Source organism: Musa acuminata, chromosome BXJ1-1 (assembly GCF_036884655.1).
Source record: "Musa acuminata AAA Group cultivar baxijiao chromosome BXJ1-1, Cavendish_Baxijiao_AAA, whole genome shotgun sequence".
NCBI lineage: Eukaryota > Viridiplantae > Streptophyta > Magnoliopsida > Zingiberales > Musaceae > Musa > Musa acuminata.
The window spans coordinates 17,389,826-17,461,914 of record NC_088327.1 but is presented as its reverse complement, the minus strand read 5'-3'; the positions used below and the strand labels follow the sequence as shown (position 1 = coordinate 17,461,914).

Below are 72,089 nucleotides of genomic sequence, written 5' to 3'. Positions count from 1 at the left end.
TAACAAAGATAAATTTACATCAAGAGTGATCAATTCGATGATGGGATATAGATATCATAAACACAAAGGGCCATATGTAAACCATGACATGAAAGATATTAATATTAAATCATGAATACCAAAAGACATGATTCATTTTAATAAATCTCCTCTTTAATAAATAATGAAATGAAATCTTAGGAGATCAAATAGTAAAACATCTCATTTCATGCAATAAGAAATCTCAAGTTATCAAGATCATGATTCATATAAAAAATCTCAAGTTATAATTCTAAGAAATCAAAAGAAAAATCATAATTTCGATAAAACTTATTTAAATTCAAATCATTAAAATCAATTTCATAGTTCAAGAGATTCATAAAAAAAATAATATACATAGATTCATTAATCTTTTATTAAAAAACTTGATCAGCTTTTATGGATAGAGACATTTTCAAAAAAATATATATTCCTCTTTTCGTTTCAATTTATGTGTTTGGTTGTTAGGAACGAGTCGGCACTAGGGGGGTGAATTAGTGCAGCGGTAAAAACGTCGGTTTCATAAAATCTTCATACGATTAAAACTGATCTCGGAAGGTGTTTAACTTTAAAACGTTTATAAGAATGTAATGAGCAAAGTAAGTAAATCAGTTTGCAATATGATAATTAAAAGTAGAACAAGAATGCAAACTTATTTATAATGGTTCGGTCGTCGTGACCTACATTCACTCCATCGATTCCTCTTTTGTCAAGGCCACCGGCATCCACTATCGATCTTTCTTCAATAGGTGAAAACCAATCACCTTTTACACCTCTTCTTCTTTTCACAGGTTTAGAAGACAACTTTTACAAGCATTCACTCCTCCTAAACAGAATTCTAAACTTAGACTAGAGGAGGGGATCTCTCAAGTGATTGTAATAGCGTTTTGCCACTTTTAAGCTCTTTGTGCTCATGTGTGTTAACTAAGGATGAGAGGGGTATTGATAGGCTGTTAGAACCCTTGCAGATTCTAAACTTGGGGTTGATCTCTTTAGGGGATCGGCCTCCTTGGAACTCTATAGGGGTTCCTCCCTCCAAGTTGCTGCTCAAAGGCTGCAGAAAAGATTCATCTATTGCTTGTGAAAAGAGGAGGAATACATAACTATTTATAGGGCTTCTAAACCCTAACTCCTAATAGGACTCCTACTCAAGACTTCTACTTCTAACCAACTCCTAATAGGACTCCTACTTAAGACTCCTATTCCTTTACAACTCCTAATCCTTAAGACTTCTATTCCTTTACAACTCCTAATTCTTCTTTAAGAAACAACCTCCTAACCCTAGCCGTCTTTACCTCTTTAATAGGGGTCGGCTTAGGAAGGTTTTACATGAATGTCCCTCTCAATTAGGACTCTCCTAGCTAGAGTCCTAACAGACCCGCCCTCTTCAAATCAGCCTTGTCCTTGAGGCTGACGATTCATGAATTCTGGAAATTTGATCTTCAAGTCGTCGTAGTTCTCCTAAGTGGCATCTTTTGATAATAGGTTCGCCCACTGTATTAGCACTTCAGTAGTGGGTCATCATCGTTGAGTCACATTCCGTCGATCAATAATAGCACTTGGTTGGGTCTGGAGTTCTCCTTGCGTAGTCATATTTGGTGGATGGCTTTGGGCTATCTCCAAGCACCTATTTACAACTTTTGTATGGACATCGGTTTGTGGGTGATATGTCATACTCATTTTCAATTTAATACCCTACATATGGAATAACTTTGTCCAAAATCTTCTTGTGAAGATGCAAGTAGAATTTGTCACAAGCATAATGCATCCCTTATAGTGTAATTCTTTTGAGTCCCAATTGTAATGAGCCACGGAGCTTGGTGCTTCCTCCAATTTTTGTAAAATCTGCTTGGTGCTTATAATCTTACTAGTCTCTGAATCTTCCTGTCATTCTATCTTAATATCCTCAAGGAAGTCGCTGGTCGGAAGTGAAACGGTTGAAACTTCAGCTTGCTCGGTTAGTTGCGAAAGCGCATCTGCAAGAACATTCTCTTTCCCCTTTTTGTAAGTTGTTTCATAATCAAATCTAAAAAGTTTTGTTACCCATTTTTGCTGCTCAGGGGATGATATCTTTCGTTCCAGAACGTACTTAAGGCTTTTTTGGTCGGTTTTAATTTGAAATCGTCGATCAATCAAGTAGGGTCTCCACCGCGTTGCTACGCGCACAATGGCGAGTATCTCCTTATCATATGTTGACTTATTTTGATAGGAGGGAGACAATGCCTTGCTAGTGTATGCGAGTGGTCGACCATCTTGCATGAGAATGGCTCCAATTCTGACTCCAGATGTGTCGGCCTCAATAATGAAGGGTCGGTTGAAATCTGGTAGTGTTAGCACCAGCGTCGTCGTCATGGCTGCCTTAAGTTTGTTGAAGGCAGCGGAGGCTCTGTCCGACCATTGGAAGACATCTTTTTTCAGTAAGGAAGTAACTGGTGCACTAATCTCTCCATAGTTTTTCACGAACTTGCAGTAGTAGCCTGTTAAACCCAGAAAGCCATGTAGCAATTTTATGTTCCTCGGGGTCAGCCAATTTTGCATTGCTCCAATTTTGAATGGGTCTACTGCCACACCTTCCTCTGATATGATATGCCCAAGATATTCCACCTTTTTAAGAAAGCAAAAATTCATAGTGGTTGTTGTGTGTTCAAAAGGTGATTTTTGGTATGTCTTCTTCGCATACTCGTATTTGATGATACCCGGATCGAAGGTCCAGCTTTGTGAAGATTTGTGCTCCCTTAGCAACTCATCTACTACTAGAATAGGGTATTTATCCTTGATGGTTAAGCCATTGAGAGCTCGGTAATCAACACATAATCGCCATATTCCATCCTTCTTTCGTATGATGAGCACCGGTGAAGAGTAGGGGCTGCAACATGGCCGAATAACTCCTGTTTTGAGCATCTCTTTTACAATCCTTTCTATTTCATCCTTCTGGAGATATAGATACTGATATGGCTGAGCATTTGCTGCATATTTGCTTGGAAGAATCGTTATACAATGATCATGCCGACGGGTAAGAGGTAGGTTGCACGGTTCGTCAAATATATCTGAAAATTCAGCAAGCAAAGGAAGTAGATTTGGATCTTCAAATTTTGTTGACTCTCCCTTAGTTTGCTGCTCAAGTTGTACCAAAAAGCCGCTGCATGCTTTATGCAAAACCTTCTCCATTTGTTGTGTGCAAATCATCGTTACGTCGCCCTCACGTTTCCCATGCAGTATCACTTGTTTCTCCTTACTGTAAAATTTTATAAATAGTTGCATAAAATTCCAAGAAATATCACCTAATGTCATCAACTATTTAATTCTGAGTATGGCCTCATGATCATCAAGAGGGAGGAGGAAGAAATCTGCAATTATCTCTTGGTCTTGCAACAATAGTTTCACTTGTGGGCACCTATGATCACACTTTAAAATCCGTCCGTTGGTGACCTTAACGACAAACCTGCTGCAATTCTCAATAGGTAAGTTCATATGGATAGCAACCTTACTGTTTAGGAAGTTATTAGTGCTACCCGTGTCGATGAGAACAGTGATCGGTTGTTATTTGAGAAGGCCTCCAACTTTCATCGTTTGCGGGTTTGAGTAGCCAGCTAGTGTATATACCGTAACTTCGATCGGTTGTGGCTCTTCTTCTGCATCTTCTTCTTCATGTTCAAGGCTCTCTTCTGGATGTTCAATGACTTCTTCTTCTATCGGTTCAATCATAAGAAGTCCCCCTTTACTACAGCGATGCTCACGGCTCCACGGCTCATCACAATGCCAACATAACCCCTTCGCATATCGCTCCCGAAACTCTTCTCTTGTTAACCTCTTTGGTGTAGGGACTTGGTCAACAGTAGGGGGGCTGAGGGCTTCAATATTACTGGTTGAGGAGTGACCCTAGTCCTCCGAGCTTCATGGTTCAATTGCTCCTCTTGATGTCGCGCGAAAGAGATGGCTGCCATAAGCGTATACGGTTGTCGCGCTTTAACTTCTCCTCGGATCTCCGGCTTTAAGCCCTCAATGAAGGTCCTCAATAGTTGTTTTTGAGACCAATCATGAGTTTGATTAGATAACCTTTCAAACCTGGTTTGGTACTCCTGAATGGTGGAAGTTTGTCGGATCTTTGCTAGTTGTCCATCAATATTCTCGTAATCGGTTGGTCTGAAGCGGATCAGCAGTCCTTCTTTGAATTGTTGCCATGAAAGGACTCCATAAGTATGTTCAAACCAGTCAAACCACTGTATAGCATCCCCTTCAAGATATATAGCTGCAATTTTCACCATAGATGCATCCGCGGTTTTGTGGTACTGAAAATATCGCTCCGCGCGCGAGATCCAACCAATCGGGTCTCCTTCTTCCCATCTAGGGAAGTCCACTCTCATGCATGGATAGTTGGGTTCAGTCATAGAGCTTCCTCTCTCTTGGAAGTCATATCTTTGGGCTTGGTGTGATTGGGCAAAGCTCTCTCCTTGATGTGATTTCTTCGGGCTTAGTGGTCGGCCCAATCTGAGTTCGGTAAAGAGCATCCGAATCTTATCCTCCATTCGCGCCTCCAAGGCTTCAAATTTAGCATTGATTACCTCCTTAGATACCATAGTATATGCCTCCAAATCTATGATGTTAAGATCTCTCTTTTGTTGTTAGGTTAAAGGCATGTATAGGTTGAGAGAAGTGATGGTCGAAAGGGTTGGTGGATCGGTGGATGTAGGCTACGATTTAGGCTTGTTTTGTGGCAGTTTTGGGTGCAGTTTGAGGGTGTGTTTTAGTGAAGTTTTAGGGCTGTGGATGAAAGTTTTAGATCTGTGGTAGATGGCAGCAAAGGTTTGATAGAAATCAGTGGAAGTTGCAGCAAGCTATCTTGTAAGAGTAGAATTGTCGTCGAAGAAACAATGGTTTCTCGATGTAATTTCTATCAAAAACTGAAGAGAATTGAGGAGAGAATTGATAGCAAAATCACAGATTATATGACAGCAAGGATGTCTAATTTAATCAAGAGAATTTTGGCAGTATAATAGGAAGAAAATTGGTGCAAGTTGCGATAGTAGAATTGTCGTCGAAAAATTTCAGCAGGTTACAATGAAAATTTGCAGTAACATAAAATTGTTTTTAGAGATGAATTTCTTAATAGATCAATCTTAGATGGAAGTCAAGATGATCTATGAAGTGTATAAGAAATTTCATTCAAAAAAGATTGCAAATAGATGGGTTAAGGCAACGATATGCAGCTGAAATTTTCTGCAGCATAGATTTTCAAGTGCAGCAGATTGGACATAAAAGATCAGTAGTTTATATTGAGAATTTTTCGATGAAACCAAAGGGAAATCCACTGTTAGGAAGTGTCAAAGATGTCATAAAAATTTCGTAGAAATTTGGATAGAAAAAGCACAGTAGCAAGATCAAACAGATGGTGCTATGCGGCTTGAATTCTGCAATTCAAGTGCAGCAGATTGGACATAAAAGATTAGTAGTTTATATTGAGAATTTTTTGATGAAACCAAAGGAAAATCCACTCTTAGGAAGTGTCAAAGATGTCATAAAAATTTCGTAGAAATTTGGATAGAAAAAGCATAGTAGCAAGATCAAACAGATGGTGCTATGCGGCTTGAATTCTGCAATTCAAGTGCAGCAGATTGGACATTAAAGATCAGTAGTTTATATTGAGAATTTTTTGATGAAACCAAAGGGAAATCCACTGTTAGGAAGTGTCAAAGATGTCATAAAAATTTCGTAGAAATTTGGATAGAAAAAGTACAGTAGCAAGATCAAACAGATGGTGCTATGCGGCTGAAATTCTGCAATGTATCTTTCGTCGTAGAGATGAAAACTTTGTGACGAAAAGTTTATGCAGCAATATAGGAACAAATTTTTTTTTTTTTTTGATTTTCGAATAAGGATAACTAAATTGCAGCAGTAGTAAGGTAGGAAACCAGAACCTGTTGCAATTCACGGGGAGATCAAAGGATGATCCGCGGTGGTGGAGATGATGACGGAATTCGGTGACGATCTTTTAAGCAATTGTGGGAATTGCTTTGGGAGGTTGTGGAGGGCTGATGGATGGTAGTGGAAGGGCAGCGAGATGCCAAGAACGCTGCTCTGATACCAGGTGTTAGAACCCTTGCAGATTCTAAACTTGGGGTTGATCTCTTTAGGGGATCGGCCTCCTTGGAACTCTATAGGGGTTCCTCCCTCCAAGTTGCTGCTCAAAGGCTGCAGAAAAGATTCATCTATTGCTTGTGAAAAGAGGAGGAATACATAACTATTTATAGGGCTTCTAAACCCTAACTCCTAATAGGACTCCTACTCAAGACTCCTACTTCTAACCAACTCCTAATAGGACTCCTACTTAAGACTCCTATTCCTTTACAACTCCTAATCCTTAAGACTCCTATTCCTTTACAACTCCTAATTCTTCTTTAAGAAACAACCTCCTAACCCTAGCCGTCTTTACCTCTTTAATAGGGGTCGGCTTAGGTAGGTTTTACATGAATGTCCCTCTCAATTAGGACTCTCCTAGCTAGAGTCCTAACATAGGCCTCAAGTTGATTCAAACTAGGAGCCTAAAAATATCTCATCCTGGATCTTCAGGGTACTGGGCGGTACCACCGCTCGACATCTTGACACTAGGTGGTACCACCGCTCAGTCTAGCGGTACCACCGCTTGATAATCTCTCGGAGACTATGTTTGGGCGGTACCACCGCTTAACACAGTCTCGGAGATTGTGCCACGATGGTTTCACCTATTTCATCACTGTTTGGACCTTCCACTTAGCCCAACACAACCCAAACATGGGTCACTGAATGGGCCTTTCTCTTGGCCCAAAATAGCCCTATTTTGGGCCCAATTGGCCCTTAATTGAGTTGGCTTAATTATATTCTAAACTGACTTAATTAGACTCTAAACTGACTCGATCTAGACATAATTGATTACAAGCAAATCCTTGTTGTCCGGCATGTCATTGGTTCATCTGGTGCTTCATCCGATCCTTCGACGCATCGTCCTCTCCTTTGGTGTATTGCCAATCAGCATATTGTCTTCTCGTAACATTCGATCTTCTTGGCGTAATGTCCGATCTTCTTAGCCCAATCCCCGAATTCACTACTCGAAGCCTTCTGTCAATACGTCGACCGATCCTCCGATCCGACATCCAATCTTCTGACATGTTTGCTCCGGCCCAACGTCTGATTCCTCCTACTTTAATCAATTTGTCTTTTCTGATCGACGTTAGCCCTACGTTACTTAAAACGCTCATTAGATCACAAGTACTATCAATTGGTTTCATTATCAAAATTCGAGATTCAATAATCTCTCCCTTTTTGTTGATGACAACCAATTGATGACGGAGTTAACCTTAACTCCCAGAGTTTAAACAAACTCCCCCAATCAATATGCCATATTGATTGAACTCTTGGATTCAAAAATTCAAGCAACATGTTATCATAAAATTATGCATAACATCATCATACTTCTCCCCCTTTGTCGTCAACAAAAAAGAGAAGTGCAACTATCAAGTGTTTGAGATATAATTTCAACTCATTGCATAATAAACATAATATCAAGTTTTATCATCATTACAATTTGTAAGCTAGCAAATTTAGCAAGTGTTATATCATAATAGAACATGCAAGCTAGCAGATTTTATATCATTTCATAGCAAGATAGCATACACATTTTGATATATGTAAGATAGCATGTTTGTACATCTACTTGAAACATGCAAGCTAGCATTTTTACGTTTCTAGCAATTCTTTCTCCATGCAATTTGCAAGCTAGCAAACTTAGTAAGTTTAAAATAATTTTGGAACATGCAAGCTAGCAAATTTTGAGTTAGCAAATTTTTACATTATTTAAAAAATATATATAAGCTAGCAATATTTGAGATGTTCTAGAAAGCAACTTTTACTTCTTGAAATATACAAGTTAACAATATTTGCTTCTCTTTTGGGATGTGCACACTATCAATTTTTTTTTTCCTTTTGTCATTGTCAAAAACAAGAGAATAATATAATTTTATTATTCTTTTTTTCTTTATAATAATTTTCAATTAGATCATGAAGGATTAAGTCATGAATATTAAATGATATGATTTATCTTGACAATCTCCCTTTTAGTAAATAACAAAAAGAAACATGGGAGTTCAAAAACCAAGATATTGATTCATTGAAAAATATGAAGTTATAAATCGTGAAAAATCAAGATAAACTCATTCAAATTCAAATTATCAAATCAAAATCATTTCCAAGAGATTCACAAAAGCATAATACACATGGATTCATTAATCTTTTATCAAAGAATCAATAGAGACGGAAAATGTATTCCCTTTTTTATGTGTTTTATTTTAAGTGATTGATTTCATATAAGTATGCTTAAGTTTTTCGTATGAAAACCATACATCATAGTTTAAAATCGAAAGAACAAATCTCATCATAGATATCATCAAGATCAATAAACTATAAATTATCCAAAAATTATCATTACTTCAAATCATCATGCATAATTAAATATAAAATTATCAAGTATGATACTTACATTATTTTATATAAGCATGCATTTGTCATTTATGCCAAATCAAAACATGTATCATTTTTAAAATCGAAAAAGTCACTTTTATTATGATAAAAATTGATAATCCATTAATCACAAGAATCATCATGCATAATTTCGAAGAATAAACTCATTAAGTATGATTTCAAATCATCATTACATTATTTCATCAAGCATGATTTCATAAAGTATTTTTAATCAAAAGCAATATGGAAATCATCAAGATACATATTATCATTAAAACATCTAGCATGATTTAAGTCTAATATTTTGTTCCTTTATCATAACACATGCAATTTTCATGATTATTTTCAAAATTACTAGAAAAAGAAAAACATGATCCCATTTTATGTATTTATTTAATTTTTTTATATTTTATAAACTAATCATGAAAAGCACTAAGTAATTTTATGGTAAGGAAAAATAGATTTGATTGAGTCGCCTACCTTGTTGATGAAAGCCGTCAAAGCATAGTTTGCCACCTTGCCTTTGTTGGTTTTCTCCTCGTCTTGGGATGAGCTCGATTCGTCCCAAAGTGCTTCCTTCTTCTTTGGCAACTTCTTTTTAAGTTCATTTTTATTTTTTAATTCTTATTTAATGAACTTTTTTAGTTTTATAGTGAGGAGTTCAAGTTCACCATCACTTGAGCTTATGCTCGAGTAGTCTTTAATGGTTCTAAGTCTCGAATCCTTCATGTTCTTTGGAAGGTTGTTCTCGAGTTATTCATGTGTTTTGCACGTCATTTTATAGGTCATCAAAGACCCTGTAAGTTCTTCAATCGGAAAATGGTTTAAATCTTTTGATTATTATATTACCGTTACTTTCGAATCCCAATTTTTATCAAATAATCGTAAAATTTTATTCACAAGTTCAAGATTCGAAAAACTTTTATCAAAAGCTTTTAGACTATTGACGACATCCGTAAAACGGGTGTACATATCTCCAATAGTCTCACTTGGTTTCATTCGAAATACTCTACTCGTGCCTTCCTGTGTGATTTCAAGTGTATACCAAATATCGAAAGCTGTTTCGCACATAGAAATTCGATTGAATTATTTTTGTCTAATGCACAAAATAGAGCATTCATAGCTCTAGAATTTAAAGAAAAAGTCTTCTTCTCCAAATCATTCCAATGGTTCATTGGAAGAGAAGACATTTGAAAATTATTTTCAATGATATTCCATAACTTTAAATCCATAGAAAGCAAGAAAACTCTCATTCGAATTTTTCAATAAGTGTAGTCCGTCCCATTGAATATGGGAGGATGAACGATGGAAAAACCCTCTTGAAATCCGAAAAGAACCATTTCTCTTGGGTGTTAAACCAAATGAGAAATCACGAGGCTCTGATACCAATTGTTAGGAATGAGTTGGCACTAAGAGGGGGGGTGAATTAGTGTAGTGGTAAAAACATTGGTTTCATAAAATCTTCGTATGATTAAAACCGATCTCGAAAGGTGTTTAACTTTAAAACATTTGCAAGAATGTAATGAGCAAAGTAAGTAAATTAGTTTGCAATATGATAATTAAAAGCAGAACAAGAATGCAAACCGATTTATAGTGGTTCGTTTATCGTGATCTACAGCCACTCCGCCGATTCCTCTTCCGTCGAGGCCACCGGCATCTACTATCGGTCTTCCTTCAATAGGCAAAGACCAACCACCTTTTACACCCCTCTTCTCTTTTTCACAGGTTTAGGAGACAACCTTTATAAGCACTCACTCCTCCTAAACAAAATTCTAAGCTTAGACTAGAGGAGGGGATCTCTCAAGTGATTACTATAGCGTTTTTTCACTTTTAAGCTCTCTGTGCTTGTATGTGTTAACCAAGGATGAGAGGGGTATTTATAGGCCTTAAGTTAATTCAAACTTGGAGCCTAAAAATGTCTCATCCCGGGTCTTCGGGATACTAGCGGTACCACTGCCATTGCTAGTCTGACACTAGGTGATACCATCACTTGACATCTTGACACTAGGCAGCACTACTGCCCAATCTGGCGGTACCACTGCATGACAGTCTCTCGAAGACTGTGTCTAGGCAGTACCATCGCCCAAACCAGTGGTACCATCGCCTAACATAGTTTTGGAGAGTGTACCATGATGGTTTCACCTATTTGGTCCCTGTTTGAGCCTTCCACTTTACCCAACACAAGCCAAACATGGGTCACTGAATGGGGCTTTCTCTTGGCCCAAAATAGCCCTATTTTGGGCCTAATTGGCCCCTAATTGAGTTGACTTAAATATATTCTAAACCGACTCAATTAGACTCTAAACTAACTCAATCTATACATAATTTATTATAAGCAAATCCTTGTTGTCTAACATGTCATTGGTTCATCCGGTGCTTCATCCGATCCTTTGACGCATCGTCCTCTCCTTCGGTGTATTGCTCAATCAGCATGTTATCTTCTCGCAACATCTGATCTTCCTGGCATAATGTCCGATCTTCTTGGCTCGATGCCCGAATTCACGACCAGAAGCCTTCTGCCGATACGTCGACCGATCCTCCCGCCCGACATCCAATCTTTTGACATGTTTGCTCCGGCCTAACGTCCAATTCCTCCTGCTTTAATCGATTTACCTCTTCTGATCGAAGCTAGTCTTGTGTCATTCAAATACACATAAGATAAACACTATCAATTAGTTTCATCATCAAAATCCGAGATTCAACAAGAAAAACTAGGCTACATCGTTTGGAAACAAGGTCACTCAAACGTACAGTAGATAAACACTATAAATCTGGTTTGTTTTTACTTTATACTTTTCATTCATATTGCAAACTGATTTACTTACTCACTACTCTTACAAACTTTTTCAAGTTAAACATCTTTCCGATACGGGCTTTATTGAATGAGTTTTTTAAATCGACGTAATTTTACGAAAGCACTAATTCACCCCCCCTCCCTCTTAGTGCCGATACAATCCTAATAGTTGGTATCAGAGCCAAGTTTTTCTCGATTGGTTTAATACCCAAGAGAGATTAAATAGCTTTTGCTGGCAATCAAGAGTATTACTCTATCACTCATCCTCCTATGTTCAATGAGACAAATTATAAATATTGAAAAACACAAATGAGAGTTTTCTTGCTTTCTATGGATTTCAATTTATTGAATGTCGTTAAACTTAGTTTTCAATCACCATTTAAACCTATGAATGAATGGAATGATTTTGAGAAAAAATCATTTTCGTTAAATGCTAACGCTATGAATACTTTGTTTTGTGCTTTAAACAAAAATGAATTTAATCATATTTCGACTTGTGAAACTACACACGATATTTGGCATACACTTGAAATTACTTAAGAAGGCATAATTAGAGTAAAAGAATCTAAGATAAATATCTCGATGCACAGTTTTGAATTGTTTCGAATGAAACCAAGTGAAGCAATTGGTGACATGTACACCTGTTTTACGGATGTCATTAATGGTTTGAAAGCTCTCAATGTTTTATAAATCTTGAACTTGTTAATAAAATTTTACGGTCTCTTCCTAAAAATTGGGATCCAAAAGTAAATACTATTCAAAAAGCAAAGGACTTGAACTATTTTCCTCTTGAAGAACTCATAGGGTCATTAGTGACCTATGAAATGACTTGTATGACACATGACAAATATGAGAACAACCTTCTAAAGAACATGAAGGATATGACACTTAGGACAAAAAAACTTCTTTGTTGGTTGCCTCCTCATATTCGGATGCACTCGAATCGTCCCAAGTAGCTTTTAGCGCTTTCTTCTTCTCGGTTGCTTCTTCTTCACTTAGGGACATTCACTTTTGAAGTGCCCCGGCTTCTTGTATTCGTAGCAAATTATTTGGTCCTTTTTAAGTTCATTTTTGTTTTTAATGTCATGTTTAGTTTTGTTCTTTTTTATGAATTTTTTAAATTTTCTTATTAGAAGTGCCAAGTCATCATCATCATCATCATCATCATCATCATCACTTGAGTTTTCTCTCAAGTGGTCTTCTTGAGTTCTAAGTGTCAAATCCTTCCTGTTCTTTGGAAGGTTGTTATCAAGTTCTTCATGTGCATTGCACGTCATTTCATAAGTCATCAAAGATCTGATAAGTTCTTCGAGTGGGAAGTTGTTCAAATCCTTAGCTTCTTGAATTACAGTTACTTTAGGATCCTAACTCTTTGGAAGAGATCTTAATATCTTGTTAATAAGTTCAAAATTATAAAAACTTTTACTAAGTGCTTTTAAACCATTGACGACATTCATAAACCGGGTGTACATGTCTCCAATGGTCTCGCTTAGTTTCATGCGAAATAATTCATAACTATGAACCAAAAGATTGATTTTTGACTCCTTAACCCTACTCGTGCCTTCGTGTGTGATTTCAAGTGTATGCCAAATGTCATAAGTCATTTCACAAATAGAAACTCAATTGAATTCATTTTTATCCAATACACAAAACAAAGCATTCATAGCTTCAGCATTCAAAGAGAAAGTCTTCTTCTCCAAATCATTCCAATCATTCATTAGAAGAGAAGACTTTTGAAATCAGTTTTCGACAATATTCTATAACTCGAAATCCATAGAAATCAAAAAAATTCTTATTCTAGTTTTCCAATAAGTGTAGTCCATTTCATTGAACATGGGAGGACGTGTGATAGAATGACCCTCATTATTGCTAGCAAAAGCTATCTCTCGGGTTTTAAACCAAATTGAGAGTAACCTTGCTATGATACTAATTGTTAGGATTAATACGGCACTAAGAGGAGGGGGTGAATTAGTGTAGCGATAAAATTTTTTCTTTCGATATAATCATTTCGACAAAGCTTGTATCAGAAAGTAATGAAAATAATGACTTAGAGTAAAAGCAAAGTATAGAGTGCAGCTAACTAGTGAAAGAAAGCAGTAAGGAAAGAATACACCAGATTTATAGTGGTTCCATCGTTGTGACCTACGTTCACTTCTGATTCCTCCTCCGTTGAGGTCACCAACGTCCACTAATGGTCTTGCTTCAATATGCGAAGACCAACCACCTTCTTACAAAGGTTTCTCCTTTTCACCGGTTTAGGAGACAACCCTCACACCTCTTCTCTAATGATTACAAAGCTGAAGAAAAAGGAGGAGGACTCTTAGCTCTTTTTACAACACTTTTACACCCCAACACTTAGAGATTTTTTCATACTTTATTATAGCCTTTGTTACCCTTTTATGCAGAAAGGAGTGGGGTATTTATAGGCCCCAAAGTTTTCAGAATTTGAGTCAAAAAGTATCTATTTTCGGATTTCCGGGGTACTAGCGGTACCACCACCAAATACTCTAACAATGGGCGGTACCACTGCCTAGTCTAGCGGTACTACTATGTGATAGAGCCTCAGAGATTGGGCTCTGGCGGTACCATCTCCAACCCCAAGCGGTGCCACTACTTGGCAAGGCTCTAAGTGGTCGAGTGGGCCTTCCATCAGGCCCAACTCAGCCCTGTTTTGGGCCCAGTTGGCCCCTAACTGAGTTAGTGAGATTACCTCTCAATCCTAACTCAATTATGGTTCTAACTACAACAATTAAGGCATTAACTAAGCAATCTTTGTCCGGTATGTCAATCATTTCTCCGACAAAGTCTCGACGAACTTCCGGTGAACTTTTCGCCATGCTTTTGGCGAACTCTCGATGAACTCTTGGCGAACTCCCGACGAACTCTCAGCGAGCTCCCGACAAACACTTGGCGAGCTTTTGATGAACTCCCGACGAACTCTCGACGAGCTTCCAGCACATCGTTCGAATCTTCGACAGATCATCCAATCTTTGACTCCGGCCCAATATCTGCTTTATGCCTTATCCATTATCGTAATTAATCCTGTAACACTTATCTCAACATATGGATTAGATCATTTCTCAATTGATTTTATTATCAAAATCCAAGATTCAATTGAGTCCCCCTACGAGGAACCTGAGGCATGCCTCTGGGGGAGCGGGGGGGGTGTGTGTGTGAAAATGATAGAGAATATTTCGGTATCACCTCACAATGACAGCCGACAACCACCTCGGAATTAACGTGGTGTTTTAGAGTTGACATGGCACACATGCGCGATATAACCTCAAAGCGACGTAGTGGACTCTGGAATGACACACAATCGTGCCCGAGATCGTACAAAGCAGCCCCATGCGGCACAGAACTAGAATAGTCAGCCCATGCCGTCCGGGATAGACAAACTAGCCGCCTTGAGTGTTGGCGATCATTAACAACCTGCGTGCAACTAACCCTCGGGGAGAGGTATAAACGCCAACCCCTTGGCCAATGCCAAGAGAGCAGATCTCGAACACTCAACACTATCATAAAAAACTGACTTAAGCTTTAAAAGGGTCGAGTCAAGAATCCCCTTCCTAGTATTGACCTGTTGTACAAGGACCCAATGCTAGAGGCAATCCTAACTTCTCAGGCCAACCCAGGAGACACTCATCTGTCACGGACAAACTTCGAAACAGAATGTTTGATGTAATGCTTATGTATGTCCGTGTCTTTTGGTATGTTCATGCTTTGTACAACATGTAGAGGGACGGCCGAAGGCTTAATAGTCCCATTTAGTAGGGTTAGTGGCCGCTTTAGGCTTGTAAATAAAGGTTGTGCATATGGACACTTGTGAGAGATTTTCGGTCTGTAATGGACCATTTTAACCCTTCGTTGTACAACTGTTCAGAGCTTGTAAAGTCTGTTTGTAATTTGCATTGTCTATGAAGTGTTTCCTGGAATGTTTGCTTGTGGATCCCGAATGAGGCGTTTTCTCTAACCCGTTCTCTCTTTTGTGGGTCCTAAGGGACCATGGGAAGCTTCAGGGAGGCTGACCTTTGCGGACGGACACACAAGGGTACCGCACGACTTAGGCAAAACTAGCTAAGTCTGTGACAGATGGTATTAGAGCAGGACAAGCACTCATAGAAACACTTAGCATGTAAACGTAGGGGACCTAGCGGGGCTGTGTTGAGGACAGTCAACACACGTGCAACCGTTTGGGGGAAAACGAGCATGGAGATGTAGGGAAAAGAGTCGCTCGAAGGAGCGGGCATCTGAGATTAGCATTTAGAGGAATGGCCAACCCTTCGCGCAAGAGGCACCACGAGAACAGGCAAGCTTGGAAGAATGTGGAGCGCACAAAGGGTGGGATGGTTGAGTTTGAGCTATGGCTCAATATTGACCACAATACTTGATGGTGCTCAAGGCAAGCGATGCGCTTGGTAAAGAATGAGACCATGCAAGATGGAATGAGTTGCTCAGCGATCGAAAGAGTTGTGCAAACCTCACAGAGGTGAGGCGAATTGCTAACTCAAAGAATTTGGTACTCATACATAGGCTTGTATGCGGACGATGGAATATTCACGGTCATCCCAAGGCGACCGAAACTCGACGCCATGGAGCATTGAAACTTTCTCTTCGGCATGTGAAGGATACGTCCGTAGGAGGCTGAAGTGTGCAATGAGTTCAGCATGTTGCTAGGCCTTGAATGGTGCAGCGGGGGCTGTATTGACGTGGAGTCATAATCTAGCAAGTGCGTTTGTAGGGATAAGTCCAAGGGGATGGTGGTCTCCGAAATGAAGAGAGATGTTGCTTCAACAGGACAATTATCCAGGAGGGATAAGTCCCGGCTCTCCAGAGGGAGAATCATGTGAGACGGACCTCACATGTTGAGGAGGAGTACCTCAACAAACAATAACTCCACGAAGCTCAATGGACTGAGCAAGCGGCGAGGAGTCATCGCATACTCTCGCTTGAGAGAATGCATTGGTGGATGCATTGCGAGATCAAGTGGGGGAGCGACCCAAAGCAACACAAATGAAGGCACACTTAGAGTCGATATGAAGATCGGACTCAAGGGAGGGCTGACCCGTGGAATGGTGGGCACGAGGGCCACCATCAACTCAATGCAAAAACGAGGAGCGGAGCAACTTGGGTGTAACTTGGTGAAGTACCCAAGCTACATGAAGGGAGCCAGCATAGAAGAGGGAACATGGAGCGGAGGCACAATGCTTTCCTTGGACAGAGGTCAAGGACATGAACTCTTGCAGAGGCAAGAGCAGGATCATGTTGTTCCATGGGTCCTTCATTCTGACACAGCAGACTCATCTTACATAGTGCCCAAAGACGAAGGGAGCTTCTGGGCACATGCACCTTATCTCGGAAAAACATTTGATGGAGGAACTAAGGCAACTCAATTTGCGGAGGCGAAGTTGGGTTCATAAGGCCTTAGCACGGGGCAAGAGGATGCAAAGGCGGGTACTCTTGAAGAATATGCCATAGTGTTGTCATTCAAGTTGTCATGAAGGAAGGGGTGCCAGCGAAGATTGTGCTGGTAGGGGCAGAGGCCTAGGATCCAGATAATGGTGCACTAATTGCGACGAAGTCGGGGGACTTTGGGAGCTATTAGGCGACAGACTGTCCTAGAGTGGTGCTTCATCTAGGTGTGACCCAAGAGTGGGTGGATGAAGGTCAATTGCCAAAGGAGCGAACAAAATCGAAGGTAGAAGAGACCCTGCGATGTATTGGCAGAGGCCACACATGGAGGGATCACAATTCAAGTTCATCCCACAAGGATCAGAATGCAATGGAGATGTCACCAGGAGGCGACATGATGCAGCGGATTGTGGTGGAACAGTTTATGACAATGTGATACACACGACACAGTCCCGTGAGGGACTAGATCATACGGAGGTATGATCGAGAACTACTAGAAGCTCCACTTCGGTGAACAACACGACGGTAAGAAGGGCTATAGATTCAAGGAGTGAAGGCCATGGTACCGTATAGGCGGGTCTTCTATGTGTGCATCGAATTTTACATCAGATGAAAGCCTTCGTCATCAACATATGGGGGCTGTGTTCCACCAATGGAAAAAGTTCGAATGTAAGTACCAGTAAGTCCCATGGGAGGGACTTGATCATGCAGAGGTATGATCAAAGCAGCTGGAGAGTTGGACTACTCCAGAGCTCATATTCGCTTGAGGGAGCCCGGCAAGTCAGAGGACAAGGTCGAGTAAGCGAACGTTGCTACCAAGGAAGCTAAGGAGAACGGAATCGGTGCAAACTCTACAACGTGATGGCAGAGGCCATGCATGGGAGTTGCAGTTTGTCTTTCCATCGACCAAAGAGAGCTGTTTGGAGAACACATAGGTGTTGAAGTAGGGGGTCGAAAGGGGCAAGGAAGCGATGACGAGTCCAGAGGGACTTAGTTACCCAAAATAAAGCATCAGTTAGAATAGAGGTGGACTTGGAGGAGTGCCACAGAGGCATATCTACTGATTGTGAAGAAAAGGGATATAGATGCGAGGCGACGGAGAGTACTGCCATGGGCATGGCAGTGCCATGGTACCGTAGAGGTGGGACTTCCGTGAAAGTCATTGATCCCTTGCTCTCATAGAGGGAGAGCGCTTGGTCGTAAAAGGGACCGAGGAGGTGGAGCATGCAGAGGCAATCTCCAAGTACCGAGACAAGGCTGAAGGGCAGAGGCCAAGGAACTTTGTAAGACCGGTGTCAACGAGCTTTTTATCAAGACAGCTGAAAGTGAAGGACTTCGGGTCAAGCAAGAGTGCATGACTAAGGAACGAAGCAGGCAGTACGCGGTGCTATACCTTTGCTACTCAGTGGAGTAGGCGGCAGGGTTGATGGAGAAGATGGTACAATCCCAGAGGTGACCAAACCTATGAGATAATCACTCCAAGTTGGGGTGAAAACTTCCTGCATTCTAGAAGTTCGATGGCATTGAGAAGGTGAATCAAAGTAACTAACTCAATGCAAGGAGTGCAAACACTTCAAGTGCTTCAGAAGTGTGAGCAAAGAGCAGGCGAAGGCCAGTAACTAGCTCGATGCATGGAGTACAACCTCGAGGAGGCGGGTGAAGTCAAGTAACCTTCGCCTTCTCAACTCTTAAGAGAATGGGCGAAACTAAGTACCCTAATTTTCTTATCTATCCAGCAAAGGAGCTCTGCACATGTTCAAAGACCCTTCGAAGATAATGGAAGACAATAGTTGTCAAATCCTCACCAACGGTGATCAGTGCTACTGAGAGTAGATTGTCCACTTCATTTCCTAACGAAATACCAATCGAAAGTGGAAGTGATGCGAACCTACTTGGAAGTGACAACTAAGTTAAAGAAGAGTCAATGGACGAATTTTGTGGAGAAAGGACCCAAAACTTCAGAAGTTTACGAGTTGATGCTCGTTAAAGCTCCAACATGCATCCACCCAGTTTAAGCAGCATGAGGCATTCGAGAGACTAGCGCAGTAAGGATGGTCTTTTCCTTCATCTGGAGGATCCACAAGAACCAACAGGGATCAATACAACTCAGTCAACCCCACACTAAAGTCAGAGTCATTGGCGAGTTGAAGCAGCATAGCGGATCAAAGGTTTGACTACTCCAAAACAGTAGCGGAGAGTAGCTTGGAGCTAGGAGGCACATTGCAGTTGGGGCAAAAGATTGAAGACTCAACAAAGGCAAGGAGTTGCAGTGTCAGCAAAGGCTTCGACGAAGACGTCGAAGGAATAAGTGAGGGAGAATGTCACGAACAAACTTCGGAACAGGATGTTTGATGTAATGCTTATGTATGTCCGTGTCTTTTGGTATATTCATGCTTTGTACAGTATGTAGAGGGACGGCCAAAGGCTTAATAGTCTCATTTTAGTAGGGTTGGTGGCCGCTTTAGACTTGTAAATAAAAGTTGTGTCATGTGGACACTTGTGAGAGATTTTCGATTTGTAATGGACCATTTTAACCCTTTGTTATGCAACTGTTCAGAGCTTGTAAAATCTGTTTGTAATTTGCATTGTCTATGAAGTGTTTCCTGGAATGTTTGTTTGTGGATCTCGAATGAGACGTTTTCTCTAACTCATTCTCTCTTTTGTGGGTCCTAAGGGACCGTGGGAGGCTTCTCGAAGATTGAACTTTGCGGACGGACACACAAGGGTACCACACGACTTAGGCAAAACCAGCTAAGTCCGTGACACATCGCCGCTCTGACCTTACCCTCATCTCTACCTCGGAATGCCCATGCAGATGCCCTAGCATGATCAAGATTGAACTAAGCCGTGCCGACTCCCAAGCTACAACATAAAGGATTACAACAGTATGAACCTTTACTAACTTAAGCATTAGAAAACCTTTGTTGGATATGTTATGATGTAATTTTTTGAAATAATCTTGAACTGAATCTCCAAACCTTCAGCATCTTAACATGAGATGAAGTCGGAAGCAGATCTCGGTGCTACGAATCTCATCCATATGTCGAACAATTAGAATCTAAATATATATTTCTAGATGATTATGAAGATAAATTTATCATACCATAGAAATGAGTATACTAGCATAATATTATATTATATGGTGAAAGATGGATTCTGATACCTGTGGAAATCCAAGTGACTTGTAAATGGACTGTTGCATGAGGCAGTCTTTAATATGGAGTCTCAGAAGAATCAATATATATAGTCGCATACATAAAAGCAAAAGAAACTTTTCTTTGATTTAAACCCAATCACCAGAGAATACAGTATGCTTATGGTAGAATAGCTTCAATAAAAACTGGGAAATGATGGTGGAATACAGCAGATGTTTCCAATAGCAGTATCTTTAGCCGATTCAGAGAATATGCATGACAAGTCTATATGACTTCAACTCAGCCTCATCTTTAGAATGCTAGATGAGCCTCGCTAACTTCAGATTTTGATTGAACACATGTCAACGCCAACCAATGAAAACCTTAACTCCTTTTATGCAGCCTGAGTTATCTTAATCCACTGCTGTGGTTTAATTTACCTAATTTAGTATGATAAGCAAGGTGTATTCACATCAACCAAGATCTACAAATGTTCCTGGAAGCAGTACATTTAAGAATGAAACTTAAGTCTGCTAGGAAAATAAAAGAGGCATTAGTCTTAGAAGAAGACCCAAAAAATGCATTTTCTCTGCCCATGCTTCTCATGTGTTAATTTTATTTACAGTACAATACAACAAAAGGCAGAGAGAAAAATTAATGTTCTGAAGACCAAATAATATGCATGCCAGAAATTATGATACTCTACATGGTATATGATAGAAAAAAGTCGATTACTTACTGCAAGAAATCCCTGATTGGTTCAAGGGATCCAATTCCACAAAATTAGACTTCAAATATATGTTCTTCCAAGTCAGGTTGCCTTCCCTCCAAGTATTTTGGTTTGTATGGTGCTCTCGAGTAATGAAAGTGAGAGTTCAGCTTTCAGAGCTTGCTGATTGTCTACCTTGTTCACAAAGTACTGTTCAATCCACGGAACTTATATTTGTCATGTACTCTCTCAGCATTTTCAGACCACCATGCTTCTGCTTGCTGCTCTCCAAATCTTCTCCTACTGCAAAGAAATGATCACCATCAGCATACAATTTCAGAGGTAACAACACATGTAACATATGATAAATTCCTGCATTAGGTCAATTTATATGAAGATGGTAAATGCAGATTACATCATCATTACCAATAACTTGCTCGATTACCTGAAACGGACTCTCTTTAGTTCTCTAGTTCCATCACGAAGGGCAATTAGAGTTATGTATACACCAGGTTCAAACTGTTCTATCCACTCAGCCTCTACTTGATTGCTGTCTGAATTGGGGCTGTCAAGATCTTCTGATCTGGTGATAGTTACTGGCATTTCTCCATTACCATTGTGTTCGACATTTGAAAGATCTTCCAAATAGTTGGAGCATGTAACTGCATGATTCCAAAAGTATGTGCTATTCTTAGTAGTTCCAGAAGTTCCTCTTGCTGCATGGTTTTGCTCTGATAATTCATCTTTAGATGATGAATGGAAACCTGGTGCATTGCTATCCAGACAATCACTTGTGCCATTGCTTGAAAGGTTTCCAAAACTTGAATCAGATTGCTGAATTGCATGTGAATCGGTAGAACCATTTGACAGATGCATCAATTTTATTGGATCAGTGTCATAGACTCCTTGAGGAAGCCTCTTTGCCATTTCTTTCAACTATCAACCAAAAAAAAAAAAGATTCTCATTTGGCATAATTTTCTTGCAAAAAGCAACAACCAAGAACCCAATTAATATTTTGGTGCATCAGAATGTGATCATTAGAAAATGAAAAAAATAATGTTACAGGGTCCAGTTTAGTCAAGTTCAATCAGGCATTATTATAAAGGCACAAAAACAGGGCACCAGAAATGGAAGTATGAGTAGCAGCTGCTAGCCTGCCACACCATTTATCTTGAAGAACCAGTGCTTTGAAATCTAGACATGCTAAAGCATGCTCACTAGTTTGTCTCAAGAAAAAATGTTTTAATTCCAAGCATAGAAAAATTCGAGTCTAAGACAAACATAGCACACAGCCACATGCACATTTAAAGAATAGACTGCAAGAAAATGTCTCAATGTTCCCGAGCATACATTTTGAAAGTCATTCAAGTCTTACCAGAAAATGAACATAACATCAAGAAAGACTTACCTGTGCTGTCAGTGATTTTATAACTTCTTTCGCGGCTTTGGACTTCGCAGATTCCTCCATAGCAAGTGTTGTGGCTTCTTGAGCTTTCTTTTCAGATTTCTCCAGCTGAAATTCTAGACGCTCACAGCGTTGCCTTAGATTATCCACCTAGTCAATATGCATCATAATGCATAAGAAATTTTGCTGATAACTGATGTTTAACTAAGTTAAAGAGGGACAGAATACCTCAGAATGAAACCTAAGAAGTTCTTGATTCAGAAGATCATTGGTTTTCTTCAGATTATCTGAGAAGCTTTTGGAGAAAGAAAGACCTGCCATTGTGGGAGTTGGCGTTGTAGAGCGTGGAGGACTAGGCTTTCTTGAAAAAGGTGAAACAGCTCTAGAACGATTTGTAGACTTAACTGCTGGCCTAGGAACTGCTTGATGCACATCTGTGCTAGCATTAAAAGCAATGCTTTTCAGCTGTAAAACTGAAGGAACTTGAGGAGATTGAGTCACGGACGAGGAGTTAGAATTCTTCCATTCTATGGATACTTTACTATCGAAATTGTTGACCAGATCTAAATTACTAGAAGGCAAAGCCTTGGATAAGCTTGTATCCAGTCTATCAAGCCTGTCTTTGCTCTCACCAGATATACGGGGCTTCATAATTTTCTTGCTAATAAATCCACCAGAGTCAAAACTATTAGTCAACTTTACATAGCATGTATCACATACACGATATGGTTTCCCAGGATTAGGAGACAATGCTGCTCTCAGAGCCTTTCTTGAACTGCACTGATGGCAATGTACAAGCCCACAATTGTAACAGTTGTGCTTTTTCCTAGTGAATCCGAATGCCTGTCTACAAGCTGAGCACTGGGACTGCTCTGTACCTGATACCCATTTATGCTGACATATGGCAGCAGTGAAGCTTGAGCCACAGGAGATATGTTTGACATGTCTGTCCTTCAGAGCTTCAACCATTTTAGGTGTTTTACGATCTTCAAGATCTCCATGGCCCAGTCTTCCATTTGCTCCTCTTCCCCATGTGTAAACTTCACCTCTGGCTGTCAAGACTGCAACATGATATGAACCAGAAGCAACCTCTACAACAGATTCACCAAGGAGCTTATCTTCTACCATGCATGGAAGCCTTCCGTCAGAATGGGGATTACCAAGCTGACCATATACTGTACTTCCCATGGTAAAAACATGTCCTGAAGTGGTTAGGCCAACTGTAAGACTATGACCACAAGCCAATTTGTGAAAATTGAAATCAATCAATGATGATACACAGGTAGGCTCAAGCTGGGGTTCTTTATCACCATGGCCAAGGCGATGCTTGTCTCCATCACCCCAAGTGAATAATTTTCCAGATGATGCACTGGATTGTGTCACGATAACTTCTACCACAGCTGCAGTATGCCACACCCCACATGAGACAGCCATTGTCTTCAATCCCGTAAGTGATTCTACTTCCCTGGGGTGTAAAAGGCTTTCTCGATTTCCATGGCCTAAGACACCAAATGTTCCATCGCCGAATGAGAATAACTGCCCTGTTGTAGTAATTAAAGCTGTATGCCATACACCACAAGAAACATAAGAAACTTGAAGACCTTCCAGTATTCCTGACACTCTTTTGGGCATCCAGTGACACACATCCGTACCATGACCAAGAAGACCAGCATTATAGGAGCCATCTCCCCAAGTATAGAGTTCACCAGACATGGTAACAGCGCAGGTATGGAACTCCCCACAAGCGACAAAATCAACATTAGAAGCTGATAATGATTCCACAAGGCGAGGGTTAACAGTATCAGCAGCAACTCCATGACCAAGGCGTCCGCCAGATTCTTCACCCCAAGTGAATACTTCTCCCTGTCTGGTAACAAGGGCAGCATGCCTCACTCCACAGGCCACATGATGAATGTCCAACACTAAATTGGACTCCAGGGATTTTGGTAGGAGGACATCTGTCCTTGTACTAGAAGGATTACTATTTCTATCAGCACTAACTCTGGCAGAAATATCAGAGATGACTTCACCCCAAACATAGACATCGCCGGAAGCATCGAAGTCCTCCGGTGCAGAACCATGACTGGATGTACTAGGAACACTAGAAGTGCTAATTCTAATTCCATCTGAAGAAGCTCCTTTTGTGTGCATATTTGACACATCTGATCTTTCAGAATATACTGGATATTCAAACGATTGGATTTTCTGCAAACCACACGAAGTTAGTCTGCCCTCAGAAGTATCTAAGGTGGGACCAATAGAATGATTGCTTATATTATCTGATGCAAATTCTCTGCCATCCTGAAAAACGAAATTTGCAAGCGACCGAAACCCATAAGAATGATGTTATATCTTTAGTTGAAAATATTCATTTGTTAAAAAACAAATAGTCAGATAGATCACCGAACTAAATTTCAGAATAAAATTAACAGAGGAGATGACATTGTCATCATCATATATTGGGAAAAGTTTTGCTCATGAAAGAACACACAAAATAATCCCAACATGCAGTGACTACAGGCTCTCATTTACAATCACGTAGAACCATGTCATAATGTTCCCATTATCAGCCACCCTACAAACTGGACATACAAATTCAAAAAAACCAAGAAATACTATATTTCAACCATGGCTATCGAAGAGGCGATAACTCGCTTCAGGCTGACAGCTTCCAGATATAAAACATGACAAATTCTTAATTGGATGGTTAATTCTAGGTGCTTTTAAAAAAAATGTTTTCTGAAACGTTGAAGTCATAGATAAACTAGTTGTGTCATATATTACATATGTGAAAACTTAAAATTCCAAATGTATCATCCAGAAGCTTAGGTTCTAGATCTATGCGCCTATCAGGTGAATACATGTGATACAAGTCTGCACATGTACTGCCAAAACAAGCATGAATAAAATATATCTTTTGACAAGGAATATAAAATATTGAAATTTCATGTTTTACCATGGTAAACAAGCAATTTCAGACTTCTGCATGAACATATGTGCAAATATGACCTTCAATATCGAAATTAGAATAACAAGTATTCAGGCATAAAGGAACTACTTACTCTTGTACAGATTCATACTTCATGTGCTTCTAAACAAGCAAATTCCTTGTGTAAATCTGACACAGAAGAGATACTGTACACAATGAATTTATTAGCATTATTCTTTCAAGACTACTCCTTCATATAACATATAGGACAGATTATAGCCAAGCTTTATTAACAGATATTGTTTCATTTCTCTGGTGTTGTGAAACAAGGCATGATCCAGTGAGCATGGAGATGGCCCACAACCACCTCCAAGTCTGACTTTGCTAATGTGTTACATTTTGCTAAAATTTGTCATGAAAACTTCATGAAGAGGGAAATATCATCAAACTAGTAGCAGATAAACCAACAAAGAAAATATACAAGTTGGTCACTTTCATGTTATATGAGTCAAGGAAGTCAATTTCAATTGATTCGGATTGTATCGGCTGGTATTTACAGGTTCAAGCCCGAACCAAGAAGACCACCCCATTTTGGCGGCCCAATCTGATCTAATTAAAAAAAAAATTAAAACTCCTTCAAGTAAGACTCATGAATGTGGAGCCCTTTTCTATCTCTCACAGAGCCCACCACTATGTTTACCTATGTGTTGTCTACCACCGTCTCCCCTTCTTCCTTTCTCTTTCTCCTCCTTTTCCTCCACCGTCTCCTCTTCGTCCTTCCTCTCCCCATCCTTCCTCCTTTTCCTCCACTGCCTTCTATTCTTCCTCCTTCCTCCTCCTATTCTTCCTTCCTCTTCTTCTTTTTTCACTTTAGTACATATCGTTGTACAATATTGGTATATAGGTACCAGTTGGTATGTATCGGTCTAGGCAGGGACCAATATAGTAACTCGGTATGAAATTGCAATCCTTGAAACCAGTATAAGGCAATTACATGAAATGCCAACTTAACTTAATTAAAGAAACACTAAGTTTATGCTTAGATAATTCTAACAAAAAAATAGGTATCATATTAATCTATATAGACAAAATTCTAAATGGTTGTGTGATGTTACAAGATAATAGCATGTTCACTAAAAGACTATTTGCTAACCATAAAAGTACCCATGAGAAAACACCAGAAAAATGATCTAATAGCATAAAAGATTTACATCATTATAGAGGCCATTACTCCATCCATCTATTTTTGGTCGTCCATATTGTCCTGCAGAAATTAATGTCTTTAATCCAGAAAACCAAACTTCCACTTCAACCTTATCCTTGCAAATCTGTACACAAGAATCAGATTCAGCACAAACAGATCATGACAAGATAAGAACACACAAATATTAGAAGAAACTTCGGATGTGCTTACTAGATCAAGAGACCTTTTGCCATCATTATAAATAAGTGAAAAAGACAGATAATCTTTATCTGGGCGTGGATATCGCTGAAAAACAGACTGTAGGTAGAAGATACATAGTCAATTTAGAGTAAAGTGGTTGCATATTGAATTGCAAACAAAACAACAAAGCTTGGAATTTTGTCATAGCAGCATAAATTAAACCCTTCACATTAAAAAGAGAATAAACATGAAGATGATCTCACAGTTCTTTGTCCTGAAATAATCCTTGAAACAGAGGCCAACTTCAATGTTCTCTCACCACTAGTAGAAAACCAAATTAATGTTGATTCATCCTGTGACACCAATTGAAAATTAAGTCTGACACATCATAAACTCATATGTTCACTTGAAAGTTTAATAATGACAATTTGCAAATTAGCTTGCATTTCAATATTCAAATAATGAAATGTTATATGACCAGCATATTATATTCATGAGGATATCTTCCAGCCATCATACAATAAAATTTTAAGCTGATTAATCAGAAAAAAAAATGCTTGTAACAAACTCACATTGGATAGTCTGAATAGATAGAACTTTGGCTTTCCTTTACGACCATATTTAAGTAATTGTGTGCCCTTTTTTAAAGCAACCAGTATCTACAAAGAAGAAAAAGAAAGTAGTTAAAACAACGAGCAGTTACATGTCATATCTGAAATTTTCAGTAACATAAACAAAATGAAATAATATTTCATTATTTGTTTAGTTGAGACTGAGATGCATATAAGATAGGAAGAAATGTGTTATCTAATAACTTTATTTTTCTAAACGAAACTAAAACAAACTATTGGATATCAGATCAAGATTAATATTATGAGAAACTTACATTGGCCTGTCAGATATCACCAGCATATGACACAAATGAAGTAGCACTTAAATTACGTCCCCCAAACAGATATAACCAGGATATGAGACAGATGAACTCAAAATTAATAATGATATACACTCACTTCATAAATTATTTTGAGAAGGCTGACCTATGCATAAATATATATGTATAAGTATTATGTAATGAGAATATTTTTTGAAGTATTAAAAGGGAAAAAACCAACAACTTTACAAAGATTTAATAGAAATATGAACTGAAAAGCTACAATGGAGTCATTCATAATCATTACTACCTTATCCCATTATCTTCCAAACAATTTGCATAGGCCAAAAGTATATTTCCTTTTTTTTTGCTTTGCAAAGAAGTCTCTTTTTTCTTTTTTAATTGTCTTCTGTTGCTATTATACTATATTAAAGTAACTTTTTCTTTATGCATAAATAATATATATTATAGTTTATCTGTTCAACTTCTTTTCATGCATTTGCCACTAAGGTACAGTTCACCGTTCATGTTCTTACTCCTTTACTTATTTCTTCATATTATTTCCACTTTATGCATAAAGAAAGTCATCTCAAAGTTTATATATTAGGCTTCCATTTCATGTGTTTGCCATTAAGGTACAAAACTTTCTTTATGTTCTTACTCTTAAATTGCAAGGTATATCCACTTTGCATTCATTTCTCAATGTTATGACATGGTCTTTCTCCTGGTAAAATTAAGTTAGACCAGATAACCATTTCTTTAGTGCAAAACATTGAAACAAACTGTAAAAAATGACACTTAGTTTTCTTACAATCTTTCTTCATGTCTTTTTTTATTTAAATCACTTGAACTAAATATATTTTCATGCTATCCAAATGAATTAGTTTGCTTTAGTTCTTTCTTGTCATAAAATTAATCATGTGATATTACCAAATGACTTAAACCTAGTAGGAAACTTAACTAACACATGAAATCAAGAATGGTATTTACTGGACACCAAAAGAGAGTCCCACTAACAAAAGAACATATTGTCAATCTTCCTCTAAACCCAACACCAAACTATTGTCTTGCTACCTATACCCCTTAGATCAATATTTTTCACTAATTAACATTAAATTGACAAACTTTAACAATTAAAACAACAATACTGGTCACAAGTTTCTTAATATGGTATAAATATGACATAGTGGATGGGTAAGACATACATTTTGTGGGTTTTTTGGCCTCGAATGGATATTTATTCTGTAATACCAACTTGAGAAATTTCAATCATCATTTCTATTTTTACAATCTCCATTATCAAAATGTGTAATAGCCTTAATATCAAAGAAAAAAAGTTAAAGTAAGGTCTACAATGACTTCATGACAAACACATGTTTTAAATTTTTTGCATGTATTTAAAAAATTAATTAAATTAATTTTCAAATTTTTGTGAGGTAATGTTGTATGTGTATAAAAGTTAAAATATTTAACATCAAAGTTGCTTGCTTGCCAAGTCCAAGAGGAAACCAAACCTCTCGAGTATAGGCCCTCTTCTCTTACATCCATGTCATTCTTCTCTCCTCTTGAAGCCCCAGATTTTCAATCAATGAATGCATCTGGGGTTCCCCTCCGTTGCCCTATAGTAGGCAACCTTCAGAGTCTCTCTAGTTCTTCTCAACTCTAATCTTAGACATGTCATATTGTCACGTACAAACTTCTAAACAGGATGTTTGATATAATGTTTATGTATGTCCGTGTCTTTTGGTATGTCCATGCTTTGCACAGTATGTAAAGGGACGACCGAAGGCTTAATAGTCCTATTTTAGTTGGGTTTGATAGCCGCTTTAGGCTTGTAAATAAAGGTTGTGTCATGTGGACATTTGTGAGAGATTTTCGATCTGTAGTGGACCATTTTGACCCTTTGTTGTGCAACTGTTCAGAGCTTATAAAGTGTGTTTGTAATTTGCATTGTCTATGAAGTGTTTCCTGGATTGTTTGCTTGTGGATCCCGAGTAAGGCGCTTTCTCTAACCCGTTTTCTCTTTTGTAGGTCCTAAGGGACCATGAGAGGCTTCGGGGAGGCTGACCTTTGCAGACGAACACGCAAGGGTGCCGCACGACTTAGGCAAAACCAACTAAGTCCGTGACAATATGTTCCCTTCACAAAAGCCTGTTCTCTTCTCCAATTTAATGTATTGTCATTGGTCCATTGTATCATGAACTGATCGAACTCCTTTATACTTATTTATCATAGCATTTGTAGAAACATGAGAAATTTATCTCCAAAAACACCTTATTTATATTTTATAGTTTAGATTTGTATTATCTTCGCTATTTTCAAAATTGTTTACTGATATTCTTTACATTCTATATGCTAACTGAAATACAAGGAAAATCCATATTTTTGCTACAGCATATATGGCTGAGCAATATATTTTTCTATATCATTCGAGGCAAGATATTAGCCATATAAGATTTCTTTTGGTATCTAACTTTACCGTCTTGATTTTTTCCAATTCATGAAACAAGTATATTATATAGGCTATGTTGTCTTATTCTCATCTACAATCATGTCTACCAAATAAAAGTGGATATAAAAATTTAGTGTGTCTAATGTATTCCCATATCAAAATTTCATGTTATGGATGTTATGTCTTGCTCCATAGAAAGACATGCATTATTAGCTCCCTTTTTAAGTTGTGAATCACATATGTCATCTGCATATCCTTGTTATGGCCTATTGCACTGTTTGAGAAAGTGGTCTACTTGGCTTTTCAAATTATTGATCAAATGTATTTAAGGAAAATGCCAATTCAGCTATATTAGTAGCTAAGTCCAGTTGATAAGCAATGGTCCTGACATGTTAATTTTAAAATTTTAGAAGGAAAGACACCACTTTGTATATATGCTAAGCTACTGATAAAATGTCCATAAGAAAGCCGACGCTAATTCACCACATCAGTAACCAAGGGCGGGTGATAGGCAATGGTCCTAATATGCCCATGTAAGCATAAAAACTATAATTATACTACTGTTATGTGAAAAAATTTAATGCCAAAATCGAAATCAAATAACGATAGATCAAGATCAAGATTACGTACATTTCGATGTCATTCATAAAACATTTATCTGATCTGCAAATGCATCGTCATCGGATTCAAAAGTTACAGTGATGTTAACATGCAAGGAGAACTACACTCGCATTCTCCTCTCTTTCTATCCTTCATAGGACCATTATAAACAATGGAATAGGGACTAAGGGAGATTAAGAATAGATTTGCAATCTCAATATCTGGTGTTTCGTCCCTAAGAGGTCTTGTCCTTTTATAGGTGAGAGCAGAGGGTCTAATATGGTAATTAGGAGAGTCCCTCTCATCAAGGTTATCTCCTAAGAAATGCTACCATGATTGAACTCCATTTTAATTAGCCGATAATTGTAATCAAAATCCAATCAGATATATAATATATCTTATCTAATTAGATAAGGCCACATAATATAACATCCACCCACTTGCCCCATTAATTGGTAAGATATAAAAGAAATTCAAAATTAAAATAAAAAAAATAAAATTTTATTTAAAAATAATTTTATCTAATTGAATTCTGAAATTTTTGAAAAGTATTTTATACATGGTCATGAATTTTAAGACAAGCCAATAAGTACAATAATGCTATATTAAAATTCAACTACCAATGCGAGTCATAGCGATTATATGTCATTAATGTCATACTCCCTTCTATGTACCACAACATTATTAGTCTCTGCTATTGTAGTACATAATGACCCCTATAATTTATCTTGTCAAGACAATCCTGTTATCACATTCAAGGTTTACCATACCGAGGTGTATCACTTGGTACAGGCAGTACGTATCGATCCAACAAGGGACCGATATGCGAACCGTCCTATACGGGGCAATACACATTACATGACCCCATATCGTGTGATACAAGGTCTGTACCAATTGGTAATAGATGAAATCCGATCGTTACCGACCTGTACTAGTTGGTAACGGTCAGATTTTGACCATTACCAATCAAGGGTTGAGATTGGCCTGTTTCAAATAATCTATTTAATCGTTTGAACTAGAGGAAAGGGTTTCCCCCCCTCTTTCAACTTATGTCACTCCAACTTTTCAATTCCCTTAAACTCTTTCTCACTCATATCTCTCTCTCATTCACATTTTCACTCTCTTAAACTTAACAAAACTGTTATTTATACATTTAATCAAATTTAGGAGGATTAAGAAGAATAACACTCTAATAAAGAGGAATTAGAGACACCCAATCGTCACAGTCATCCGCCAGCATGCAAAGGTAAAGACAAAGGAGAAGGTAGTGGCATCAGTCACACTATTGGAAAAAATCAAGTCAGGTGACGAGACACCTTCTTGATCACATTCAATAACTTGCTCGGTCCGAAGACATAGCAGCAATGTAGACAATAGTGCCTCGATCGATGATGGCGGCGACGCCAAGGAGTCGATAGTCCCGTCTACATAATTTGAGGGTGGTGCATGGACCAAGCAGTAGTATTTTATACATGCCACCTAATATTCAAATCATAGTGTTCGACGAGATACTAGTCAAGTTTATACATAAAAGGGAAAGAGGAAGGCAGGGAATGATTTTGAGCAGATGCGATAGAGCCTATGACGTAGACACATAGCGAAGCTCATCGTATTCATAGTCGTTGTATTATGGAGATTCTTACGACCAATAATAGTACAGTAATGATCATCTTCTCTTAGCAGTAGTACGATGATCGATCTTATTATACGGAGCAGTAGATCAATGGCGAAAGTAGAAGTTCTGATATTTTCTATGCTCTACACCAATATATGTTATAATCGTCCTTGCCTCAAGAGCCACCTCAAACGATCAAACTACAACCATCACCACATTGATGCACCAACGACATATAGTATATCAGCATACTATGTCGTAGGATCAATTTCAGGATTGGGTCCTACAAATATATCAAATTGATATATAGATATATATGATTGAGGACCCCAATCCACCGCCCATGGAGTCTCATTGTTCTTTTTGGTGGTAGAACCAAGTATATCCATCAATTGATTACTTGATTCATTTGAATCTTAAAGTTAATATTATTTAAAAAATAACCTAGCAATTCAAATCATTTCTTTATAGATAATTCAATATTAATAGAAGGATGGTCCGGAACATACCAAGGCTACTCCTCAAAGCCCAAAAAATATGTCACTACTCTTTCTTAATTTAGATTATTTTTGCTAAAATTATACTAAATTTATATTTATTTCTAACTTAAAAACCTTAATCTATTTTTTTTTTAATTTTAGAAATTTTTGAAGTTATTTTCGATTATTTTTTTGTGCCATCAGTATGCCCCGCTATTCCAACATATAATACGTCGATATACCTCGGTGCGTACCGTATCGACGATTGGTCGACACACTGGTATAGACTCATAAGGCGAACCTTGATCATATTCAATTATAATATGCATAAACATAAATATAAATAAGATAGCAAAAATAAATAATTATAATTAAACATAAAATATAAATAATTTTATGGTTTACTCACAAACCTCATTCTAAGAACATATTCTTTAAATACTTTAGATCGTAAAGCTTTAGTAAATATATCAGCGGTCATCAAGGTAGTGCTTAGATTTACAATTGACACTTGTTTCTGAACTCTTTCTCAAACCACCAAGTGTTTTATCTCGATATGCTTAGAAGCACTAGAGTACTTGCTATTCTTAACGGCCTAACAATTGAATCGATCACATCAATTGTAAACAATTGAATTATCATAAACTGTTATCGTATTATCATAAAATAACCTCAACGGCCTAACAATTGAATCGATCACATTAAATCATGATATGAAATTGTATAACCATAAAACTTGATTTGTGATCTCAAAGTATGCCACAAACTCAGCTTCAATTGTTGATGAATGAATAAGTGGTTGCTTTGCACTTTTCTAAAAACTTGCCTTTCAGCTAATATGAATATAAATTCTAAAGTGGACTTCCTACCATCGAAGCAATTTGTAAAATCAACATCTGAATATCTCATTACTTCAAGCTGATCTAATCTCCTGTATGTAAGCATATAATCTTTCATCCCCCTATAGATATCTCATCACTATCTTTGCAGCTTTCCAATATTTCATTCCTAGGTTGCTCTGGTATTTATCTAGTATTCTAACTACAAAACTGATATCAGGTCTCATACAGATTTAAGCATATAATAGACTTCCAACTACACATGCATAAGGAATATCCTTCATTTGATTCCTTTTTAAGTCATTCTTAAGACATTGCTTTGACTAAATCTTTCACCTTTGTTAATAGGTGTATCATTAGTTGAACAAAGTTGTATACTAAATCTCTCCAAGACTCGGTCTATATATCATTTCTAAGATAGTCCTAGCAATCCTTGAGATCTATTTTTCAATATCTTAATGCCAATAACATAAGCTACCTCATTCATATCAGCCATCTTAAAATTCTTGGTAAGAAACATCTTGGTTTCATGCAGTAAACCAAGATCACTACTAGCAAACAAAATATCATTCATATATAAGATCAATATAATAAACTTGCTTTCACTAACATTCAAATATATACACTGATCAACAGCATTTTTCTTAAATTCAAAAGAAGTAATAGTATCATGAAACTTTATATATTATTGTGTGGAAGCTTATTTAAGGTCATAAATAGATTTCCTAAATTTACAAGCCCAACTTTCCTTTCCCTTTTCTACAAATCCTTCAAATTATTTTATGTAGATTCCCTCATTTAGATCCTTATTCAGAAATGTTATTTTTACATCCATCTAATATAACATAAGTTCATAATGAGCTATTAATGTCAGAACAATCCTAAGCAAGTCCTTTTTATAAACTAAAGAAAAAGTCTCATTATAGTCGATACCTTCTTTATGAGAAAAACCTTTAGCCATAAGTCTAACTTTATATAGTCCAATATTGCCCCTTGAGTTATGTTTTGTCTTAAAGACCCATTTGCAATCGACACTTTTATAGTTATTCGGAATTTTAACGAGTTCTCAAACATCATTCTGATCTATTGATTTTAACTTTACTTTCATCGCATCATACCACTTTTTTAAATCGTTGCTTTTCATGGCTTGTGAAAACGATAAGGGGTCTCTTTTGATTCCTATGTCACAATCATATTTTTATAGATATATTACATAATCATCATAAATGGCAAGTCTTCTTTTCTTTTGAGATCCTGTTAAAATTATCGGTTGTGATTGTTTAATAGGATCATTAGCGATAACATCAACATCATATGGGAGTTCATCATTGTTATTTTGTTGTTCACCATAATCAATCCGTTTAGTGATTTGAGGAACAATAATCTCTCGAATAGAAAATGATAAAAGAGTATCAACCTGTATCTCCTTTATATCAAGATTAATCTTTTGAGATTTTTCACAACTACTGATTTCGTCATTTTTTAGTAATCTTGTATTACCATATTTTACTATGTTTGTACTTATGATTAGAACAATAAAATTTGTATCCCTTGGATTTTTCTATATAACCAATAAAATACCCAGAACTATAATTCTTGAATCCAATTTCTTTTTATGTCAATTGACGATACTTATCTCTGAAGGACAATCTCAAATATGTAGATATCTCAAATTGGGTTTCCTACCGGTCCATAATGCAAATGGAGTTAATAGAACCGACTTACTAGGAACCATGTTCAAGAAATACATAGTTATCCTAAGAGCTTCACCATATATTGACTTAAGTACAAAGGAATAACTCATCATGCTTATAATCATGTCAATAAAAGTATGATTTCGCCTCTAAGCAATGTTATTTTATAGTGGCACACCTGGTAAAGCATATTGAGTACAAATACCTCGTTTTTTTATAAATCTAGTAAAAGGACCAAGATTTTGATCGAACTAGTAAAAGGATCATAATTATGATCGGACTCATCATATTTACCATAAAATTCACCACCCTTGTCAAATTTGATAATTTTGATTTTTCTATCTAATTGTCTCTCGACTTCATTTATGTATACCTCAAGAGTGTCAATAACTTAAGAATTTTCATATATTAGATATGTCATATGAGAAAACTATAAAAGAAAACCATAATTTATATTTTTTTTCTTTTTTAAATTCTGTATGGAACTATGAATTAAACCAATCGACCCAAAATTAGGCTAAATATTAGCCTCATTAAGTATATCAAAATTAAAGTTGATCAAAGTCAAAAATTGATCAAAAATTGACTTTCTCTATATTCGATCAAAACGTGATTGATCGAATCTAAATATAGTCAAATAGTCAAAATACAATCAGGATCAAATCCAATCAAAACATTTGATTAAAATAAATCAAATTAGTCAATTTTATAATTGAGGACACAAATAATAAATATTTAATTTCTGAAAGGTAAAATTATAATTTGATTGGGATATATAATGGAAATATATGATTTCTAAAAGGCAAAATTTGGGGACATAGATTGGAATTAAAAGGATTCATAATGGCAAAACTATAATTTTAATGGGTGAAATCCTATGTTTTTTCTTTCTTTTCTTTTCTTTTCTTCTCAACCGCTGCTTTATAAGGCATACAGCCGTCGTAGTGTGTGACTGTCCATTGCTTGTGCGTCACCTACGACCTTCGTAATGTGCAACGAGCGTCACACGGCCAACTTGCGACCCCACCAATGGTCACACCATCGCGCCCACGCGTGACTATGCTCACTACGTGTGGGTTCCTCACCGACAAAACACCTCCGTGGCCATGCGCCGCTGACCATCGTCTGTTGGATTGCAACGACCGACCCCACTAGTCACCATGGTTGTTCTTGTCCACCGCACAACCGCTAGGAACTGTGGCCTTTGGCATCTAATTGACACTGGCTGTGGCAAGTAAATGTCATTGCAGTGGCAAGTAAATGTCATCACAATGGCATTGTTGTTGTCACTAATCGAAGGCAGCGTTGTTGCCACCACAACCGTCATAGGCAATGGCACTACTACAACCGCCGGTTAAAGGCAACGTTGCAACCATCACACAACTACAATCGTCGCAAGCAGTGGCATTACTACGTGTGCAGTTGCTTGCGACCAAGGCAGGCCGACCGTCGTAAGGCTACTGCACACAGGCAACCGTGTATACGACCGTCGTCGATTTTGCACCCCACTACGCTTTTGCTACATATAGTAGCACCTGTATGCAACTGTTGATTGCGAGTGGACTAGCGACCACCGAAGGCCGCCGCCCTCAACAATACTATCGCCAACAGCAAGATATCAACGGTAGTCCATCGATCCAACACGAGGAACCTCACATCGCCCGTAAGCAGGCAACGGGATGGACGAGATAAGAAAGCAGATCAACAACACAGACGGATTGTTCAAGCATCATACAATCAAAACCGAACAACACCTTTTCACAAACGAATGGTGCTAATAAATAAATCTAAATATAAAACAGATTTGATATACTTTTACAATCTAAGGTATTTGATTTCAAAACATGGCTCTGATGTCAATTATAAGTATGAAAACTATAATTATACTACTGTTATGCGAAAAACTTTAATGTTAGAATCGAAATCAAATAATGATAGATCAAGATTGAGATTATGTACATTTCAATGTCATTCGAAAAACCTTTATCTGATTTGCAAACGAACCATTGTTGGATCCAAAAGCTACAACAATGCTGATATGCAAGAAGAGCTAGACTCTTCTTCTGCTCTCTTCCTATCCTTTACAGGACCGCCATGGGCAATGAAATAGGGACTAAGAGATATTGAGAACAGATATGTAATCTTAATATCTAATGTTTCATCCCTAAGAGGTCATGTCCTTTTATAAGCGAGAGCAGAGGGCCTAGGATGGTAATCAGGAGAGTCCCTCTCATCAAGGTTATCTCCTAAGGAATCATATCATAATTGAACTTCCTTTTGTTTGATCGATAACAATGATCAGAATCCAATTACATCTATAATTTATCTTATCTAATTAGATAGGGCTACATAATTTAATAACCCATACTCAGATTTTATCAGAAGGTCACTGCTTTCTGATGTGAATTTATTGGTGATTATTTTTATTAGAAAGTAAAGGTCAATTTAACTATATTAGCACCCAGTCAAAGTTGGAAGGCAGTGGTCCTACCTTGCCGGTTCTCACAGGAAAGTCATTGCATTTTTCTGTCACACCTATAAAATTCATTTCAAATTTCTTTCATCATTCAACAATGAACCAACATACTTCCTATTCACTATTTTCACACATTCTTCCATGCTAACTGGTTCATGTCAATTCCAGCACTCTGCTCAACAACTGCCCTAATCTATGCTATACTACATCTTGACAAAATATACGTACATCTCCCTCCTCGGAACCTTTTCTGATGAAGAAAGACTGAAGCTATCTCTTTCTACCTATTCCTGTAATCAGAAATCCTCAGACACTCCCAATAACATCCCCAATTCTTCACTTACTGGAAAATAGCATTTATACAAGAAGAAGATCCATGGACATCGACAAAAAAATTCGTGAGTTCGTAAGAGAAACAAACACAACTATCTTCATAGCCTGTAATCTCTTCACTCCACCCACAAAATTCAACATGGGAAAGCAAACAAAAAAAAAACTACTTTGAGCTACAGAAACCATCGAACATGAAAAATAGATCCAATAATCTGATGAGAAGAAGAATCTGTGAGAAAGAACAAAGCCCGTTACCTTGTCGATGTCCCGGTCAGCGCTTCCAGTACCAATGAGATCTGCCATTCCATGTGAGTGCGGTCGCCGCGCCGCCGCTGAACCCGATCCTCCGGGACCTCCGGCCGTCATCCATGGCGGATTCCCCGCCGAACTCTCATCGATCTCCACGCGCAAAAAGAACGACTCTTCTCCAAACCCTAAGATTTACTTCTCCCGAAACGATATGAGATCGAGAGGAGAAGACGATTTCTCTCACACAAGCGACGGGCGGGTTTTAATTGGGAGCGAAAGACAGTGGTGTTTCGACCGCGGGGGCGGAGCGGGACGGTACGGACGCCGCGGTTGTGAGAGGAGGAAGGTGGTCAGGAGACTGCCACCGGGGGAATCGAAGAGAGGAGATAGAGGAAGGGCGAACGGAGGCGGAGAACGGGAGTCAAAGGCGACGACGCGCTGCGTGTAAGTAAAGGTATGGGAGGAGTAAGATTGTGTCGGGGTAGAGTCACCGAGGTGGCGGTAAGGAAACGGTGAATGGGACGGGGGCCGTTGAAGAAACAGAGGATGACGTGGCGTTAGGAACAGTAGGTGAGCGGACAGAGGCCTGCGTTGGAATTCTTTTAAGTGGTTTTTTCGTATATTTCTATATGGCCTCAAAATGTATTTATTTATATACATATACGTATGCAATAACACATGAATGAAACATAATTCTCGTCAATTAATGACACTGGTGGCTTGCCCATTGGCATGATCATCTTCATCTTCCTTAGGATTCAAAGTCTTTAATATGGTAAGGGCCCCAAAAATCAAGTTTCTGATGGAAAATATTGACTTCCTCTGAGAAACTTATCCCTTGGCAATAAAAGTTAGTCAGGTTGGCACAATTCTGGTCACCCTTATGCAATTAAATAGTCACATCAAAATACAAAGTTTGTCTGTTCACAAGCTATTTCTTGATAGCATATGTATGATCATTTACCATACTTATTTTACACGTACAATATTTAAAATAACAGAACCAAAAGACTTTGGCATTTAAATTGTCCAACAACTCAGGTGATTATCAACAATAATGGAATTAACACCTACACAACCCGACAATTTGTTAGGTTCCACCGAGCCTTATGGGCCCGACATGTTAGTTGCATAACCTATCCTATAATGACGCTTATTGAATGAATGTTCACTCATCTCGACACGTTATAATAATGGGTTTTTGATCTCAACATAGGTTAATTCGTAATTATCGATGATTCGATGAATATTTATATAGTTGAATAAAAATAGATGATTTTATATAATTATTTCATGGATTAACTTCTTACTTATATTTTGATGATTAATTAAATTTATTATAAAAAATCTTAAGTACATCCATTACACCATCTGTCAATGTCAAATTATATTTTTATCTTTCGAATATTATGATTTTACTAATTTAAATATGAGAGGAATTTTATTAGGTATATCCTTATACTGCTTTTGCAAAAACACCTATAGATGGAATCTCTCATCACTTTTAACATCGGATTTATGACTAGCTGAAACGTTGGATCCGGATTAGTTTAAATCCTGATGTATCTCACAATTACAACAATTACAACATGAAGTAACACATGTTGAGAGTGAGTTAGAACCTTATTCAATTTCAACCTGTAGAGAAATCAATACGTTCAATTTCACAGGGCCGGAGGGAGAGAGAGAGAGAGAGAGAGAGAGAGAGAGAGAGAGAGCGAGAGAGAGAGAGATATGGGATGCATGCTATGGGTTCCCGGAGGCAGCCTCGTGGAAGGTGCCACCTTTAAGTTGCAATCCAGTGGGCAATAATATTCTGTGACTTCCCCAAAGTTGGACGTGGATGACGACCACAGAGGGAAAAGCAAAAGTGAAGTGGAAGAGACGAGATCTCCATCTCACGTACTTTAGCTTCTCACATGTCTGGTCCCCTTTCTCTTTTATCTTCTGTGTGTGTCGGAAAAGAAGGAAAGACGAGAAGAGAGAAAGGAACCCGTCGCGGTGGCGCTAAGCTTCGTGTCTACCCTGTCTCCTCCGAAGCGAAGCGGCTCGGTGCTCGAAACAAAAGGAGATGTGCAGCGAGCGACAGCGAGGCGGTGGTGAAGGGTTGGTGTGGGCGGTGCGCAGGACGAGGGAGAACGGGCGAGGACCGACGTGACTGTCGTTTGACCCTTTGCTGCGAGCAATGCATGGTCATAATACTGGTGTTATTATTCTGAGAAGCTCTAATTTATTATTAACAATTTTTATTATTTATAATTCTTTTAAAAAATAAATACTGGTGTTATTATGCTATTATTTATACTGGTGTTATTATGTTTTCTGTCATCCATCGTTAGCGTCGACACTATCCTTTGAGGAGAAATAAGAAAAGGAAAGGAAAGATGAAAAATAAGAGGAGAAAAAAAAAAGAGTAAAAGATAGTTTTAAAATAATAATAAAAAATTAATAAAATAATAAATAATAAATAAGAGATTATAAATAGTAATATTTTTATTCTTATCATCCTAAGGGTGAAGAGACGAAAAACGAAGAAAAGAGAAAGACATCATGAAATATCATGTGATTACGAAGCTCAAAGCCAGCAAAACTATATCAATAATACTCGATAGATTATAAGAACAAAAGTTGTGAAATATTATGCCCTGATCACATATTTCAAAGCGAGCGAGACTATATTGATAATATTGGTTGACTAATAAAAATATCAATATTTGTAAAATATCATACTCTGATCACGAATCTCAAAGGGAGCAAGACTAACTATAACAACAACATTTGCAATCCTTTGGTTGCTCATTAATATTCACAAATGATCTTTTTATTTTCTCAAAAACTAATATATCATACTTTGCAGAGACTCATGATTGATATATACTATAATAAGTCTCTTTATTTATTGCACGATGCCAGCAGGATATCCAAGTCATATGTATTACCATAAGAAGCCCTTATCAGATCTACTTATCAAATTTCTAAGTGTTCCACTGATCAATAAAAAGAATAAAATTATAATAAGAAGTGATTAAGTCGAAAGAACTTGAGAAAGATGGGAGGTGACAATGAAGATGCTAATTCATCTTTCATCGTGATTTAATTTTCTTTTCGATTAGTTTAGATAATAATTTAATAAACTAGATAAGTAAGTATAAAATAACTAAGTAAAGAAAAATAAGAAGGATTATAAAGCTCACTTTTGAGTGGAAGGATAAAAAAGAAATATGTCAAGAGTTAATTCTAAACAAATCATACAATTAAGATATTGGATCAATTTTAATCCTTGAGTTGATATATTACTTAAGCCTTGAGAGAACATTTTTCCTATAAACAACTCTTAAAAGGATACAATGTTCTTAATGTTCTTGGCCTTGAATGATGAAATAGTGATTGATCACGAAGATGTGACACGTAGGGCGGTGGTTATCAACATGGGCTATATTGATGATGATTAGTTGTTGATTTTATTGCTCCTTTTCAGTAGTGGTGTTTTGTGATAGTGTTAATGTTGTTATAATGATTGAAGATTGAGAAAGGTGGAGAGAAGAGAAAGGAAAAAAAAAAAAAAAAAAAGATATGAGAGAGTTTCTCACCCTTAAAGGTTTCTCTTCGTTTAGGCATCATATGGTATCTATAATATTTTTATAAAAATAAATCTCCCTTGAATGGTTGTCATATGTCTTTTTTTATAATAGTGGTAGATAAGGATCAAGCATAAAACGGATTCAATAATCCGTTGACTCAATACCATCTTTTAAATAAAAGTTTTGGTGAAACAAAGAACTATCTAAGAAAAATTAAGCATAAAATTGAAAAAAACTTATTTTTTTTAAAGTGAAAGTGCTAACTACAATACTTGAAATAATGAAATAAAAGGCATAATAAAAAGCTTATAAATGCATAAGAAAGCATGTTGTCTTTAGACAACAGTTGGGTCCTCTTTGTTGTTTTCGTCTTACTATTCGTTTTGATTTTCTCCATCTCTCTTATTATTAGAACCTCCTCTTAAGGCTTGAACAATATGTTTTTGAAATTTCTTGTAGTAGATGAATAAAGCTTTGATGTGGGGTTTTAGCTGTTCGAACCGAAAGAAAAAGGCTACATTAGGAAGGATGGGTTGTACCATACAAAATTATTTCCTTCTCTCTTCTCCTCTCTTCTCTTCTCTATTCTGAGATTGAAATAGCTAAGGCTGACTAAACTCATATCGGGGCTTCTTGGTTTCCTTTAGATAGAAGTACACCTCTTGTTTTATAGAGAGAGAGAGAGGTGTCTTAAGTCCTTAAAATTTAAGAACTTTTCTTATGAGTATAGCAATTAGGATTTCTCTTGTAGGTCTTTCCTTGTAGGACACACACATCTACTACTTTTTTTATAGGACAACGGTACCCCATTGCTTAGTAGATGCCCCTATTTGGGTGAGAGCAATCCTAATTCGAGTCATATTGAATCTTGGATTGAGGTAAGTGGGTTGTTGTAATATACTCTTGGCTAAATAGGGTTTTAAGACTTCAAGAGGCACTTCAATAGTACTTGACCAATTTGGTTGAAAGTTGTTGAGATCGTCCTTGTTCACGGTTCCCCTAATTGGGACATTAACATTCCGTTGAATCTTGTACCGTGGTTTCTTCTCTCTGTTAGGATCGGAGCGGCACTAAGAGGGGGGAGTAAATTAGTGCAGCGGTGAAGTGCGATAAACTTTTCACGATTTAAACACTTTTCAGAAACTTCGTACGATAAAAGCAACGTTTTCGTTTAAAACCGTTTCGATTGCGTTTTAACTGAAGAGATAAGTAAGACAGAGACAAAGCAGTATAGCATTAAAGTGCAAATGGTTTGCAGTAATATAAATGACAATAAGTAAATGCAAACCAGATATTACGCCGATTTTATAGTGGTTCGGTCAAATGACCTACATCCACTTGCGAGGCCCCTCTTCGATGAGGCTCCCACCTTCCATTAGCAAATCTCTTGAAAGTGAAGGGTAAATACCCCTCTTACAACTTTTACAAGTGGTTCACTCTCTTACAGATTTTCAGCAAGAAAGAAGGAGGTGAACACTAGCAAATTGAAAACAAGACTAGCAAAGACTTTTCTAAGACTTTTCTCTTAATCACTTGCTGCTCAAGAAGTTGTATTCTCAGCTGAGACTTGAGGGGTATTTATAGGCCTCAAGAGGATTCAAATTTGGGCTCCAAAAATTTGAATTCTCTTATGTTCCCGATGCTGGCGGTGCCACCGCCCAGCCAAGCGGTGCCACCGCCCAGTGCTCGGGTGCTGGGCGATGCAACCGCCTAGCCCAGGAGGTGTCACCGCCCAGCCTAGGCGGTGCCACCGCCTAGGCCAATTTAGCTCACTGGTTGGGCTCCAAACTTGGCCCAAACCAGTCCGAACTCAGGCCCAATTGGCCCCTACTTGGGTTATAAGATTAACACCTAATCCTAACCCTAATTAACATGCTAACTACGAATTTAAAGACATTTTCTAAGCTATTACAAAGTTCGTAAGTCAAGACTTTTTCCAGCGAGCTTCCGGCGAACTTCCGACGGTTTTCCGATAAACTCTCGGAAACCATTCTGCGGACTCCCGGCAAGCTCCTAGACTTCACGATTTGATCTTGACGAGTTCCAACGAGCTTCTTCGGCAAGCTCCGATCTTTCTCGGGGAGCTCCGTGAACTTCCAACGAACCTTCCGGCGAGCTTCCAAAAATCCCTTCGGCAAGCTCCCTACTCATTCTCGGCTAGTTCCGGCAGCATTCCCGACAAACCTTCGAACTTCCGTCGAACTCTTGAACTCGCAATGAATCCTTCGTGCTTGACTCCGACACTTTGTTTTGCTTTATGTCTTCGTCGTTATCGTAGTTAATCCTGCACGCACAAGCTAAAATTCTACTCCGATCTAGACAATTATTACAACACGAATTGACATTCTGTTGCCCGGCACGTCATTGGTTGGCGCTTCGTCTGATTCTTCGGTGCATCGTCCTCTCTTGCAACTTGTTGCCCAATCGGCGGTTGACCTCTGCAACCCCGATATCCTTAGCGTAATTTCACTCTCCTTGGCCCGATGCCCAACGTCCGAAGCCTTCTGCCGTCCAATATCTTGATGTGATCTCCTCCGGTGCAATGTCAATTCCTCCTGCGTTAACTGTCTAATCCTGATCGAGTAGACCTGCATCACTCAAAATGCAGTTAAACATAAACATAATTATCAATTGGTTTCATCATCAAAATACGAGATTCAACAATCTCCTCCTTTTTTATGATGACAACCAATTGATGACGGAGTTAAACTTGACTCCCGGAGTTTAAATAAACTCCCCCTATCAATATGCCATATTGATAGAACCTTGAATTCAAACTGAATTCAAGTCATTGCAATATTCATCATGAATACTTGCAACATGTCATTATGAACTCATGCATAGACTTATGCATATCATGTCATCAACATACTTCTCCCCCTTTGTCATCAACAAAAAGGAGAAGTACAACTATTCTTTGTGTTTGTAATATAAGTTCAACTCATTGCATGAAAAACATAATATTAAGTTTTATCATGATGCAATTTTGAAGCTAGAAAATTTAGCAAGTAATGCATCATGCTTAGGACATTCAAGCTATCAAGTTTTAGATATGCAAGTTTTACATCATATAAGATAGCACTTTTGGTAATGTTCAAGATAGTAAGTTCTACATCATGCAAGCTAGTAATATTGAGATGTTCAAGAAAGCAACTCTTGCTTCTTGAAATATGCAAATTTGTCAAGTTTTGCTAGATGTGCAAGTTAGCATTTTTTCCTCTTAAGATAGGCAAGATAGCACATTTGCTTCTTTTGAGATAGCAACTTTTTGCTTCTCTTTAGACTACAAGCTAGCAATTTTTACGATATGTAAGTTTCACAATATACAAGCTAGCAAAAATTTCGAAAGCAAATGCAAGATAGCTTTCTTGTGTAAGCTCATAATTCTTGCTTCCTATTGCAATGTGCAAGTTACAAGTTTTGCTTCTTGAGATAGGCAAGATAGCACTTTTGCAATTTTTGTTCCTTAAGATAGGCAAGCTTGTGATGTTCAAAATAACAAGCTCTTTCTTCTAGAAGTGTCATTTTTGCTTTCTTTGCAAAGTGTAAGCTAGCAAAATATTTGAAAAAGTGATCAAGTTTTGCAACATACAAGCTAGCAAAAATGCCAAACTAGCAAGAGATAATGTTTTACATGAGGCAAGCAAACAATTTGGCAAATGTTACATTTGCATCTTCTCTTTTGAGAAGTGCAATTTTTGCTTTCATCTTGAATTGTGCAAGCTAGTTAGTTTGCCTCTTTTCATGATGTCCACGCTAGAAATTCTTGCTCCCTCTTTGTCATTGTCAAAAAGAAGGGAAGACCCTTATATCAATTTTCATATTATGACAAAGGTAAGTATCATTCTTATTTGTGCATCATTATATATTCAAATTAAAACATACACAATTTCAATAACCTTATTTTTCATGCACGATACCGAAAAATAAATCAATCATTATTAATAAGCATATCAAACATGATACTCAAACATTAAAATTTTTAAGCATTTATCAACATGTTGATCATGATACCAAACATTCATCATTTAAAGCATTCATGATACACATCATATGCAATAAATACATCATGTACATTATTATCATAAGTATTGCATACATCATTTTAACTTTATGAATATTTCATCATTGCATGCATTATACCAAAACATTTCAAGCCATGCAAGCCATAAATACAAAGAAATCATGTCATGAAGGATAAAATCATTTGAATACTAAAAGACATGATTCATATAGTAAATATCTTCTTTAAATAAAATATCAAGAAAAATCATAGGAGTACAAAGAAGAGATCTTGTTTTAAAAGAAAAATCAAGTAATAACTCCAAGAACTCACAAGGAAAAATCATGATTCATTTAGAAAATCTCCTCTCAAGAGAATAGCAAGTAAAATCGTAGAAGATCGATTAATGAGAAATTTTGATTTATAATAAAATCTCATGTATCGAATGTCGAGAAATCAAAATGATGATTTATATAAAAAATATCACAAGTTATATTCAAGAGAAAAATCATCATTCATTTTCAACTTATTCAATTTGTCACGTCAATATTTCTTAGATATGCATGATACCAAAACATGGTTTTAAATCTTTAACATATAACATGCATAAATTGAAAGGAGAAGGGAAGAATTCAAACGTACAAAGATTTCAACCATCTCATAAACAAATGTAAGACCAAGTCATGAATCCAAAATTCCATGAATCAAAATGATCATCAAAGGTAATCTCATGTTATTCCAAGAAATCAATATTATGATTTTGATAAAACTCATTTCAAATTTAAATCATCAAAATCATCAAAATATCAACATTACTTTCAAGAGATTCAAAATGGTATACATAGATTTATCATAATAAACATCAAGATCAATAGGATAGAGAAAAATAATTTTTCAAGGAAAAAATATTTTCCTCTTTTTAGTTGTTTCAATTCATATGATTTTATTTCACTTATACCAAATAAAAACATGTATAATGTTTAAAACCGAAAGTGTAAGATTTATTACAACAAAGATTAATAAGGCACTTTCATTATGGTAAAAATCAATAATCCATAAATCACAAGATTCATATGCATAATTTCGAAATTTATTAAGCATGATCATTATGCATGACACTAAAACATGGTTTCAAAATGTTTAATATTTTCATTACATCATTATGCAATGGTTTCATTGAACATAATTTTGAATGATTTTTATAGATAACTAAAACTTCTTTAGTTTTAATTTATGTGATTGACTTTATATTAGCATGCTCAAGTTTTGTTCTTATGTCAAAAACATACATCATGTTTGAAAACCAAAGACAAGGTTTTAAAAAAAAAATCATCAAGCCTTCCATATAAAAACCATGCATCATCATTGAAGGTTAATATGGAAATCATCAAAATACACATTCTTTCTTCTCAAGCACATATATATGATTATTTAAATCTAACATTTTATTCTATTAACATAAAACATACAATTTTCAAGAAAAATAATTATTCAAAAGAAAAGAGAAAATGCATCATGGAAAACATCAAGTAATTTCAAAATAATTCAAGAGAGTTGAGTTACTTACCTTGTAGTCGAAGCCCGTCAAAACCCAATTCGCCGTTTCACCTTTGGAAGTTCTTGATTCATCCTTGGTTGCCTTCCTCTTCTTTGGCCTCTTCCTCCGTTCAAGTTCATTGTTTATTTTAGATTTTTGTTTAATAAACTTATTAAGATTTAGTGTTCGAAATTCAAGTTCATCATTGTCCTCATCACTTGAGTCATTGCTCAAGTGGTATCCATTTGTCCGGAGTTCCAAATCCTTCCTGTTCTTTGGAAGGTGATTTTGTTCATCATGTGTATTGTACACCATTTCATATGTCATCAACAAACCAATTAGTTCTTCAAGTGGAAAAATATTTAAATCTTTTGTTTCTTGTATTGTGGTTATTTTAGAATCCCACCTTTTTGGAAGGGATCTTAAGATCTTGCTTACGAGATCAAAATTCGAAAAAGATTTACCAAGAACTCTTAGATTATTGACGACATCCGTGAAACAGGTGTACATGTCGCCTATAGTCTCGCTTGGTTGCATTTGAAAAAGCTCAAAATCATGCAATAAAATGTTAACTTTCGAGTCTTTGACTCTACTAGTTCCCTCGTGCGTGATTTCAAGTGTTCGACAAATATCGAAAGCCGTTTCGCACGTAGAAATCCGATTGAACTCATTTTTGTCCAAAGCGCAAAATAAGGCAATCATAGCCTTTGCGTTTAAAGAAAAATATTTCTTCTCCAAATCCGACCATTCGTTCATCGGTTTAGAGGGAAGTTGAAAACTATTTTCAACGATATTCCAGAAATCCAAATTCATAGAAATCAAGAAAACTCTCATTCGAGTTTTCCAATAAGTGTAGTCCAATCCGTTAAACAACGGTGGACAAAAAACCGATAAGCCCTCTTGAAAGCCATGAAGAGCCATTTCTCTCGGGTGTAAATCCGAAATGAGAAATATCGGGCTCTGATACCAATTGTTAGGATCGAAGCGGCACTAAGAGGGGGGGGTGAATTAGTGCAGCGGTGAAGTGCGATAAACTTTTCACGATTTAAACACTTTTCAGAAACTTCGTACGATAAAAGCAACGTTTTCGTTTAAAACCGTTTCGATTGTGTTTTAACTGAAGAGATAAGTAAGACGGAGACAAAGCAGTATAGCATTAAAGTGCAAATGGCTTGCAGTAATATAAATGACAATAAGTAAATGCAAACCAGAGATTACGCCGATTTTATAGTGGTTCGGTCAAATGACCTACATCCACTTGCGAGGCCCCTCTTCGTTGAGGCTCCCACCTTCCACTAGCAAATCTCTTGAAAGGGAAGGGTAAATACCCCTCTTACAACTTTTACAAGTGGTTCACTCTCTTACAGATTTTCAGCAAGAAAGAAGGAGGTGAACACTAGCAAATTAAAAACAAGACTAGCAAAGACTCTTCTAAGACTTTTCTCTTAATCACTTGCTGCTCAAGAAGTTGTATTCTCAGCTGAGACTTGAGGGGTATTTATAGGCCTCAAGAGGATTCAAATTTGGGCTCCAAAAATTTGAATTCTCTTATGTTCCCGATGCTGGCGGTGCCACCGCCAGCCAAGCGGTGCCACCGCCCAGTGCTCGGGTGCTGGGCGATGCAACCGCCCAGCCCAGGAGGTGTCACCACCCAACTCTCGGGTGCTGGGCGGTGCCACCGCCTAGGCCAATTCAGCTCACTGGTTGGGCTCCAAACTTGGCCCAAACCAGTCCGAACTCGGGCCCAATTGGCCCCTACTTGGGTTATAAGATTAACACCTAATCCTAACCCTAATTAACATGATAACTATGAATTTAAAGACATTTTCTAAGTTATTACAAAGTTTGTAAGTCAAGACTTTTTCCGGCGAGCTTCCGGCGAACTTCCGACAGTTTTCCGATAAACTCTCGGAAACCATTCTGCGGACTCCCGGCAAGCTCCTAAACTTCACGATTTGATCTTGACGAGTTCCAACGAGCTTCTTCGGCAAGCTCCGATCTTTCTCGGCGAGCTCCGTGAACTTCCAACGAACCTTCCGGCGAGCTTCCGAAAATCCCTTCGGCAAGCTCCCTACTCATTCTCGACTAGTTCCGGCAGCATTCCCGACAAACCTTCGGACTTTCGTCGAACTCTTGAACTTGCAATGAATCCTTCGTGCTTGACTCCGACACTTTGTTTTGCTTTATGTCTTCATCGTTATCGTAGTTAATCCTGCACACACAAGCTAAAATTCTACTCCGATCTAGACAATTATTACAACGCGAATTGACATTCTGTTGCCCGGCACGTCATTGGTTGGCGCTTCGTCCGATTCTTCGATGCATCGTCCTCTCTTGCAGCTTGTTGCCCAATCGGCGGTTGACCTTTGCAACCCCGATATCCTTGGCATAATTTCGCTCTCCTTGGCCCGATGCTCGACGTCCGAAGCCTTCTGCCGTCCAATATCTTGATGTGATCTCCTCCGGCGCAACGTCAATTCCTCCTGCGTTAACTGTCTAATCCTGATCGAGTAGACCTGCATCACTCAAAATGCAGTTAAACATAAACATAATTATCAATTGGTTTCATCATCAAAATACGAGATTCAACACTCTCTTCGTCTGTAGATTTGAGATTTTCCTTTGGTCCATTGATGTGGTCGGCATTGCAATGCTCAACCATGTCATATACACATGCTGTGTTGATAGAGTTTTCCTTATTATCGTTACCATTGACTCAAGAGTTTTTTTAGACTTCTTGGGGCTTTAAGGTTACTATTGCCCCTTTTGATTTTCCTCCTCTTTTATCATATTGGAAGAATACTTTAGTTCTTTACATGTCGAAAAAAGGGCCATGAGATTTTCATAAATCTCATATTTTAATGATAAAATCAATTGATGAGTTTATTAGACTAATATATTTTTGAGATAATTGATAGAAAAAATACTTCAATAATGGACTTGGATAACTGAAAGACCAACTATCGAGTAGGAGAGTTGGACCTTACATTGAGAAATTATCGTGCCAAAAATTAGACATTGAGTCGAAGGATTAGTTGATGTGTTGAAGATTGGACTTTGTTCTATAAGTTCAGATATCATGCTGAAAGAATCAGATATTACATCGAAAGATTGGATGTTGTGGGAAAGTCAACATGCCGATAGAATGGGTGATATGCTAAAAGAAATGGCAATGTGTCGAAGGTTTAGACGAAGTGTTAAAAGATCGAATGATATGTTGGAAGAGTGTTCAACATACCGAAAGCTTCGTAAATATGTCAGATATATAGATGATTTGTTAAAGTCTTGATCAAGGTCATTTTAGGATAATCTAAGTTAGTATTCGATCTAAACAATACAAACTTATCAAGAAAGCCATTGAGATTGAAGCTTGGCTGAATTGGATCTATTAGAATGCCAAACTAGTGGTCTAAAGTAGGTTTGAGCAATTGTTCCATTAGGCCGAAGCGATAGTACCGTCTAAGTCAATCGACAAGCACTATTTGTGCTTGTTAACCTATGGCGGTGGTGGTAGTACCATTTAAAATTCAAATTTTACAATGATAGTACCATTGGAGTCTAGAATTGTAGCATCAAAAGTTACGATAGTAGTATTGCCTAGTGTTAGAGTAGTATATGTTGGGAAACCTTAGGGAGGCATCACATGCATAGTGGAAGAACGGAAAACAAAACTAGTTCCCAAAGATTTAATATCGGATCGTCATGTGAAGATTGGTATATGAAAAATCGTAAAACTGAAAACCACATAACACGTGTGAGATAATTTACTTAGGGGAGATCATATATCCCCCAAAAATATGGATCCAATTGTCTAGATAAAGGAGGTTAGATGTCCTCCTATCTAGTGGTGATCCATATGACAGATGAAGCGGTAATGCTCCTCCTTTTGCATTGTGAATCCTCATAATCTTTGCGCACCACCTCATAACAAAGATCAAGAACGGTCGACCCCTTCTTGCTGTCCTCTTGCAGCACCAAGAGGGCTATCGACTAAGGAGGAGAGGGAGGGAGGAGAATAGGAGGTGACAGCTAAAAGGTGTCTAGCCTATGCCCCTTTGGTTCCCCCATATTTGTAGAGGCCCTTGTCAACTTAACCATAATGGATTCTGTAAGGATCAAGCACTAAGAGGGGGGGGGTGAATTAGTGCAGCGGAAAACTTTCGATGATTTGAAATGACGTTCATACGTTGAAATCTGATTCCGACGTAAAAGTTATTTCATGCAGATAATAACTTTGAAAGCTTACGAAAATATATTTGAAGTAAAGTAAGGAAGGTAGTTTGTAGTTAAGATAAATAGCACAAAGGAAATGCAAACTAAATTTTAGAGTGGTTCGGTCAAACGTGACCTACATCCACTTTCGGCTTCCTCCTCCGACGAGGTCATCGGCGTCTACTAGAAGCCTTCCTTCAATAGGAGAAGGCCAACCACCCTTTTATAGTTTCACTCCTTTTGACGGGCTTAGAAGACAATCCTTACAGAATTTTCACTCCTCTCTTGAATGATCAAAACTTGGATGAAAAGAGGGAGGAGAACTTTTGGCCTTTACAACACTTTTAAGCTCTAAAATCACAGAGTAAGTTCAAGCTTTCGGTGCCCTTTCATGCAGGAAAGGGTAGGGTTATATAGGCCTCAAACTGGTTTGAATTTGGAGCTCAAAAATATCATCTCCCAGATTTCTGGGGTCCTGACGATACTACCGCCATAACTGGGCTGTACTACCACCTGACACCACTCAGAGACCAGGCTCAGGTGATACCACCGCCTGACAGGGGCGGTACCACTGCCAAGAATTCCTGGGAGACCAAGTCTCCTGGGCGGTGCCACCGTCGGCCAAGAAATCTAGGTCCGAATGGGCTGATCCATTTGGCCCAATTGCCCCCAGATTAAGTTAATGGGATCACCTCCCATTCCTAACTTAATCTACATGCTAACTATGATATTTAAGACATTAATACTACAACTTGCTCCGGTGCGTCAATTGCTTCTTCCGGCGAGCTTCCGACGAACTTCCGGCGAACATCCGACGAACCCTCGGCGATGCTCTGACGGACTTCCGGCAAACTCCGAGACTTGCGACGATCCACTTGGCGAGTTCCGATGAGCTTCTTTGGCAAGCTCCTGGACTTCTCATATTTTTTCCCGCAGAACCTCCGATGACTGTTTGGACTTCCGTCGAACTCTCGAATCCCCAACGTGATCATGGTCTTGACTCCGGTATAACTCCTGCTGCATATCTTACTTCCATCGTAGTTAATCCTGCACATATAAATCAAACTTTAATCTAGACAATTAATACTAAGCATTAATCAAGTTGTCCGGCATGTCATTGGTGCTAGTCATAGGTGCCCAGCAAGCCAATCACGTGAGTGATGACACGTGTGACTTGATACAGAATCTTTTTGCTTATTATATTTTGGCGTATATCATTTTATAACTATTGCATAAATGTATATATATATTGTGATGTCCTTGGATTTATGCAATGGGAATCGGATCGTGATGAGATCACGATAATGAGATCGATTCACCTTTAAACACATATCCTAAATAATCCCGGTCATAGGTTACTCGAGATGGACATCGTGATAACTGGACAGACTGGTGTGTTGTATACCCATCCATATGATGGATGCAACTAGTCTCATAGCTGCTCGTGTAGGGACACTGGGGATACAGTACAGGTGCTCATTGGAGAATGAGTTCACTGATTGATCCGCTTACGGAATGCTGGATGATTGATGATGCCTTATTGTCAGACAGTGATTCTGTAGTCCTAGTATGAGTGCTCCACTCTTTAATACCAGATTTATGGTTTGGCTGTCCCAGATCTAGTACAGCTGGTCATTGGGAGTGGTAGTCGACCTTACGAGGGCTATTGAGTATCGATAGAGGATCATTCACTCTCGACGTCATGAGAGGAATATCCCATGTGTTCTTGCTTAGACAAATCCCTAGCTAGGGTCATTCGGTTGAGAGAGAAAGAGTTCTCCGGGAGAATCCGATTAGAGCGAGACTCGAGTAGAAACCGTATGGGTCTGACAACACCATGCTCGATATATGGTCTCTGGGATATTAGATCGATGAGGGACTATAGGTACACGGTAACTGAGGACAGACAGGTCCAATGGATTGGATTCCCCTGTATCGTATGGGGACTACAGTGTAGTGGCCTAGTACGTCCGTAGTCGATGAGTTGAGTGAATTATTACAGAGATAATAATTCATTGAGTTAGAAGGAGTTCTGATAGGTATAACTCACGGCCAGCTCGATATTGGGCCTAGAGGGTCACACACATATGGTAGGCATTGCGATGAGTAGAGGTTCGGATATGAGATATTCGACGGAGCCCTTGTCTTATTGGATGCAGATCCAATACCCACTAGGGGAGGACCCATTAGGGTTTGACAGGGGGGCCTCCATAAATAGGAGGGATTCAGAGCCTCATAGGCTAGAGTCTTTGCTTGCCTTTCCTATTCTCCTCCCCCTCTCCACCTCAGAGCAGGCCTGGAGTTTTAAGGAGCATCGCCGCAACCCTGTTGTGTGGATCACCACTAGAGATGAGGACGCTTGACCTCCTTCATCCTCTCCTAAGGATCTACAAAGAAACAGGGATATACGATCTCCCTAGGTAATACAATCTACTCTATACGTAGTTTTAAGTTTCGCGGATTTTGCGCACCAATCTTCGCATGACGACGAACATCTCTTTGGGAATCGGGGATTTTGTTTTCTTGTTTTTCCGTTGCGCATGTGATGTCGCCCCCAAGATTTCCCAACAATTGGTCCCTTGACGCTTCATCCGATTCTTCGGCGCATCGTCCTCTCCTGCGACCTATTGCCTAATTAGCCAATTGACTCCGCAACTCCGATATCCTTGGCACAATACCCGCTCTTCTTAGCTCGATGCCCGAATCTATGACCCGAAGCCTTCTATCGATACGTTGACCGATCCACTGGCCCGACGTACAATCTTCTAACATGTTCCTTTGGCCGAACTTGATTTTTCCTACTTTAATTGTCTCATCCTGATCAAAGCATCCTGCGTCACTCAAAATACAAATTAAAACGTAAATACAATTATCAATTGATTTCATCATCAAAATACAAGATTTAACAATCTCCCCCTTTTTGGGGATGATAACCAATTGATAACGGAGTTAAACTTAACTCCCGGAGTTTAAACAAACTCCCCCTATCAATATGTCGTATTGATAGAAACTCTTGGATTAAAAAATCCAAGCAACATGTCATGATAAAATCATGACATATAATCAACATACTTCTCCCCCTTTGTCATCAACAAAAAGGAGAAGTGCCACAATCAAGTGTTTGTGATATAAGTTCAACTTATTGCATGAAAATTATAGTATCAAAATTTATCATCATGCAATCTAGCAATTAAAGATGTGCAAGTTTAGCATGTTTGCTTTTCTTGAGATAGCAACTGTTTGCTTCTCTTTAGACTACAAGCTAACAATTTTTATGATATGCAAGTTTTACTACATACAAACTAGCAAAAATTTCGAAAGCAAATGCAAGATAGCTTTCTTGTGTAAGCTCATGATTCTTGCTTCCTATTGCAATATGCAAGTTGCAATGTTTTGCTTCTTGAGATAGCCAAGATAGCACTTTTGCAATTTTTGTTTCTTAAGATAGGCAAGCTTGTGGTGTTCAAGATAGCAAGCTATTTCTTCTCTTTTGAGAAGTGCCATTTTTACTTTCTTTGCAAAGTGCAAGCTATCAAAATGTCACACTAGCAAGCGACAATGTTTTACATGAGGCAAGCAAACAATTTGGCAAGTGTTACATTTGCATCTTCTCTTTAGATGTGTAAGAAAGTAAGCAAGTTTTTACATTTTCTTGACTTGTGTAAGCTAGCTAATTTTTCTTTCAGATGACCCTTTACATCAATTCAAGATAGCATATTAGCAACTCTTTCTCCCCCTTTGTCATTGGCAAAAATAAGGGAAGACCCTTTACATCAATTATGACAAAGGTAAGTATCAATCTTATTTGTGCATCATTATATTTTTAAATTAAAATATGTACATTTTCAAAACCATACATTTCATTTTTCGATACAAATCAATCATCACTATGTGCATATCATACATGATATTCAAGCATTCATGATACATCATTTTGATAACAAATTACAGCATTTCAAATCATGATAGTATCTAAATGTCAAATTATATCCTACCATGTATGATCAAAACTTCTTCCCATTTTATCATTGTATACATCAAAATAAATTCATGAATATTTCATGCATTCATATCATCACATAAGGAATATCAAAAAGAAAATAATTGGGTGATGAGATAAACATTTCATGAATACAAGGGATTGCATAAAAATCATATCATGAAAGATTTGAACACGTGAATACCAAAAGGCATGATTTTTTTTTTTAAAACCTCCTCATAAATAATCAAAAGAAAATCTTAAGAGATCGATTAAAGAAAAAATCTTGATTCATAATAAAATTTCATGTATCGAATATCGAGAAATCAAGATGATGATTCAAAAAAAAAAATATCACAAGTTATATTCAAGAGAAAATCATCATTAATTTTCAATTCATTCAATTTGTCAAATCAACATTTCTTGAGTATGCATAATATCAAAACATGGTTTCAAATCTTCAACATATAACATGCATAAATTCAAAAATCGAAAGGAGAAGGGAAGAATTCAAAGGTACAAAGATTTCAACCATCTCATAAACAAATGAAGGATCAAGTCATGAATCCAAAATTCCATGAATCATTTCGACAAATCTCCTTTTAAATAATCGAAATGATTTTCAAAGGAAATCTCATATTATTCCAAGAAATCAAGATCATGATTTTGACAAAACTATCTCAAATTCAAATCATCAAAATCATTTTTATGGTTCACAAAATTCATAACATAAGTAGATTCATGATTTCATTGATAATATATTTTTTCTTTTTTAAGTATTTTATTTTAAGTGATTGATTTCATGTTAGCATGCTTTTTCATTTATGTTAAATAAAAACATGCATCAACGTTTAGGATCAAAAAATGAATTTCGTCATAAAACCATCAAGATCAATAAATCACAAAAATCATCATGTATAACTTAATATCTCATGCATAAAATTGTCAATCATGGTATCAAAATATTTAATATTACATCATTATGCATTTCTTCAAATCAAACATGATTTTATTTAATCAAAATTGAGAAATAACAATGGAAATCAACATGATACACATTATTACTTCTTAACCACATATAACATGATTTCATATTTTCAATCAAAATCATTTTGTTTGTTTATCATAAAATATATATTTTTTATTATCATTTTTTAAATTACTAGCATGATCATAATTTTTTACATTTTTATTTTTTTAAAATATTTAATTTTTTAAAAAATTAATTTAAAACTAAATTACAAAAAAAAAAGTATCATGAAAAGTATCATGTAATTTTGAAGTAAATTAGAGGAATTTCGATTACCTCATCATTGAAGGTGGTTAAGGCGTAGTTTGCCACCTCGCATTTCTTAATTTTCTCCTCGTCTTCGGAGGAGCACGATTCATCCCACTTTATGTTCTTTTTCTTGTGTTCAAAGTAAGTAGTTCTGTTCTTTTTGTTCTTAAATTTTTATTTCATTAATTTTTAAAATTTCTTAGTGAGTAGTTCTTGTTTACCATCACTTGAGCTTATGCTTAAGTAGTCTTCAAATGTTCTATGTCCCAAATCCTTCCTGTTCTTTGGAAGGTGATTTTGTTCATCATGTGCATTATGCACCATTTTATATGTCATCAATGAACCGATAAGTTCTTCAAGTGAAAAAATATTTAAATCTTTTGTTTCTTGTATTGCCATTACTTTTGATTCCTAAGCTTTAGAAAGTGATCATAAAATTTTACTAATAATTTTAAAATTCGAGAAACATTTGCTAAGAGCTTTTAAACCATTGACGACATCCATAAAACAGGTGTACATATCAACAATAGTTTCGCTCGGCTTCATTCGAAAAAACTCAGAATCATGCATTAAAAAGTTGATTTTCGAATCTTTAACTCTAGAAGTGCCTTCGTGTATGATTTCAAGAGTGTGCCATATGTCGAAAGCCATTTTGTACAAAGAAATCCGATTGAATTCATTTTTATCTAAGGCGCAAAATAAGGCATTCATAGCCTTTGCATTTAGAGAAAACATCTTCTTCTCCAAATCATTCCAATGGTTCATTGGAAGAGAAGACATTTCAAATCCGTTTTCGACTATGTGCCATAAATCAAGAATCAATAAAAGCAAGAAAACTCTTATTCGAGTTTTCCAATAAGTGTAGTCCATCCCATTGAAGAAGGAAGGACGAATGAGAGAGTGACCCTCTTGGTTGCCGAAAAGATTCATTTCTCTTGGGTATTAATCCAAGCGAGAAATAATGAGGCTCTAATACTAATTGTTAGGATCAAGAGCACTAAGAGGGGGGGGGGGTGAATTAGTGCAGCGAAAAACTTTTGACGATTTGAAACGACGGTCATACGTTGAAATCCGATTCCGACGTAAAAGTTATTTCGTGCAGATAATAACTTTGAAAGCTTACATAAATGTATTTGAAGTAAAGTAAGGAAGGCAGTTTGCAGTTAAGATAAATGACACAAAGAAAATGCAAACCGGATTTTAGAGTGGTTTGATCAAACGTGACCTACATCCATTTTCGGCTTCCTCCTCCGACGAGGTTGTCTACTACAGGCCTTCCTTCAATAGGCGAAGGCCAACCACCCTTTTACAGTTTCACTCCTTTTGACGGACTTAGGAGACAACCCTTATAGAATTTTCACTCCTCTCTTGAATGATCAAAACTTGGAAGAAAAGAGGGAGGAGAACTTTTGGCCTTTACAATACTTTTGAGCTCTAAAATCATAGAGTAAGATCAAGCTTTTGGTGCCCTTTCATGCAGGAAAGGATGGGGTTTATATAAGCCCCAAACTGGTTTGAATTTAGAGCTCAAAAATGTCACCTCTTGGATTTCCGGGGTCCTGGCGATACTACCGCCATAATTGGGCGGTACTACTGCCTGACACCACTCGGAGACTGAGATCAGGTGGTACCACTGCCCGACAGGGGCGGTACCACCGCCCAGAATTCCTAGGAGACCAAGTCTCTTGGGCGGTGCCACCGTCGGCCAAGAAATTTGGGTCCGAATGGGCTGATCCATTCGGCCCAATTTGGGTCTGTCAAGGGCCCAATTGCCCCCATATTAAGTTAATGGGATCATCTCCCATTCCTAACTTAATCTACATGCTAACTATGATATTTAAAATATTAATACTGTAACTTGCTCCGGTGCGTCAATCACTTCTTCCGGCGAGCTTTCGGCGAACTTCCGGTGAACATCCGATGAACCCTCGACGATGCTCCGACGGACTTTCGGCAAACTCCTGAACTTGCGATGATCCACTTAGCGAGTTCTGACGAGCTTCTTTAGTAAGCTCCTGGACTTCTCGGATTTGTTCCGCAGAACCTCCGACGACCATCCGGACTTCCATCGAACTCTCGAACCCCCAACATGATCATGGTCTTAACTCCGGTGCAACTCCTACTACATGTCTTACTTCTATCGTAGTTAATCCTACACATGTAAAATAAACTTTGATCTAGACAATTAATACTAAGCATTAATCAAGTTGTCCGGCATGTCATTGGTCCCTCGACGCTTTGTCCGATTCTTCGACGCATCGTCCTCTCCTGCGGCCTATTGCCCAATCGGCCAATTGACTCCGTAACTCCGATATCCTTGGCGCAATACCCATTCTTTTTGGCCCGATGCCCGAATCTATGGCTCGAAGCCTTCTGTCGATATGTCAACTGATCCACCGGCCCGACGTCCAATCTTCTGACATGTTCCTCCGCCCAACTTGATTTTTCTTACTTTAATTGTCTCATATTGATCGAAGCATCCCGCGTCACTCAAAATGTAAATTAAAACATAAACATAATTATTAATTGGTTTCATTATCAAAATACGAGATTCAACAGATTCTACCCTATTTGGTATTGGATTTGTATCTAACTACCCAAGCCTCTTGGATTATGGATCTCTATTCAATAATCACTATTTGTTCTTATTGGGTCTCACCCAAAGGATCTAATAATATAGGGGCTTATGGGATATCCAATAAGACAAGGGCATGATGAATATCTCATATCTAAACCTCTACTTGTCATAACACCTACCATATATATATGACCCTCTAGGCCCAATACTAAGTTGGTCATGAGTTATACCTATTATAACTATTAGTTATAGGTGCCCTACAAGCCAATCACGTGAGTGATGACACTTGTGATATGTTGTGACGATCTCTTTGCTTATTATTACTGGTATTTTATCATATATTATCTGGATATATATTATGATATCCTTGGATCTGTGTAATGAGAATCGGATCGTGATTAGATCACGATAATAAGACTGATTAGTCTTTAAATACAAACCGATCATAGGTTACTTAAGAAGGACAATGAGATAACCGGATAAACCGATACGATGTATACCTATACATATGATGGAGGTGGCTGGTCTCACAGTCACTCATGTGGGGACACTAAAAGTACAATGCAGGTGCTCATTGGAGAATGGAGAATGGGTTCACTGATTGATCTGCTTACAAAATGCTGGATGGTTAATGATACCTGACGTTAGATAGCGATTTCGTAATTCAAGTTGTGTGTCTAGTCCTTATACTTGAGACACCAAAGATGCCTTGTATGAGTACTCTATTCTTTGACATCAGACTTACAGGTTTAGAAGTTCCAGATCTAGTACAACCGATTCTCAAGAATGGTAGCCAACCTTACAAAGGCAATTGAGTGTAATGGAGGATCATCTACTTTCGGTATCATGAGAGGAATATCTCATGTGTGCTCATTCAAAAAAAATCCTTAACCAGGATCATTCAGATTGAGAGAGTTCTTTGGGAAAATCTGATTAGAGCGAGACTTGGATAGGATTCTATATAGGCATGACGTTACTATGCCAATATACAGTCTCTGGGATATTAGATGGATAGGCGACTATAGATATATAGTAACTATAGACTTACATGTCTGATGGATTATATCCCCTTATACCGTCTGGGGACTATGGCGTAGTGGCCTAGTATATCCACGGTCGATGAGTCGAGTAAATTATTATGGAGATAATAATTCTCGATATCAGAAGGAGTTCTAATATGATCGACTCATGGCTAGCTCGGTATCAGGCCTAGAGGGTCACACACATATGATGGATATTACGATGAATAGAGGTACATATGTGAGATATCCGCGGAGCCCTTAGTTTGGATCATGTGGATAAGATCCAATTGGATAATTGAATAAGATCCACTTGGGTAATTGAATGAGAACCAACTAGATAAATAGATAGAGATCCAACTGAATAATTGGATAAGATCCAATTGGATAATTAGATAGAGATCCAATGAGGATAGGATCCATTAAGAGTTAAGTTGCTTGCACCTCTATAAATTGGAGGAACCTTATGGTTCATAGGCTAGAACTTCTGGTGGTCGTCCCTCCTATACTCCTTAGCATCCTCTCCTCCTCCTTAGCTCTGGTAGACTTGCAGTACACACGAAGAGGGAGATCCCGTAGTGATCTGAGGAGCATCGTCGCTACGTTCGCTATGTGGATCACCGTTAGAAAGGAGTACAAGAGTTCTCCTTCATCTACTCCATCGGATTTGAAAATTTTGGGGATATATGATCTTCCCATGTAATATTACTAACATGATACGTGCGATTTTTTGGTTTTGCGATTTTCTCGCACACCAATCGTCGCACAATGACCAAGTACTTAACTTTGGGAAATCTAGTTTTGTTTTTGTTTTTCACTATGTATGAGATGCCAACCCGTGATTTCCTAGCAAGAACTTCTTTTGACTTAGTGAATTATTATCTCCATAATGATTCACTCGACTTATCGACTATGGATGTACTAGGCCACTATGTCATAATCCCCAAACGATACAAGAGATCCAATCTATTGAACATGTTTATTCTCAGTTACTATATATCTATAGTCCCTCATCCATCTAATATCTCAAAGACTGTATATCAAGCATAGTACTATCAGGCCTATATGGAATCTACTCGAGTCTCGCTCTAATCGGATTCTCTTATAAAACTCCTTTCTCTCTCAATCCAAATGACCCTGGATAGGGATTTGCTTGAGCGAGAACACGTGAGACATGTTGAATTTCGGATTTTGATGATAAAAACAATTGATAGTGTTTATGATTTGATTTACGTTTTGAGTGATGCAGGAAGCTTCGATCAGGGAGAGACAATTAAATAAGGAAGAATCATGTTGGGCCGGAGAAAAATATGTCAGAAGATTTGACGTCGAGCCGAAGGATCAATCGACGTATCAATAGAAGGCTTTGGGCCATGAGTTTGAGCATTATGCCAAGAAGAGCGAAAATTGTACCAAGGATATCAGAGTTGTGGAGGTCAACTGATCGATTGGGCAATAGGCCGCAAGAGAGGATGATGCGTCAAATAATCGGCTAAAGTGTCGATAAACCAATGACATGTCGGACAACACTTGATTAGCTTTATAATAATTGTCTAGATCGAAGTGGGTTTTAAGTGTGCAGGATTAACTACGATAGCAAGGCATAAAGCAAAATGAAGTCCCAAAGTCAAGAATGAGATTTCGTTCGGAGTTTGTCGAAAGTTCTATCGGAATTGACCGAGAAGTCTAGGAGCTTACCAAAGAAGCTTGTCAGAACTCGCCAAGAAGATCGCCATAAAGTCTAGAAGCTTGTTGGGAGTCCGCTAGAATATTGCCGAGAGAAAAAACCTAGACTTACATACTTATTTAGCTTAGTAAATGTCTTAAAATTCATAGTTAGCACATAATTGGGTTGGAATTGAGCCAACTCAATTAGGGGTCAATTGGGCCCAAGTTTAGGTTGTGTTAGGCCAAGTGTAAGGCTCAAACAATGACCCAATATGAGGCACCGTCATGGCAGAGTCTCCAAGACTGTGTTAGGCGATGGTACTGCCAGACTGGGCAGTGATACCACCCAGTGGCAGTGTTAGGCGGTGGTACTACCAGTCTGGGCGGTAGTGGCAGTGTTAGGCAGTGGTACTGCCAGTTTGGGCGATAGTACCGCCCAGACACAGTCTTCTAGGCGGTGGTACTACCTAGTGTCAGTGTTGCAAGCGGTGGTACCACCCAACATAAGCGGTGGTACCGCCCAACATAAGCGGTGGTATCACCAGGACTCGAGAAACCCTAGATAAGACCTTTTTAGGCTCTAAGTTTGAATCAACTTGAGACTTATAAAGACCCCTCTCATCCCCAGTTAATACACACAAGCACAGAGAACTTAAAAGTGAGAAAACGCTGTAGAAATTACTTGAGAGATCCCCTCTTCTAGCTTAAATTTAGAATTCTATTTAGAGAGGAGTGTGTGCTTGTAAAAGGTTATCTCCTAAACCTATGAAAAGGAGAAGAGTGGTATAAAAGGGTAGTTGGTCTTCGCCCATTGAAGGAAGACCGTTAGTGGATGTCGATGGCCTCAATAGAAGAGGAATCGAGAGTGGATTAGGTCACAATGATCGAACCACTATAAAATTTGGTTTGCATTTCTTTTAAGTAATTTACTTTAACTACAAATTGCCTTCTTATTGCTTTCACTACACTCCCTTATACTTCCAAGTTAATATATTTTTGATCAGTTTTCAACATACGAAAGATTTATGAAATCGATATTTTTACCGCTGCACTAATTCACCCCCCCCCCTCTTAGTGCCGACTCGTTTCGAATAGTTAGTATCAGAGCTACGTTATTTCTCATTTGGTTTAACACCTAAGAGAAATGACTCTTTTTGGATTTCAAGAGAGTTTTTCTATCGTTCGTCCTCCTATGTTCAATGGGATGGACTATACTTATTGGAAAACTCGAATGAGAGTTTTCTTGCTTTCTATGGATTTAAACTTATGGAATATCATTAAAAATATATTTCAAAAGTCTTCTACTCCAATGAATAAATGGAATGATTTGGAGAAGAAAACTTTTTCTTTGAATGCTAGAGCTATGAATACTTTATTTTGTGCTTTGAGCATAAATGAGTTTAATCAGGTTTCTACTTACGAAATGGCTTTCGATATTTGGCACACTCTTGAAATCACACACGAAGGCACAAGTAGGGTTAAAGATTCTAAAGTTAATCTTTTGATGCGTGATTTTGAATTATTTTGTATGAAATCAAGCAAAACTATTGGAGACATGTACATCCGTTTTACGGATATCGTCAATGGTTTAAAAGTACTTGATAAAATTTTTTCGAATCTTGAACTTGTGAATAAAGTTTTACAATCTCTTTCTAAAACTTGGGATCCTAAAGTAACAGTCATTCAAGAGGCTGAGAACTTATATACTTTTTAATTTGAAGAATTTATCGGGTCATTAATGACCTATGAGATAACTTACAATACTAAAAAGGAACTTGAGAACAACCTTCCAAAGAACAGGAAGGATTTCGAACTTAGAACAAATGAAGACCACTCGAACTTCTCACTATAAAATTTAAAAGGTTCATTAAATAAGAATTAAAAAATAAAAATAAACTTCAAAAAACGTTGCCAAAGAAGAAGAAAGCACTTAAGGCGGCTTAGAATGAATCCAGTTCATCCGAAGATGAAGAACAAACCAATAAAGGCGAGGTGACAAACTACGCCTTAACAACTTTCGACGACGAGGTAACCAAAATCCCTTTGCCTTATTTCAAAATTACTTGATACCTTTTCATGAGTTGTTTTTAAATTAGTTAGTAAATAAAAAAATTATATTATGCTTCTTTTTATTTTAAAAAAAATGATCATAAAAATTACATGTTTTATGATAAAGGAATAAAATGTTAGATTTAAGTCTAGTGATTAATCCTATGTATGTTTTTAAGAAGAAATAATATGTATCTTGATGTTTTTCAATTTTGATTGAAAATGCTTTATGAAACCATACTTGATGTTTTAATGAAAATGTTAAGAGATTTAATATCATGCATGTTATATCTTGAAAACTTGAAACCATGTTTTGGTATTATGCTCAAAGTAATGATGCATAATGATAATGTTTAATGAGTTTTTCTTTCGAAATTATGCATGATGATTTTTGTGATTTATGGATTATCGATCTTTGCCGTAATGAAAGTTCTTTTTCGGTTTTAAACGTTGATGCATGTTTTTATTTGGCATAAATGAAAAAGGCATGCTTCTATGAAATAAATTATATGAATTGAAACAACTAACAAGAGAAAAGTATTTTTCTTGAAATTTTTTTTTTCTCTATCTTATCAATTTTTTACTAAGAGATTGATAAAGTTGTTTATGTCATTTTGAATCTCTTCAAAGTAATTTTGATGATTTGACGATTTAAATTTGAATGAGCTTTATCTTGATTTTTCGAGATTTATAACTTGAGATTTCTTATGCATGAATTAAGATATTATATCATTTGATCTTCTATGTTTCTTTTTACCATTTATAAAAAAAAGAGATTTATTGAAATAAATCATTTCTCGTGGCATTCATGATTTGATATTAATATCTTTCATGTCATGATTTTCATATGATACCTTTGTATTTTTGTAATGACTTGAACATTTACACCATTATATTCTTCCCTTCTTCTTTCTTGTTTACAATGACAAAGGGGAGAAAAAATAGCTAGCATATCAAGAGAACTAAATTTTCTAGCTTGAATGATAAACTTAGACATGTTAGAACTCCCAAATGCATAAATTCTTCTTATACAATTTTCGGATCATGATCTTGATTTCTCAAATTTTAGACTTGATCTCTCATTTTTTATGATTGAAATAATGATTGGAATATTGATGTAATTATGCATGATGATTTGGTATTATGCATGCAATACTTCAACTTATGATAATGATGCATGCAATGATGAAATATTCATGTTGAAAAATTGTTTCCGAGAGTTTATCGGAAGACCGTCGGAAGTTCGTCGGAAGCTCGCCGGAAGAAGTCTTGACTTACAGATTTTGTAATAGCTTAGAAAATGTCTTTAAATTCGTAGTTAGCATATTAATTAAGGTTAGAATTAGGTGTTAATCCTATAACCCAAGTAGGAGCCAATTGGGCCCGAGTTCGGACTGGTTTGGGCCAAGTTTGGAGCCCAACCAGTGAGCTGAATTGGCCTAGGCGGTGGCACCGCCCAGCACCCGAGAGCCAGGCGGTGGCACCGCCTGTCCATTGTCAGTGTCTGACACTGACAGGCGGTGGCACCGCCATTGACAGGCGGTGGCATCGCCAGCATCGGGAACCCAAAGAGAATTCAAATTTTGGAGCCCAAATTTGAATCCTCTTGAGGCCTATAAATACCCCTCAAATCTCAGCTGAGATTACAACCTTTTGAGAAGCTAGAAGTTGAGAAAAGCTTTAGGAAAAGTCTTATTTTCAATAGCTTGAGTGTTCACCTCCTTTCTTTTCATTGAAATCTTTGTAAAAGGGTGAACCACTTGTAAGAGGTTGTAAGAGGGGTGTAAGAAGGAGGTTGATCTTCGCCTAGTAAAGGAAGATCATTAGTGGATGCCGGTGGCCTCGACGGAAGAGGAATCGGAGGAGTGGATGTAGGTCACGATTGACCGAACCACTATAAACTACTGTCTTCTCTGGTTTGCATTTACTTCCTGCTAATACCTTACTACAAACCCTTTCAATAGCTTACTGCCTTCAAGTTAAAATGCAATCGAAACGGTTTCAAATGAAACGTTACTTTTATCGTACAAAGTTTTCGAAAGTGTTTAAATCGTCGAAAGTTTATCATACTTTACCGTTGCACTAATTCACCCCCCCCCCCTCTTAGTGCCGCTCCGGTCCTAACAATTGGTATCAGAGCCCGGTATTTCTCATTTCGGATTTACACCTGAGAGAAATAGCTCTTCATGGCTTTCAAGAGGGCTTTTCGGTTGTTCGTCCACCGTTGTTTAACAGATTAGACTACACTTATTGGAAAACTCGAATGAGAGTTTTCTTGATTTCTATGAATTTGGATATATGGAATATTATTGAAAATGGTTTTCAACTTCCCTCTAAACCGTTGAACGAATGGTCGGATTTGGAGAAGAAGTATTTTTCTTTAAACGCAAAGGCTATGAATGCCTTATTTTACGCTTTGGACAAAAATGAGTTCAACATGCGAAACGGCTTTTGATATTTGGCGAACACTTGAAATCACGCACGAGGGAACTAGTAAAGTCAAAGACTCGAAAGTTAACATTTTATTGCATGATTTTGAGCTTTTTCAAATACAACCAAGCGAGACTATAGGCGACATGTATACCCGTTTCACGGATGTCGTCAATAATCTAAGAGTTCTTGGTAAATCTTTTTCGGATTTTGAACTCGTAAACAATATTTTACGTTCTCTTTCTAAGAAGTGGGATTCAAAAGTAACTGCAATACAAGAAGCTAAAAACCTAAACAACTTACCACTAGAAGAACTAATTGTTTCGTTGATGACATATGAAATGGTGCACAATGCACATGATGAACATGATGAACAAAATCACTTTCCAAAGAACAGGAAGGATTTGGAACCCCGGACAAATGAATACCACTTGAGCAATGACTCAAGTGATGAGGACAATGATGAACATGAACTTCGAACACTAAATCTTAATAAGTTCATTAAATAAAAATCTAAAATAAACAATGAACTTGAACAAAGGAAGAGGCCAAAGAAGAGGAAGGCAACCAAGGATGAATCAAGAACTTCCAAAGGTGAAACGACGAATTGAGCTTTGACGGGCTTCAACTATAAGGTAAGTAACTCAACTCTCTTGAATTATTTTGAAATTACTTGAAGTTTTTCATGAGTTCTTAATTTAGATAGTAGGAATAAGAAATAAAAAAATTGTTTTTCAAAAATTATATCATGTTTTTCTTTTTAGCATCTTTGAAAAAATTAAAAATTTGATCATGAAAAGTATATTGCTAAGGTTTCATGCATGTTATATTTTGAAATGTTGAATGATGCAATATTAGGAATGATAATATGATATGTGATAATGCTTAGGATTAATCCATACATATGTATACGTCATGCATGAGTTTTTGAAGTAAATGTTGATTTGAACCTCTCATTTTAGATTAATATGCTTTTGGTCTAATTGTTTTTATGATGAATTAAGATGACATTCTCATGACATATTAAGATAACATAGTACATGTACATCTATGTATGAATTTCTTGATAGTCTTTTGATGGTAGACGTGATATCATGATGTGTTTGGTCTTAACGGCTTCATGACGAAACTTATGTTTCAATTTTAAATGATGATACTTGTTTTCACAAAAAGACTTGAATACCCTCACATGAAATCAATTGTATGAAATGGAAATAATTTTCTATCCTATTGAGATTAATGAATTTATTTTACCAATCTTGTGAATATTTTATAAATGAGTTGTCTTATAAGATTTTGCCTTTACGTCTTGAACTTGCATGCTTATATTGATTTGGCATATAAAGACTAAGGCATGCTTAGATGAAAAAGAATCACTTAAAAAATGCTTTTCCCATCTGATCGAGATTAATGATTTCATGATATTTTGTGAATCTTGAAATTGATTTTGATGACTTGATTATGAGTTTCAAGTTATCGATTTGATTTGAATAAGTTTTATTTAAATCATAATCTTGATCTTGCAAAATTGGAATCACAAATAATATCTTTTGGTATTCATGAATTGATACTCACAATATGAAAGTATTGGTATTCATGACTTGAATTTGATTGAAACATTGCATGCTTAAATTAATCATTCTCCTATGTTTCAAAAATTCTTTAAAAGCCTTATGAGATGACTGAAAATTAATTTGCTTTATGATGAATCACGAATCATGACTTGATCTATGATATTGATATATTTTAATCATAATCCTTAGTTGTATAATTCTTTTGCTCTATTAAAAGGATTTATTGAATGAATCATGTCCTTCTTAAATTTTCTTGATATCATGACATGATTTTGTAAGCTGGCTTGTATAATGATTAAAATCTTTTGGCCATTGATTTCTCCCTTCTTTTCAGTAATGACAAAGAGGGAGAAATATATGAATTGATACTATGAGTGCCATATTTGAATGATAAATATATGAATTAATGCTATAAGTGCCATATTTGAATTTGAATTATGTTAAGATATCAAAAGAAGCTTGCATCGAAATATATGGTAAATTGATAATCGAAATGCTATAATTGACATATGCCATGTTTGCATCATATTAAGATATCAAGAACTTGCATTATAATTTTACTTGCTGATATCTTGTCATGTGATGAAATGCTACGATTTGTTGCCAAAATGATGCATGCAATACTTATGCTTTTTATGTGATGTATTACATATGATGTGAATCATGATTAATATTGCCTTAATTTGAATTCAAAGTTTATCTCAATTATGAAATTTTTAAATAAGAATGATTACTCACCTTTGTCATGATTTAGAAATTGACATAAGGGGTCTTCCCTTCTTTAAAAAGGGTCTTCCCTTCTTTTTGACAATGATAAAGGGGGAGATAGATTGCTAGCACAATTCAAGAAAAAGGCAAAAAATTACACTTCTCAAAAGAGAAGAAATTGATATCTTGAACATCACCGAAAATTACTAGCTTGAAATGCCAAGAAAATGTAAAAAATTATTTACTTTCCTGCACATCTAAAGAGAAGATGCAAATGTAACACTTACCAAATTGTTTGCTTGCCTCATGTAAAACATTGTCTCTTGGTAGTTTGGCATTTTGCTAAGAAAGCAAAAATGATACTTCTCAAAAGAGAAGAAAGAGCTTGCTATCTTAAACATCACAAGCTTGCCTATCTTAAGAAACAAAAAATTTGCAAATGTGCTATCTTGCCTATCTCAAAATATAAAACATGCTACGGAAGGAAACTTGTTAGCTCAAACATTGCAAAGGAAGCAAAAATTTGCTAGCTTGCAACTTGCATATCATGAAAATTGCTAGCTTGTAGTCTAAAGAGAAGCAATTAGTTATTATCTCAAGAAAAGCAAACATACTAAACTTACACATCTTTAATTGCTAGATTGCATGACGATAAAATTTGATACTATGTTTTTCATGCAATGTATGGAACTTTTTATCTCTAAACACATAAGAGTAGGAACTTCTCCTTTTTGTTGATGACAAAGGGGGAGAAGTAGATTGATGACTTCATGCATTGAATTGAATATTTTATATATATTTGCATGATGGTTTAAATATTTTTTATAACATGTGATGAATGTTACTTGGATTTGGGATAATCCAAGTGTTCTATCAATGGCATATTGATAGGGGGAGTTTGGTTAAACTCCGGGGAGTTAAGGTTAACTCCGTTAGTCATCAATTAGTTGTCATCATAAAAAAGGGGGAGATTATTGAATCTCGGATTTTGATGATGAAACTAATTGATTGTGTTTAGATGTTTAACTGCATTTTAAGTGATGCAGGTCTACTCGATCAGGATTAGACAGTTAACATGGGAGGAATTGACGTTGCGCCGGATGAGATCACGTTAGGATATTGGATGGCAGAAGGCTTCGGACGTCGGGCATCGGGCCAAGGAGAGCGGAATTGCGCCAAGGATATCGGGGTTACGGAGGTCAACCGTCGATTGGGCAATAAGCCGTAAGAGAGGACGATGTGCTGAAGAATCGGATGAAGCGCCAACCAATGACGTGCCGGGTAGCAGAATGTCAATTCGCGTTGTAATAATTGTCTAGATCGAAGTAGAGTTTTTGCTTGTGTGTGCAGGATTAACTACGATAATGATGAAGACATAAAGCGAAACAAAGTGTCAGAGTCAAGCGCGAAGGATTTGTTGCGAGTTCGAGAGTTCGACGGAAGTCCGAAGGTTCGTCGGGAATGCTGCCGGAACTAGCCGAGAATGAGTAGGGAGCTTGCCAAAGGGTTTTTCATAAGCTCGCCGGAAGGTTCGTTGGAAGTTCGTGGAGCTCGCCGAGAAAGATCGGAGCTTGCCGAAGAAGCTCATCGGAACTCGCCAAGATCAAATCGTGAAGTCTAGGAGCTTGCCGGGAGTCCGTAGAATGGTTTCCGAGAGTTTATCGGAAGACCGCCGGAAGTTCGCCGGAAGCTCGTCGGAAGAAGTCTTGACTTATGGACTTTGTAATAGCTTAGAAAATGTCTTTAAATTCATAGTTAGCACATTAATTAGGGTTAGGATTAGGTGTTAATCCTATAACCCAAGTAGGGGCCAATTGGGCCCGAGTTCGGACTGGTTTGGGCCAAGTTTGGAGCCCAACCAGTGAGCTGAATTGGCCTAGGCGGTGGCACCGCCTAGACTGGGCGGTGGCACCGCCCGTCCACTGTCAGTGTCTGACACTGATAGGCGGTGGCACCGCCAACATCGGGAACCCAAAGAGAATTCAAATTTTGGAGCCCAAATTTGAATCCTCTTGAGGCCTATAAATACCCCTCAAATCTCAACTGAGATTACAACCTTTTGAGAAGCTAGAAGTTGAGAAAAGCTTTAGGAAAAGTCTTGTTTTCAATAGCTTGAGTGTTCACCTCCTTTCTTTTCATTGAAATCTTTGTAAAAGGGTGAACCACTTGTAAGAGGTTGTAAGAGGGGTGTAAGAAGGAGGTTGATCTTCGCCTAGTAAAGGAAGATCATTAATGGATGCTGGTAGCCTCGACGGAAGAGGAATCGAAGGAGTGGATGTAGGTCACGATTGACCGAACCACTATAAACTGCCGTCTTCTCTGGTTTACATTTACTTCCTGCTATTACCTTACTGTAAACCCTTTCAATAGCTTACTGCCTTCAAGTTAAAACGCAATCGAAACGATTTCAAACGAAACGTTGCTTTTATCGTACGAAGTTTCCGAAAGTGTTTAAATCGTCGAAAGTTTATCATACTTTACCGTTGCACTAATTCACCCCCCCCCCCCCTCTTAGTGCCACTCCGGTCCTAACAGTTCGGATATGAGATATCCGACGAAGCCCTTGTCTTATTGGATGCAGATCCAATACCCACTAGGGGAGGACCCATTAGGGTTTGACAGGGAGCCTCTATAAATAGGAGGGATTCAGAGCCTCATAGGCTAGAGCCTTTGCTTGCCTCTCCTATTCTCCTCCCCCTCTCCACCTTAGAGCAGGCCTGGAGATTTGAGGAGCGTCGTCGCAACCCTACTGTGTGGATCACCGCTAAAGAGGAGGACGCTTGACCTCCTTTACCCTCTCCTAAAGATCTGCAAGGAAACAGGGATATACGATCTCCCTGGGTAACACAATCTACTCTATACGCAGTTTTAAGTTTCGTGGATTTTGCGCACCAATCTTCGCATGACGACGAACATCTCTTTGGGAATCGGGGATTTTGTTTTCTTGTTCTTTCGCTACACATGTGGTGTCGCCCCCAAGATTTCCCAACATAGGAAGCATTTTGGAGTATATCAAGGATGTATGAAATGTTTCGAAACATATCAATGGCATATAAAGCATTTTGGAGCATATCAATAGCGGATGAAACATATCAATGGCATATGAAGCATTTTGGAGCATATCAATGGCGGATGAAATATTTCGGAACATATCAATGGCGGATGAAATGTTTCAGAATATATCAACGACATATGAAGCATTTTGGAGCATATCAATGGCAGATAAAATATTTCGGAACATATCAATGGCATAGGAAGCATTTCGGAGTATATCAATGGGTATGAAATGTTACGAAGCATATCAATTGCATATGAAGCATTTTAGAGTATATCAAGGATGTATGAAATGTTTCGGAACATTTCAATGGCATATGAAGCATTTTGGAGTATATCAATAGCGGATGAAATATTTCAGAATATATCAATGATGGTTGAAATGCTTTAGAACATATCAATGACACATGAAGCCTTTTGGAGCATATCAATGGCGGATGAAAAATTTTGGAACATATCAATGGCGGATGAAATGCTTCGGAATATATCAATGGCATATGAAGCATTTTGGAGTATATAAATGGCATATGAAAT

General features: G+C 37.5%; 1 protein-coding gene across 2 annotated transcripts; it reads right to left on the bottom strand.

Annotated features, from left to right (window-relative positions):
* Positions 1 to 20,407: 20,407 nt before the first annotated feature.
* On the bottom strand, positions 20,408 to 38,375 carry LOC135676603 (PH, RCC1 and FYVE domains-containing protein 1-like). Of its 2 annotated transcripts, none has more exons than XM_065187974.1 (9): positions 37,891 to 38,375; positions 26,849 to 26,935; positions 26,540 to 26,629; positions 26,307 to 26,393; positions 26,104 to 26,220; positions 22,192 to 24,264; positions 21,967 to 22,113; positions 21,003 to 21,493; positions 20,408 to 20,857 (listed from the first exon to the last, which is right to left on the bottom strand). In XM_065187974.1, the coding sequence occupies exons 1-9, from the start codon at positions 37,999 to 38,001 to the stop codon at positions 20,758 to 20,760; spliced, it is 3,303 nt and encodes a 1,100-aa protein (XP_065044046.1). In that variant the 5' UTR covers positions 38,002 to 38,375; the 3' UTR covers positions 20,408 to 20,757. The 2 variants fall into 2 exon arrangements, with proteins under 2 accessions (XP_065044046.1, XP_065044042.1); XM_065187970.1 differs by having other exon boundaries at positions 20,408 to 20,860; positions 37,891 to 38,373.
* Positions 38,376 to 72,089: the final 33,714 nt, after the last annotated feature.

Coding starts and splice junctions, on each gene's coding strand:
- LOC135676603 (XM_065187970.1), bottom strand. CDS start 38,001: ATGACGGCCGGAGGTCCCGGAGGATCGGGTTCAGCGGCGGCGCGGCGA. Junction 22,114..22,191: donor TTCTTAGGTTTCATTCTGAG/GTATTCTGTCCC, acceptor CATATTGACTAG/GTGGATAATCTAAGGCAACG. Junction 20,861..21,002: donor CTAAAGAGAGTCCGTTTCAG/GTAATCGAGCAA, acceptor ATTTCTTTGCAG/TAGGAGAAGATTTGGAGAGC.